A 72,089-nucleotide genomic window follows, 5' to 3' on the forward strand; every position below is an offset into this window, starting at 1 on the left:
ACCTCTGGCTCACCTGTTGGTCCGCCTGATGTGCCTGGCGTGCCCGCCCAGGGCATGACATTCTCCCTCACCTGATTATGCAATGCCCTCGTTGCATCTTCTACATGGTTTTACCTGATCTGGTCCCCGAACTACCATAAGTCCTCTGTTGGTTCCCAACTCACCTCACTGTCTGGAAGTCCCTTCCAGCACACCAAGTACTCATGTCTTGGTTGATAGTTCTTCCGTCTCACCTCCCGATCAGCTATGATGCTGTGGACCTCCTTCTTATATGAGGCCCTTGCTCCCAATGGTGCACGTTTTGACTCTGCCCGTCCTAGATCTTCCTCATCCTCATGGAACGGCTTGAGCATGCTCACATGGAACACCGAGTGTACCCTCAGCTTGGGTGGCATATCCAGCTTGTAGGCAACCTTGCCTACCCTCTTGACTACTTGGAAAGGTCCCTCATACCTCCGAACTAGGCCTTTGTGGAGCCCCCTATGGCGCACAATGGGATGTAGCTTCACCAACACCAAGTCTCCAACCTGGAACTGCACATCCCGCCTCTTTTGGTCTACCCACTTCTTCGACCTCTTGGCCGCCTTGTGTAGACAAACTCTGGCCAAGTCAGTTTGCTCCTGCCATGCCTTGGCAAACTTGTATGCTGTTGGATTCGGCCCTGTATAACCTGTAGCAATCAAACCGGGTGTTAGTGGTTGTTGCCCTGTCACAACCTCAAATGGGCTCTAGTTCGTTGCCTCGCTCCTTTGCAAGTTGTAAGAAAATTGTGCAATATCTAGTAGCTTTACCCAGTTCCTTTGTGTGGCAATCACATAGTGCCTGAGGTAGACCTCCAATAGTCCATTCACTCATTCTGTCTGCCCATCGGTCTGCGGATGCATGCTAGTGGAAAAGTTCAAGTTTGACCCCAATAGCTTGAACAACTCAGTCCAGAACCTACCCGTGAACCACCCATCTCGATCACTAACAATGGTGCTCAGCACTCCCCAGTACTTAACCATGTTCTTCAGAAACAATCGAGCTATCTCCTCGACTGGGCACTCCTTGGTTGCTAGAATGAAGATTCCATACTTGGAAAACCTATCCACCACTACCATGATGCTTCCAAACCCTTCTGCTTTGGGTAGACCGTCTATAAAGTCCAGAGAAACACTCTCCCATGGTCGTTTTGGCACTGGCAATGGCTCCAAGAGACCGTCTAGTTTCTTGAGCTCCACCTTGTCCTATTGGCACACAAGACAAATCTTCACATAGGCCTCCACATCATCCCTCATGTGCAGCCAGTAGTACCGATCCTCGATCTGCGCTAAGGTGCGGCTCACTTCGAGGTGTCCAACACACCTTGAATCATGGCATTCTTGCAAAACTTCCTTGCAGAGCTTCTCGTGCTGCGGCACAAACAGTATACTACCCCTGGTGTATGGTAAGCCATCCTACAACCAAAACCGCCTAGTCTTACCTTGCTGGGCATACTCCATCAAAGCCTTGGCTGTAGGATCATACGTAAGTCCCTCCTTGATGTATGGCACCAATGACCCCTCTGGTTGGCTAATGGTAGCAAGGTTAGCCTTCCTGCTCAGGGCGTCTGCCACTAGGTTCACCTGTCCTGGCTTGCACTCCATCTGGAAATCAAATTCTGCAGGAAAATTTTGCCATCTTGTCTGCTTGAGGGACAGCTTCTTCTGCGTTTAGAAGTAGCTGGTCGTCACATTATCCGTTCTCACCATGAACCTCGACCCCAACAGGTAATGGTGCCAAGTGCGCAAGTAGTGCACCACTGTAGTCATCCCTTCTCTTGGACCATGTACCTACGTTCAGTCTCATTCAGCTTTCTGCTCTCAAACGTAACTGGATGTCCCTCCTGCATCAACACACCCTCTATGGCAAAGTCTGATGCATTCGTATGCACCTCATATGGCTTGGCATGGTCTGGCAAGGCCAAGACTGGCTCCTCGATCACAGCCCACTTTAACCTGTCAAAGGCTTCCTGGCACCCTGCACTCCACTCCCATGCTCTCCCTTTCTTGAGCAAGTCAGTCAATGGCATGGCTATTGCTGAGTGGCCTTTGATGAAGCACCTATAGTAGCTAACCAACCCAAGGAACGATCTCATCTCAGTGACCTTGGCTGCCGGTTGCCATTCCAGGATGGCACGTATCTTGCCTTTATCTATGCGTATCCTGCCACCTCCCACTATGTGGCCAAGGAACGGGATCTCCTGCTGGGCGAATGAGCACTTCTCCCTCTTGACAAATAGCTTGTGCACCTGCAACACCTAAAACACCTGTCTCAAGTGGTATACATGCTCTCCCAAAGTCTGGTTGTAGATCACAATGTCATCCAAATAAACCACAACAAACCAATCAAGGAATGACTGAAGTACCTTGTTCATAAGGGTGCAGAATGTTGCTGGGGCATTCGTAAGTCCGAAAGGCATCATCAAGAACTCATATGAACCATACCAAGTGACACATGCTATCTTTGGCTCATCTCCCTTCGTGATCCTGACTTGATAGTAGCCCGACCTCAAATCCAACTTACTGAACCACTTTGCACTTCCAAGTTGATCGAACAAGAGCACAATGAGTGGGATGGGGTACTTGTTCTTGATGGTCAGCTTGTTCAAAGCCCGATAGTCTATGCACAGTCGCAATGACCCATCATGCTTGTGCTCGAATAGAACCGGTGCACCATAGGGTGCCTTTGATGGCCTGATGAAGCTAGCATCAACTAACTCTTTGAGCTGCTTCTTCAACTCCTCCAACTCCGGTGGAGACATTCGGTAAGGGGCTCTAGCTGGTGGCTTGGCCTTGGACACCAGCTTGATCTTGTGGTCCACCTCCCTCTTAGGTGGTAGCTTGCTAGGCAGTTTTGTGGGCATCACATCACTAAAATTCTTCAGCACCTTTAGCACCTTCAAGGGTGACTCGGTCTCCTTGTCCCTTGGCTCATCATATTTCAAGGCTGCCAAGAAGGTGTCTTCTTGTTTGCTTATCGCCTTGGCAAATTGGATGGCTGACACCACCCGTGACCCAACTCCAGACCCTCTCCTCAATGGTACTAGGCATTGGCATCGTGCATCCAAGATGCAAACACAATCGGTAAAAGGCACAAGGAGGGCGTTAATCCGAAAAAGGAAATCCAACCCAATCACAAACTCATAGTCGTCAAGGGGCATTACCTCTATGGTCTCCTTGCCTTTCCAGTCTCTAAGTTGCTACTCCACTCCCCGCGTTACTCCAATGGCTGAAACCTCCTTGGAGTTCACCGTTTTGATGGTACCAGTCCCTTACTGCACCTTTACTCCAAGCTTTCGGGCTCCATCACCTAAAATAAAAAGATGTGAGGCACCTGTGTCCACCAGTGCGCTCACCTTCTGACCCACAACCATCAGATCCGTAAACATCAAGCCTTTTGGCTTACGGCTCCCCTTACTCTGGACAGTATTGAGCACTAACGACCTAAGCTTTACTGTCCCTGACTCTGGCTCCTCGTCAGACTCCTTGTCTACAGCAGCCAGCTTGCCCTTCTACAGGCAATTACGCGCTATGTGGCTCCCTCCACATAGGTAACATGCTAGTGGCTCTCGGTCCCCTTTTGCTTTCCACTTGCCTTCTGATGGCTTCCTCTTACCATCCTTGGTTGAACGGTCTTGATCTCCATCCTTGGACTCCTGATCACGGTCTTTCCCCTTGGACTGCTTCTTTCGGTCCCTATCATCCCTGCCCTTACCCTTGGGCTTGGTAGACTCGAATTTATTCAGAGGCTTGAACTCTATCAAGGCCTCGATAGTAGTCATGGCTTTAGCCAAGTCATGAACACCCCTCCTTTGTACCTCATGCTTCACCCATGGCTTCAGCCCATCCATGAAAGCAAATAAGGCATCCTTTTCACCTAGATCCGAGATCTGTAGCATCAGTTCAGAGAATTTCTGGACATACTCCCTTATGTCCCCTTGCTGGCTCAGCCTGTACAACTTTGCCCTTGCCACATCATCGACATACTCCGAGTAAAATTGTTCTCTAAACTCCTTTTGGAACTCTGCCCAGGTTCTAATCTTGGTGCTCCCATGCCTGACATAATCACACATGTGCCTCCACCATAATAAGGCTATATCAGTGAGATACATAGCAGTGGTGCTTACCTTTATCACCTCGTCTTGCATGCCTATGGCCTGGAAGTGCTACTCCCTACCCCAAAGGTAGTTGTCTACTTCTTTGGCCACCCTAGTCCCCTGGAACTCCTTAGGCTTAGGGACCTCCAATCTAGATTTGGACACTCCAGCAAACATGCCATTCCCAATGGTAGTCTTACAAGCAATGAACTCACTGGTAAGCTTTTCCATCCGCTGGCGCATGGCCTCCATGCTATCGCACAAGGTTAGCACTTCAGCCTCTAAGGCCTTATTCTTCTGGGTGATCACGTCCATGCCTTTGTTGAGAGCAGCTTCCAGCTCACTTTGGATCTCCTCCCTCATGGAGTTTAGTGATGCAATGTGAGTCTCTACTTCCTCAAGCTTCTCTCTCATGTCGCCCATGGTCACCTCTACCTTGGCTAGCCTACCATCCATGGTGGACCAGATATCTCTAGAACTGGCTTTCTTACCTCTTTCATGCCCATGCTCCTAGGCCTCTAGTTGTTGGCTAGCAACATGGCTTTGGGATGCCATCTCCTTAATCATGATCTAACCTACACAACACAAACATGCAGAATCGAACTGGCTCTGATACCAACTATCACGGGCTCCGACCTTAGACTCAGAATCCGTGAGGCCTTAGGCTTGGAATCTCCTCCTTTATGCCTAAGTCAGCCTAAAACACAAGCGTGCGGGCACTAGAACAATGGGAAGGGCTGATTATGCAAGTTAAAGAGAAATAGGATAACAAGACAAAATTTTGGAAATGCTCTTGTATTCACTGAAACAGAAGTGTTTGATGATGTACAAATGAGGGTGGAGCAACCCTCTATTTATAGTTGAGGCTCCAACTACAACTTAATGGAAATACCCTTAGAATAAAGGCTAAAATCATGGGATTACAATCAATCAGGATGCTAACTCCTGATTTTGAGGGTCAACCAAATCTGTCAGGATGCTCTTACTGATCCTGCCTACTTCCAGAAGCTTCCCTTGCGTGTCCAGCACCTTGGGCCCTTTTGGATATGGTGCGGGTAGCTTGTATGCCAAGCCTTGGTCTCACGGGCTAGCCTGCAAGTTGGGCGGGTGTTCTGAACTCGTTTGCTAGGCTTTGTGCATAGATACCCACCAGTACGCCTGGTCTACGGGCCTTAACCTCTAGCTTACCTGCTGGTTCGCCTGATGTGCCTGGCACGCCCGCCCAAGGCGTGACATAGTGCGCTCCCAGTCTAAGATCAGATCGGACCAAGGGTTGTGACAGTAGGACCCACAGCGGGATCGACAGCACGCAAAAGGGGACCGGGTCGATCCCAGCTTATGCATTATGCCTCTCCGGCCTGCTCAGCGCCCGCACGCTCATTTCGTGGGTTGACTTAGGCATACGGAGTTCATTCCCAGTCTAAGATCGGACCAACAGTAGCACGCAGAGGGGGACCGAGCTGATCTTCGGCTTGCGCATCCTACCTCTCCAATCGACTAAGCACCCGTACGGTTGTTTCAAGTGTTGACTTAGGCATATGGAGTTCATTCTTGGTCTAAGCCCCAATCAGATTGAGGGACCCGTAGCAGGATCGGTAGCATGTAGAGGGGGACAGGGCCGATCCTCGGCTTGCCCATTCTAGCTCTTCGGTAGGCTGAGCGCCCGCACGCTTGTTTCATGGGTTGACTTAGGCATACGTAGTGCATTCCTGGTCTCGACCAACCAAGGGCTAGAGGCTATCGACGGCGTTTGGGGCAACAACCGAGGGGGACCAGCAGCGGGATCCGTGGTCGGCTCATGCATCCTGCTCGCAGCAGTCGGTTCAGTGCCCACACGCTCGTTTCGAGGGCCGATCGGGGCTCAGTATGTGTCGATGGTGGTCGAGGCAATCACCCGCACCACGGCCCAGCAAATGCCGATGGTGTTCGATGCAACCACCAGTACCAGAGGCCATCTTGTGCCGATGGTGGTCGAGGCAATCGCCTGCACCAAGGGCCGGCACATGCCAATCGTGATCGAGGCAACCGCCCACACCAGGGCCCAGCTTGTGCCGATGGCGGTCGAGGCAAGTGCCCATACGAAAGGGTAGCCTGTGCCGATGATGGCCATTTCATGTGCCATCACCATGCACCATCATGTGCCATTGATGGTCGAGGCCTTGGTCGAAGTTTGATTTTGAGCCACAGTGCACATGCTGGGCTCGGGCATGTGCTGGTACCCCATTTTTCTCACCCAGGGCACCATCACCGGAGCATCATCGGAGAACCTAACCGACGACATTGATGGTTTTGACAATTGGAGGGCTGGCGGTGTGCGCACATGATGTGCGATGGGTGCTGGTACTTGGCCCTTATATTGGCCCTCTATCTCTCATCAAACCTCGAGAACTCACACCCCCTTCAAGAGCATTTGAGATTTTATAGGTTTGCTCCCAATAGCCATTAAAGTGTCTGAAATGGGGACATTTTTTTCAAACGGTCAGAAAATCTTCTCCACTTCGAGTTTTTAGCTGAATTTGTTTGTGCATGGAAAAAAAAATACAAGGATCACATCTACCAAATTTGGGGCCAAAACTCCTTTTAAAAAAATTTTAAAAAATCTCGAATAGCAAAAAGTTTCAAAAATCATGAAAAATAGAAAACGGGTTGTCTTGCCTTGAAACTTCACAAGAAGGCTTAGGGGACCATTGTCTGAATTTACAAGCCATAAAAATGGCACTGGCACAACAGAAATATAAAGATGTGCCTGAACCCACCTACCACTCGATCGATCCACGGCTTGCGCATCCCACCTCTCCGACCGGCTAAGTGCCCGCACGCTCGTTTCGTGGGTTTACTTAGGCATACGTAGTGCACTCCCAGTCTAAGATCGAACCAGACCAAGGGTTGCAATAGCAGGACCCACAACGGGACCGACAACATACAGAGGGGACCGGGTTGATCCCCGGCTTACGCATCCTACCTCTCTAGCTGATTGAGCGCTCGCATGCTCGTTTCATTGGTTGACTTAGGCATATGGAGTTTATCCCCAATCTAAGCATACGGAGTTCATTCCAAATCTAAGATCAGACTGGATCGAAGGTTGCGGTAGCAAGACCAGCAGCAGGATCGACAGCACGCAGGGATGGGACTGGGTTGATCCTTGGCTTTCGCATTCTGCCTCTCCGATCGGTTGAGCCCCCACATGCTCGTTTCGTGGGTTGGCTTAGGCATATGGAGTTTAGTCCATGTCTAAGCCCTAGCTGAACCGAGGGTTGTGGCAGCAGGACCGACAGCACGAAGAGGGGGACCAAGCAAATCCCCAGCTTGCGTATTATGCCTCTTCAGCCTGTTCAATGCCCGCACGCTTGTTTCGTGGGTCGACTTAGGAATACGGAGTTCATTCCCAGTAAAGAGCATTTGCGATTTTATAGGTTTGCTCCCAGTAGCCATTAAAGTGTCTGAAATGGGGATATTTTTTTCAAACGATCACAAAATCTTCTCCACTTCAAGTTTTTAGCTGAATTTGTTTGTGCATGCCAAAAAAAATACAAGGATCATGTCTACCAAATTTGGGGCCAAAACTCCTTCTAAAAAAATTTTAAAAAATCCTGAACCGTAAAAAGTTTCAAAAATCATGAAAAATAGAAAACGGGTCGTCTTGCCACAAAACTTCACATGAAGGCTTAGGGGACCATTGTATGAATTTACAAGCCAAAAAATTGCCATTGGCATGGCAGAAATATAAAGATGTGCCTGAACCCACCTACCACTTGATCGATCCATGGCTTGCGCATCCTGCCTGTCCGACCGGCTTAGTGCCCACACGCTCGTTTCGTGGGTTGACTTAGGCATACGTAGTGCGTTCCCAGTCTAAGATTAGACCGAATCGAGGGTTGTGGCAGCAGGACCTATAGCGGGATCGACAGCACGCAGAGGGGACCGGGTCGATCCCCAGCTTGTGCATCCTGCCTCTTTGGTCGGCTGAGCATCCGCACGCTCGTTTCATGGGTTGACTTAGGCATACGGAGTTCATCCCCTGTCTAAGCATACGGAGTTCATCCCTATCTAAGATCGGACCAGACCGAGGGTTGTGACAGCAGGACTAGCAGTAGGATCGGCAGCACGCGGGGGGGACCGGGTCGATCTCTAGCTTGCACATTTTGCCTTTCCGGCCGGTTGAGCACCCGCATGCTCATTTCATGGGTTGGCTTAGGCATACGAAGTTCATTCCATGTCTAAGCCCCGGCTGGACCGAGGGTTGTGGCAGCGGGAGCGGCCGCACACAGAGGGGGATCGGGTCGATCCCCGGCTTGCGCATTATGCCTCTCCGGTTGGCTTAGAACCCGCACGCTCATTTCTTGGGTTGACTTAGGCATACGGAGTTCATTCCTAGTCTGAGATTAGACCGACAGCAGCACGTAGAGAGGGATCGAGCTGATCCTGGACTTGCGCATCCTACCTCTCCAGCCGGCTGAACACCCGCACGCTCATTTCGTGGGTTGACTTAGGCATACGGAGTTCATTCCTGGTCTAAGCCCCAATCGAATCGAGCGACCCGTAGCAGGATCAATAGAACGTAGAGGGGGACCAGGTCGATCCTCGACTTGTGCATTCTGGCTCTCCGATCAGCTGAGCGCCCACACGCTCATTTCCTGGGTTGACTTAGGCATACGTAGTGCATTCCCGATCTCGACCAACCAAGGGCTAGAGGCTATTGACTGTTTTTGGGGCAACAACCAAGGGGGACCAGCAGCGGGATCCTTGGTCGACTCATGCATCCTGCCCTCAGTGGTCTGTTCGATGTTCGCACGCTCGTTTCGGGGACCGACCGGGGCTTGACATGTGCCAATGGTGGTCGAGGCAACCGCCCGTACCATGACCCAGCATGTGCCGATGGTGTTCGATGCAACTGCCCGCACCAGGGGCCATCTTGTGCCGATGGTGGTTGAGGCAACCGCCAGCACCAAGGCCCAGCTTGTGCCGATGGTGGTCGAGGCAAGTGCCCATACCAAAGGGCAGCCTGTGCCGATGATGGGCGATGCATGTGCCACCACCATGCATCATCATGTGCCATTGATTCTCGAGGCCTTGGCTGAAGTTTGATTTTGAGCCATGGTCCACATGCTGGGCTCGGGCATGTGCTGGTCCCACATTTTTTTCGCTCGGTGCACCATCGTTGGAGCATCCTTGAAGAACCTAACCGACGGCATTGGGGGTTCTAGCGATTGGGGGGGTCGGGGGTGTGCACACATGATGTGTGATGGGTGCTGGTACTTGGCCCTTATATTGGCCCCCTATCCCTCATCAAACCTCGATAACTCACACCCCCTTAAAGAGCATTTGAGATTTTATAGGTTTGCTCCCAGTAGCCATTAAAATGTCTGAAATGGGGACATTTTTTTCAAACGGTCACAAAATCTTCTCCACTTCGAGCTTTTAGCTGAATTTCATTGTGCGTACCAATAAAAATACAAGGATCACATCTACGAAATTTGGGGCCAAAACACCTTCGAAAAAAATTTTAAAAAATCCCGAACCATAAAATTTTTCAAAAATCGTGAAAAATAGAAAACGGGTCGTCTTGCCACGAAACTTCACATGAAGGCTTATGGGACCATTGTATGAATTTAGAAGCCATAAAAATGGCATTGACACGGTAGAAATATGAAGATGTGCTTGAACCCACCTACCACTTGATCGATCCATGGCTTACGCATCTCGCCTCTCCGATCGGCTTAGTGCCCGCATGCTCGTTTGATGGGTTGACTTAGGCATACATAGTGCGCACCCCGTCTAAGATCAGGTTGGATCGAGGGTTGTGGCAGCAGGACCTGCAGCGGGATCTATAACATGCAGAAGGGATCGGGTCGATCCCTGGCTTGCGCATCCTGCCTCTCTGGTCGGCTTAGCACCTGCACGCTCGTTTCATTGGTTGAGTTAGGCATATGGAGTTCATCCCCAGTCTAAGCATACAAAGTTCATTCCCAGTCTAAGATCAGATCGATCCAAGGGTTGTGGCAGCAGGACGAACAGCGAGATCGACAGCACGCAGGAAAGGACCGGGCCGATCCCTGGCTTGTGCAATCTGCCTCTTCGGCCAGTTGAGCCCCTGCACGTTCGTTTCGTGGGTTGGCTTAGGCATACAAAGTTCATTCCATGTCTAAGCCCTAGCCGAAGTGAGGGTTGTGGCAGCGGGACTGGCAGCACGCAGAGGGGGACCGAGTCGATTCTCGATTTACGCCTTATGCCTCTCCGACCTACTCAGTGCCCGCACGCTCATTTCGTGGGTTGACTTAGGCATACGGAGTTCATTCCTAGTCTAAGCATACGGAGTTCATTCCCAATCTAAGATCAGACTGGCAGTAGCATGCAGAGGGGGATAGGGTCGATCCTTGACTTCCACATCCTACCTCTCCGATCGGCTGAGTGCCCGCACGCTTGTTTCATGGGTTGACTTAGGCATATAGAGTTCATTCTTGGTCTAAGCCCCAACTGGATCGAGGGACCCGCAGTGGGATCGACAGCACGTAGAGGGGGATTGAGTTGATCCTCGACTTGTGCATCCTATCTCTCTGACCGATTGAGCACCCGCACGCTCGTTTCGTGGCTTGACTTAGGCATACGGAGTTCATTCTTGGTCTAAGCCCCAACCGGATCGAGGGACCTGCAGCGAGATCGACAGCACGCAGAGAGGGATCGGGCCGATCCTCAGCTTGTGCATTCTACTCTCTGATCGGCTGAGTACCCGCACGCTTGTTTCATGGGTTGACTTAGGCATACTTAGTGCATTCCCGATCTCGACCAACCAAGGGCCAAAGGCTATCGACGGCATTTGGGGCAACAACCGAGGGGGACCAGCAGCGGGATCCTTGGTCGGCTCATGCATCCCCCCCAGTGATCGGTTTGGTGCCCGCACACTCATTTTGAGGGCCGATCGAGGCTCAGAATGGGTTGATGATGGTCGAGGCAACCGCTCGCACCACGGCCCAACATGTGCCGATGGTGTTTGATGCAACCGCCTGCACCAAGGGCCATCTTGTACCGGTGGTGGTCGAGGCAATCGCCCGAACCAAGGGTCAGCAGGTGTCGATAGTGATCGAGGCATCCACCCACACCAGGGCCCAGCTTGTGCCGATAGCGGTCGAGGCAAGTGCCCGTACCAAAGGGTAGCCTGTGCCATCACCATGCACCATCATGTGCCATCACCATGCACCATCATGTGCCATTGATGGTCGAGGCCTTGGCCGAAGTTTGATTTTGAGCCACGGTGCACATGCTAGGCTCAGGCATGTGCTGGTGCCACATTTTTTTCGCCCGGGGCACCATCGTCGGAGCATCGTCGGAGAACCTAACCGACGGCATTGGGGGTTCCGACGATTGGGGGGCCGGGGGGGGGGCCGGGGGGTGTGCACACATGATGTGCGATGGCTGCTGGTACTTGGCCCTTATATTGGCCTTCTATCCCTCATCAAACCTTGAGAACTCACACCCCCTTAAAGAGCATTTGAGATTTTATAGGTTTGCTCCCAGTAGCCATTAAAGTGTCTGAAATGGGGACTTTTTTTCAAACGGTCACAAAATCATCTCCTCTTTGAATTTTTAGTTGAATGTTTTTTTTCGTGCCAACAAAAATACAAGGATCACACCTACCAATTTTAGGGCCAAAACTCCTCCTAAAAAAATTTTAAAAAATCCCGAACCACAGAAAGTTTCAAAAATCATGAAAAATAGAAAACGGGTCGTCTTGCCACGAAACTTCACAAGAAGGCTCAGGGGACCATTGTATGAATTTACAAGCCATAAAAATGGCATTGGCTTGGCAGAAATAGGAAGATGTGCCTGAACCCACCTACCACTCGATTGATCCACGGCTTGCGCATCCCGCCTCTCTGGCCAACTAAGTGCCCGTAAGCTCATTTCGTGGGTTGACTTAGGCATACGTAGTGTGCTCTCGGTCTAAGATCAGATCGGACCGAGGGTTACGATAACAGGACCCGTAGCGGGATCGACAGCAGGCAGAGGGAACCGGGTCGACCCCTGGCTTGTGCATCCCACCTCTCTGGCTGGCTGAGTGCCCGCATGCTGGTTTTATGGGTAGAGTTAGGCATATAGAGTTCATCCCTTGTCTAAGCATAAGGAGTTCATTCCCAGTCTAAGATCGGACCGGACCGAGGGTTGCGACAGTAGGACCAGCAGCAGGATCGATAGCATACAGGGGGGCCCCGGGCCGTTCCCTAGCTTGCACATTCTGCCTCTCTGCCTGGCTGAGCGTCCGCACGCTCATTTCGTGGGTTGGCTTAGGCATGTGGAGTTCATTCCAAGTCTAAGCCCCAGCCGAACCAAGGGTTGTTACAGTGGGACTGGCAGCACACAAAGGGGGACTGGGCCATCCCCGGCTTGTGCATTATGCCTTTCCGATTGGCTCAATGCCCACATGCTCAGATCGTGGGTTAACTTACGCATACGGAGTTCATTCCCAATCTAAGCATATGAAGTTCATTCTCAGTCTAAGATCGGACCGACAGTAGCACACAGAGGGGGACCGGGCCAATCCTCCACTTGCGCATCTTGCCTCTCTGGTCGGTTGAGCGCCCGCACGCTCGTTTCGTGGGTTGACTTAGGTATACGAAGTTCATTCCCGATCTAAGCCCCAATCGGACCGAGGGACCCATAGCGAGATTGACAGCACGCAAAGGGGGATCGGGCCATTCCCCGACTTGTTCATTCTGGCTCTCCGGTCGACATAGCGCCCGCACGCTCGTTTCATAGGTTGACTTAGGCATACGTAATGCATTCCTGGTCTCGACCAACCAAGGGCCAGAGGTTATCGATAGTGTTTGGGGCAACAATCGAGGGGGACCAACAGCGGGATCCTTGGTCAGCTTGCGCATCCCACCCCCAGTGGTCGGTTCGATGCCCACACGCTCGTTTCGGGGGTCGACCGGGGCTTAGCACGTGCCGATGGTGGTCAAGTAACCGCCCGCACCACGGCCCAGCATGTGCCGATGGTGTTCGATGCAACCACCCACACCAGGGCCATCTTGTGTCAATGGTGGTCGAGGCAACTGCCCGTACGAGGGCCCAGCTTGTGCCGATGGCGGTCGAGGCAACTACCCATACCAAAGGGCAGCATGTGCCGATGATGGTGATGCGTGTGCCAACACCATGCGCCATCATGTGCCATTGATGGTCAAGGCCTTGGCTGAATTCAATTTTGAGGCACGGTGCACATTCTTAGCTCGGGGATGTGCTGGTGCCACATTTTTTTCACCCGGGGCACCATCACCGGAGCATCGCTGGAGAACCTAACCGACGGCATTGGGGGTTCCGACGATTGGGGGGCCGGGGGGTGTACGCACATGATGTGCGATGGGTGCTGGTACTTGGCCCTTATATTGGTCCTCTATCCCTCATCAAACCTCGAGAACTCACACCCCCTTAAAGAGCATTTGAGATTTTATAGGTTTGCTCCCAATAGCCATTAAAATGTCTGAAATCGGGACATTTTTTTCAAACGGTCACAAAATCTTCTCCACTTGGAGTTTTTAGCTGAATTGTTTTGGCATGCCAAAAGAAATACAAGGATCACGTCTACCAAATTTGGGGCCAAAACTCCTTCTAAAAAAATTTTAAAAAATCTTGAACCATAAAAAATTTCAAAAATCATGAAAAATAAAAAATGGGTCATCTTGCCACGAAACTTCACATGAAGGCTTAGGGGACCATTATATGAATTTACAAGCCATAAAAATGGCATTGGCATGGCGAAAATATGAAGATGTGCCTGAACCCACCTACCACTCGATCGATTCATGGCTTGCGCATCCCGCCTCTCCGGCCAGCTAAGTGCCCGCACGCTCGTTTTGTGGGTTTACGTAGGCATACGTAGTACGCTCCCAATCTAAGATCAGACCAAATCGAGGGTTACGGTAGCAGGACCCGTAGCGAGATCGACAGCATGCAGAGAAGATCGGGTCGATCCACGGCTTGTGCATGCTGCCTCTCTGGCCGGCTAAGTGCCTGCATGCTCGTTTCATGGGTTGACTTAGGCATACAGAGTTCATTCCCAGGTTAAGCATACGGAGTTCATTCCCAGTCTAAGATCAGATCGGACCGAGGGTTGCGGTAGTAGGACCAGCAGCAGGATCGACAGCACATAGGTGGGGAATGGACCGATCCCCAGCTTGGGCATTCTGCCTCTCCGGTCGACTGAGTGCCCACACACTCGTTTCGTGGGTTGGCTTAGGCATACGGAGTTCATTCCATGTCTAAGCCCTAGTCGGACCGAGGGTTGTGGCAACGGGATCGACAGCACGCAGAGGGGGATCAGGCTGATCCCTGGCTTGCGCATTATGCCTCTCCGACCGGCTCAGTGCCCGCACATTCATTTCGTGTATTGACTTAGGCATACAGAGTTCATTCCCTATCTAAGCATACAGAGTTCATTCCCAGTCTAAGATCAGATCGGTAGCAGCATGCAGAGGGGGACCAGGCCGATCCCTGACTTCCGCATTCTGCCTCTCCACTGAGCTCCCGCATGCTCGTTTCGTGGGTTGGCTTAGGCATATGGAGTTTATTCCATTCCTAAGCCCTAGCCGGATCGAGGTTGTGGTAGCGAGATTGACAGCACGCAGAGAGGGATCGGGCCGATCCCCAGCTTGAGCATTATGCCTCTCTGGCCGGCTCAACGCCCGCACGCTCGTTTCATGGGTTAACTTAGGCATACGGAGTTCATTCCCAAACTAAGCATACGAAGTTCATTTCCAGTCTAAGAATGGATCGACAGTAGCACGCAGAAGGGGATCAGGCCGATCCTCGGCTTGCACGCCCTACCTCTTCGATCGGTTGAGCGCCCGCACGCTCGTTTCGTGGGTTGACTTAGGCATACGGAGTTCATTCCCGGTCTAATCCCCAACCGAACTGAGGGACCCGCAGTGGGATTGGTAGCATGTAGAAGGGGACCGGGCCGATCCTCAGCTTGCACATTCTAACTCTTCGGTCTGTTGAGAGCCCGCTTGCTCGTTTCATAGGTTGAGTTAGGCATACGTATTGCATTCCCGGTCTCTACCAACCAAGGGCCAGAGCCTATTGACGGCATTTAGGGCAACAACGGAAGGGGACCAGTAGCGGGATCCTTGGTCGGCTCGGGCATCCCACCCACAGTGGTTGGTTCAGTGCTCGCACGCTCATTTCGAGGGCTGACCGGGGCTTAAAATGCATCGATGATGGTCGAGGCAACCGCCCGCACCACAGCCCAACATGTGCCGATCGTGTTTGTTGCAATTGCCCGCACCAGGGGCCATCTTGTGCCGATGGTGGTCGAGGCAATCACTCGAATCAAGGGTCGGTAGGTGCCGATAGTGATCGAGGCATCCGCCGGTACCAAGGCCCAGCTTGTGCTGATGGCGATCGAGGCAAGTGCCCATACCAAAGGGCAGCCCATGTCGGTGATGGTCGATGCATGTGCCATTACCATGCACCATCATGTGCCATTGATGGTAGAGGCCTTGGCCGAAGTTTGATTTTGAGCCACGGTGCACATGCAGGGCTCGGGCATGTGCTGGTGCCACATTTTTTTCACCTGGGGCACCATCGTCGGAGAACCTAACCGATGACATTAGGGGTTCCGGTGATTGGGGGGGCCGGAGGGTGTGCACACATGATGTGCAATGGGTATTGGTACTTGGCCCTTATATTGGCCCCCTCTCCTTCATCAAACCTTGAGAAGTCACACCCCCTTAAAGAGCATTTGAGATTTTATAGGTTTGCTCCCATAGCCATTAAAGTGTCTGAATTGGGGACATTTTTTTCGAACGATCACAAAATCTTCTCCTTTTCCAATTTTTAGCTGAAGTTTTTTGTGCGTGCCAACAAAAATACAAGGATCATGTCTACCAAATTTGGGGCCAAAAATCCTCCAAAAAAATTTTTAAAAAATCCAAAACCACAGAAAGTTTGAAAAATCATGAAAAGTAGAAAATGGGTCGTCTTGCCACGAAACTTCATATGAAGGCTTGAGGGACCATTGTATGAATTTACAAGCCATAAAAATGGCATTGGCATGGCAGAAATATGAAGATGTGCCTAAACCCACCTACCACTCGATCGATCCATGGCTTGCACATCCCGTCTCTCTGGCTGGCTAAATGCTCGCATGCTAGTTTCATGGGTTTACTTAGGTATACGCAGTGTGCTCCCAGTCTAAGATTGGACTGGACCGAGGGTTGTGGTAGCAGGACCCGCAGCGGGATCGATAGCATGCAGAGGGGACTGGGTCGATCCACGGCTTGCGCATTTTTCCTTTCTGGTCGACTGAGTGCCCGCACGCTCGTTTCATGGGTTGACTTAGGCATACGGAGTTCATCCCCAGTCTAAGCATATGGAGTTCATTCCCAGTCTAAGATCGGATCAGACCGAAGGTTGCGGTAGCAGTACCAGCAGCAGGATCGACAGCACGCAGGGAGGACCGGGCCAATCCTCGGCTTGCGTATTCTACCTCTGCGGCCGGTTGAGTGCCCGCACGCTCGTTTCGTGGGTTGGCTTAGGCATACAGAGTTCATTCCATGTCTACGCCCCAACCGGACTGAGGGTTGTGGCAGCGGGATCGACAGCACGTAGAGGGGGACCGAGCTGGTCACCGACTAGCGCATTATGCCTCTCCGACCTGCTCAGCGCCCACACGCTCATTTTGTGGGTTGACTTAGGCATACGGAGTTCATTCCTAGTCTAAGCATACGAAATTCATTCCCAGCCGAAGATCAGATCGGCAGCAGCACGCAGAGAGGGATCGGGCCGATCTTCAGCTTGCGCATCTTGCCTCTCTGGCTGATTGAGCACCCGTACGCTCGTTTCGTGGGTTGACTTAAGCATAAGGAGTTCATTCCTGGTCTAAGCCCCAACCGGATCAAGGGACTCATAGTGGGATCGGTAGCACATAGAAGGGGATCGGGCCGATCCTTGTGTTGCACATTCTGGCTCTTCGACCGACTGAGCCCCCGCACGCTCGCTCCATGGGTTGACTTAGGCATACGTAGTGCATTCCCGATCTCGGCCAACCAAGGGCCAGAGGCTATCGACGGCGTTTAGGGCAACAACTGAGAGGGACCAGCAGTGGGATCCTTGGTCGGCTAGCGCATCTTGGCCAGAGCGATCAGTTTGGTGCCTGCACGCTCGTTTCGGGGGTCGATCGGGGCTCAACATGTACCTATGGTGGTCGAGGCAACCGCCCGTACCATGGCCCAGCATGTACTAATGGTGTTCAATGCAACTGCCCGCACCAGGGGCCATCTTGTGTCGATGGTGGTCGAGGCAATCGCCCGCACCAACGGCCGACATGTGTCGATGGTGATCGAGATAACCGCTTGCACCAGGGCCCAGCTTATGTCGATGGCGATCGAGGCAAGTGCCTATACCAAAGGGCAGCCCGTGCCGATGATGGTCGATGCATGTGCCTTCACCATGCACCATCATGTGCCATTGATGGTCGAGGCCTTGGCCGAAGTTCAATTTTGAGCCACGATGCACATGCTGAGCTCGGGCATGTGCTGGTGCCACATTTTTTTAGCCCAGGGCACCATCACTAGAGAATCAAACCGACGGCATTGGGGGTTCTGGGGATTGAGGGGGTCGGAGGCATTATAGGTTCGCTCCCAGTAACCATTAAAGTGTCTGAAATGGGGACATCTTTTTCAAACGGTCACAAAATCTTCTCCGCTTCGTGTTTTTAGCTGAATTTGTTTGTGCGTGCCAACAAAAATACAAGGATCACATCTACCAAATTTGGGGCCAAAACTCTTAAAAAAATTTTAAAAAATCCCGAACCGTAAAAAGTTTCAAAAATCGTGAAAAACAGAAAACGGGTCGTCTTGCCATGAAACTTCACACGAAGGCTTAGGGGACCATTGTATGAATTTACAAGCCATAAAAATGGTATTGGAATGGCAGAAATATGAAGATGTGCTTGAACCCACCTACCACTCGATCGATCCACGGCTTGCGCATCCCACCTTTCCGGCCAGCTAAGTGCCCGCACGTTCATTTCGTGGGTTGACTTCGGCATACGTAGTGCGCTCCCAGTCTAAGATCAGACTAGATCGAGGGTTGTGGTCACAGGACCCGCAGCGGGATCGACAGCATGTAGAGGGGATCGGGTCAATTCTCGGCTTGTGCATCCTGCCTTTCTGGCTGGCTGAGTGCCCGCACGCTCGTTTCGTGGGTTGACTTAGGCATACAGAGTTCTTCCCCAGTCTAAGCATACAAAGTTCATTCCCAGTCTAAGATCAGACCAGATCGAGGGTTGCAGCAGGGGGACTGGGCCGATTCCCGGCTTGCGTATTTTGCCTCTCCGATCGACTGAGCCCCTGCACGCTTGTTTCGTGGGATGGATTAGGCATACGAAGTTCATTCCAGGTCTAAGCCCCAGTCGGATCGAGGGTTATGGCAGCGAGACCGACAGCACACAGAGAGGGACCGAGTCGATCCCCAACTTGCACATTATGCCTCTCCGGCTTGTTCAGCACCCGCATGCTCGTTTCATGGGTTGACTTAGGCATACGGAGTTCATTTCTAGTCTAAGCATACGGAGTTCATTCTCAGTCTACGATCAGCTCGATAGCAGCACGCAGAGGGGACCAGGCCCATCCTCAGCTTGCGCATCCTGCGTCTCCGACCAACTGAGTGCCCCCATGCTCATTTCTTGGGTTGACTTAGGCATACGAAGTTTATTCCTAGTCTAAGCCCCAACAAGACTGAGGGATCCGTAGTTGGATCGATAGCACACAGAGAGGGACCAAGCCGATCCTCGACTTGCCCATTCTAGCTCTCTGACCGGTTGAGGGCCCGCATGCTTGTTTCATGGGTTGACTTAGGCATACGTAGTGCATTCTCGATCTCGACCAACCAAGGGCCAGAGGCTATCGACGACGTTTGGGGAAATAATTAAGGGGGACCAGTAGCGGGATCCTTGGTCGGCTCACGCATCCTAACCCCAACGGTCGGTTCAGTGCCGCACGCTCATTTCGGGGGTCGACCGGGGCTCGACCTGTGCTGATGGTGGTTGAGGCAACCACCTGCACCACGACCCAGCTTGTGCCAATGGTGTTCGATGCAACCGCCCGCATCAGGGGCCATCTTGTGTCGATGGTGGTCGAGGCAATCGCCCACACCAACGGCCGGCATGTGCCGATGATGATCGAGGCAATCGGTCACACCAAAGCCTAGCTTGTGCCGATGGCAGTCAAGGCAAGTGCACCTACCAAAGGGCAGCCTGTGTCGATGATGGTCGATGCATGTGCCATCACCATGCACCATCATGTGCCATTGTTGGTTGAGGCCTTGGCTGAAGTTCAATTTTGAGCCACGATGCACATGATGGGCTCGGGCATGTGCTGGTGCGACATTTTTTTTCACCCGGACACCATCGTCGGAGCATCATCGGAGAACCTAACCGATGGCATTGGGGGTTCCGTTGATTGGAGGGCCGAGGGGTTGTGCACATGATGTGTGATGGCTGCTGGTACTTGGCCCTTATATTGGCCCCCTATCCCTCATCAAATGTCAAGAACTCACACCTCCTTAAAGAGCATTTGAGATTTTATAGGTTTGCTCCCAGTAGTCATCAAAGTGTCTGAAATGGGGACATTTTTTTCAAACTGTCACAAAATCTTCTCCATTTCAAGTTTTTAGCTTAATGTTTTTGTGTGTGCCAACAAAAATACAAGGATATGTCTACCAAATTTGGGGCCAAAACTCCTTCTAAAAAAATTTTAAAAAATCTAGAACCGCAAAAAGTTTCAAAAATCGTGAAAAATAGAAAACGGGTCATCTTGCCACGAAACTTCACATGGAGGCTTAGGGGACCATTGTATGAATTTACAAGCCCTAAAAATGGAAATGTCATGGCAGAAATATGAAGATGTGCCTGAACCCACCTACCACTCAATCGATCCACAGCTTGCGCATCCCGCCTCTCCGGTCGGCTAAGTGCCCGCACGCTCATTTCGTGGGTTGACTTAGGCATACGTAGTGCGCTCCCAGTCTAAGATCAGACTAGACCGAGGGTTACGGCAGCAGGACCCACAGCGAGATCAGTAACATGTGGAAGGGATCGGGTCAATCCCCGACTTGTGCATCCTGCCTCTTTGGCCAACTGAGTGCCCGCACGCTCGTTTTGTGGGTTGACTTAGGCATACGGAGTTCATCCGTAGTCTAAGCATACAGATTCCATTCCCAGTCTAAGATGGGACCAGATCGAGGGTTGGGATAGTAGTACCGGTAGTAGGATCGACAGCACATAAGGGAGACCGGGTTGATCCTCGGCTTGCGCATCTTGCCTCTTCGACCGGTTGAGCACCTACATGCTCGTTTCGTGGGTTAACTTAGGCATACGTAGTTAATTCTTGGCCTAAGCCCCAATTGAACCGAAGGACCCACAGTGGGATCGATAGCACGAAGAGGGGGATCGGGCCGATCCTCGGCTTGCGCATTCTAGCTCTCTGGTGGACTGAGTGCCCGTATGCTCATTTCATGGGTTAACTTAGGCGGACGTAGTGCATTCCCGATCTCTACCAACCAAGGGCCAGAGGCTATCGACGGCATTTGGGGCAACAACCGAGGGGGATCAGCAGTGGGATCCTTGGTCGGCTCGTGCATCCCACCCCCAACGGCCTGTTCGACGCTCGCACGCTCATTTTTGGTGCAGACCGGGGTTAGCATGTGTCGATGGTGGTCGAGGCAACCGCCCGCATCACGACCCAACTTGTGCCGATGGTGTTCGATGTAACCGCATGCACCAGGGGCCATCTTGTGCCGATGGTGGTTGAGGCAACCCCTCGCACTAGGGCTCAGCTTGTGCTAATGGCGGTTGAGGCAAGTACCCGTACCAAAGGGCAGCCTGTGCCGATGATGGTCGATGCATGTGCCATCACCATATGCCATCATGTGCCATTGATGGTCGAGGCCTTGGCCAAAGTTTGATTTTGAGCCACGGTGCACATGCTAGGCTCGGGCATGTGCTGGTGCCACAATTTTTTTGCCCGGGGCACCATCACCGAAGAACCTAACCGACGGCATTGGGGGTTCCGGCGATTGGGGGGCCGGGGGGTGTGCACACATGATGTGCGATGGGTGCTGGTACTTGGCCCTTATATTGGCCCCCTATCCCTCATCAAACCTCGAGAATTCACACCCCCTTAAAGAGCATTTGAGATTTTATAGGTTTGCTCCCAGTAGCCATTAAAGTGTCTGAAATGGGGACATTTTTTTCAAACGATCACAAAATCTTCTCCACTTCGAGTTTTCAGCTGAATTTGTTTGTGCGTGCCAACAAAAATACAAGGATCATGTCTACCAAATTTGGGGCCAAAACTCCTGCTAAAAAAATTTTAAAAAATCCTAAACCGTAAAAAGTTTCAAAAATCATGAAAAAAAGAAAACGGGTCATCTTGCCACGAAACTTAACATGAAGGCTTAGGGGACCATTGTATGAATTTACAAGCCATAAAAATGGCATTGGCACGGTAGAAATATGAAGATGTGCCTGAACCTACCAACCACTCGATCGATCCACGGCTTGCATATCCCGTCTCTCCGGCTGGCTAAGTGCCTGCACGCTTGTTTCGTGGGTTGACTTAGGCATACGTAGTGCGCTCCGAGTCTAAGATCAGATCAAACTGAGGGTTGTGATAGCAGGACTAGTTGCGAGATTGACAGCACGCAGAGGGGACCGGGTCGATCCCTGGCTTACGTATCCTGCCTCTTTGGTCGGCTCATGCATCCCACCCCCAGAGGCTATCGACGGCGATTGGGGAAACCACCGAGGGGGACCAACAGCAGGATCCTTGGTCGGCTCATGCATCCCACCCCCAGTGGTTGTTTCGGTGCTCGCACGCTCGTTTTGGGGGCCGATCGGGGCTTGGCATGTGCTGATGGTGTTCGATGCAACTGCCCGCACCAGGGGTCATCTTGTGCCATTGGTGGTCGAGGCAACCGCCCACACCAGGGCCCAGCTTGTGCCGATGGTGGTTGAGGCAGGTGCTCGTACCAAAGGGCAGCCTGTGCCGATGATGGTCGATGCTTGTGCCATCACCATGCACCATCATGTGCCATTGATGGTTGAGGCCTTGGCCGAAGTTTGATTTTGAGCCACGGTGCACATGCTGGGCTCAGGCATGTGCTGGTACCACATTTTTTTCACCCGAGGCACCATCGCTGGAGCATCGTCGGAGAACTTAATCGGCGGTATTTGGGTTTCCGACGATTGGGCGGGGGGTGTGCACGTATGATGTACGATGGGTGCTGGTACTTAGCCCTTATATTCGCCCCCTATCCCTCATCAAACCTCGAGAACTCACACCCCCTTAAAGAGCATTTGAGATTTTATAGGTTTGCTCGGAGTAGCCATTAAAGTATCTGAAATGGGGACATTTTTTCCAAACGGTCACAAAATCTTCTCCACTTTGAGTTTTTAGCTAAATCTGTTTGTGCATGCCAACAAAAATACAAGGATCACGTCTACCAAATTTGGGTCCAAAACTCCTAAAAAAATTTAAAAAAATCTTAAACCGTAAAAAGTTTCAAAAATCATGAAAAGTAGAAAATGGGTCGTCTTGCCATGAAACTTAACACAAAGGCTTAGGGGACCATTGTATGAATTTACAAGCCATCAAATTGGCATTGGCATGGCAAAAATATAAAGATGTGCATGAACCCACCTACCACTCGATCGATCCACGGCTTGCACATCCCGTCTCTTTGGCCGACTAAGTGCTCGCATGCTCGTTTCATGGGTTGATTTAGGCATACGTAGTGCGCTCCCAATCTAAGATCGGACCGAATCAAAGGTTGTAGTAGCAGGACCCGCTGTGGGATAGACAGCACGCAGAGGGGACCCGGTCTATCCCTGGCTTGCGCATCCTACCTCTTTGGCCGGCTGAGCGCCATACGCTCGTTTCATGGGTTGACTTAGGCATACATAGTGCATTCCCGATCTTGACCAACCAAGGGCCAGAGGCTATCGACAGCGTTTAGGGCAACAATCGAGGGGGACCAGTAGCGGGATCCCTGGTCGACTCGTGCATCCCAACCCCAGCATGTGCCGATGGTGGTCGAGGGAACCGCCTACACCAAGGGTCATCTTGTGCCGATGGTGGTCGAGGCAACCGCCCGCACCAGGGCCCAGCTTGTGTCGATGGCAGTCAAGGCAAGTGCCCGTACCAAAAAGTAGCCTGTGCCAATAATGGTCGATGCATGTGCCATCACCATGCGCCATCATGTGCCATTGATGGTCGAGGTCTTGGTCAAAGTTTGATTTTGAGCCACGGTGCACATGCTAGGCTTGGGCATGTGCTGGTGCCACATTTTTTTTGCTCGGGGCACCATCGCCGGAGCATCGTTGGAGAACCTAACCGATGGCATTGGGAGTTCTAGCGATTGGGGGGGCAGGCCGGTATGCGCACATGATGTACGATGGGTGCTGGTGCTTGGCCCTTATATTGGCCCCCTATCCCTCATCAACCTCGAGAGCATTTGAGATTTTATAGGTTTGCTCCCAGTAGCCATTAAAGTGTCTGAAATGGGGACATTTTTTTCAAACGGTCACAACATCTTCTCCACCTCGAGTTTTTAGCTGAATTTTCTTGTGCATTACAAAAAAAATACAAGGATCACGTCTACCAAATTTGGCACCAAAACTCCTTCTAAAAATTTTTTGAAAAATCCCGAATCGTAAAAAGTTTTGAAAATCATGAAAAATAGAAAACGGGTCGTCTTGCAATGAAACTTCACATGAAGGCTTAAGGGACCATTGTATGAATTTACAAGCCATAAAAACAGCACTGGCATGGTAGAAATATGAAGATATGCCTAAACCCACCTACCACTCGATCGATCCATGGCTTGCGCATCCTACCTCTCCGGCCAACTAAGTGCCCGTACGCTCGTTTCGTGGGTTGACTTAGGCATATGTAGTGCGCTCCCAGCTAAGATTGAACCAGACTGAGGGTTGCGGCAGCAGGACCCATAACGGGATCAGTAGCAGGACCCGTAACAGGATCGGCAGCACGTAGAGGGGTCCAGGTCAATCCCCGGCTTACGCATCTTGCCTCTCTAGTTGACTGAGTGCCTGCACGCTCGTTTCATGGGTTGACTTAGGCATACGGAGTTCATCCCTACTCTAAGCATACAGAGTTCATTCCCAATCTAAGATTGGACCGGACCGAGGGTTACGACAGCAAGACCAGCAGTAGGATTGACAGTAAGCAGGGGGGACCGAGCTGATCCCTGACTTGCGCATTCTGCCTCTCTGGCCGGCTGAGCACCTGCACGTTCATTTCGTGGGTTGGCTTAGGCATACAGAGTTCATTCCATACCTAAGCCCCAGCCGGACTGAGGGTTGTGGCAGTGGGACCGACAGCACGCAGAGGGGGATTGGGCCGATCCCTAGCTTACGGATTGCACCTCTCCGACCAGTTCAGTGCTCGTACGCTTATTTCATGTGTTGACTTAGCCATACGGAGTTCATTCCCAGTCTAAGCATACAAAGTTCATTCCAGTCTAATATCGAACCAGCAACAGCATGTAGAGGGCAACCGGCCTGATCCTCAGCTTACGCATCCTGCCTCTCTGGTTGGTTGAGCACCGTACGCTCGTTTCGTGGGCTGACTTAGGCATATGGAGTTCATTCTCGGTCTAAGCCCTAATCGGACCGAGGGACCCACAGCGGGATCGATAGCACGCAGAAAGGGACAGGGCCTATCCTCGGCTTGTACATTCTGGCTCTTCGATCAGCTGACCACCCACATGCTCGTTTCATGGGTTGACTTAGGCATACGTTGTGCATTCTCGATCTTGACCAACCAATGGCAGAGGCTATCGATGGTATTTGGGGCAACAACCGAGGAGGACCAGCAGCGGGATCCTTGGTCGGCTCGTGCATCCCTCCCCCAGCAGTCGGTTCGGTGCCTGCAGGCTCATTTTGGGGGTAGAGCAAGGCTCAACATGTGTCGATGGTGGTCGAGGCAACCGCCCGCACCACAGTCCTGTATGTACCGATGGTGTTCGATGCAACCACCCCTACCAGGGGCCATCTTGTGCTGATGGTGGTCGAAGCAATCGCCCACACTAAGGGTCAGCATATGCCAATGGTGATCGAGGCAACCGCCCGCACTAGGGCCCAGCTTGTGCCGATGACGGTCGAGGCAGGTGCCTGTACGAAAAGGTAGCCTGTGCCGATGATGGTAGATGCATGTGCCATCACCATGCACCATCATGTGCCATTGATGGTTGAGGCTTTGGCCGAAGTTTGATTTTGAGCCACGGTGCACATGCTAGGCTTCGACCGGCTAAGTGCCTGCACGCTCGTTACAGGGGTTGACTTAGGCATACATAGTGCACTCCCAGTCTAAGATCAGACCGGACCGAGGGTTATGATAGCAGGACCCGTAGCGAGATCAACAGCACGCAGAGGGGATCGGGTCGATCCCCGATTTACGCATCCTGCCTCTATGGTCGGCTGGGCGTCCGTACACTCATTTTGTGGGTTAACTTAGGCATACAAAGTTCATCCCCAGTCTAAGCATACGAAGTTCATTCCCAGTCTATGATCAGACCAGACCGAAAGTTGCAGCAGCAGGATCGATGGCACGCAGGGGGGGACCGAGCTGATCCCCAGCTTGTGCATTCTGCCTCTCCAGTCGGCTGAGTGCCCGCCCGCTTGTTTCATGGGTTGGCTTAGGCATACAGAGTTCATTCCATGTCTAAGACCAAGCCAGACCAAGGGTTGTGGCAGTGGGATCGACAACACGCAGAGGAGGACCAGGCTGATCCCTGGCTTGTGCATTATGCCTCTCCAGCCGGCTCAGCACCCCCACGCTCGTTTCATGGGTTGACTTAGGCATACGGAGTTCATTCCTAGTCTAAGCATACGGAGTTCATTCCCAGTCTAAGATCAGACCAACAGCAGTATGCAGAGGGGGACCAGGTCGATCTTCGACTTACGCATCCTGCCTCTCCGGCTGGCTGGGCGTCCGCAGGCTCATTTCGTGGCTTGACTTAGGCATACGGAGTTCATTCTTGATCTAAGCCCCAACCGGATCGAGGGACCTGTAGCAGGATCGACAGCACGCAGAGAGGGATCAGGCCGATCCTCGACTTGAGCATTCTAGCTCTCCGATCGACTGAGCGCCCCCATGCTCATTTCATGGGTTGACTTAGGCATTCATAGTGCATTCCTAGTCTCGACCAACCAAGGGCTAGAGGCTATCGACGGCGTTTGGGACAACAACCGAGGGGGACCAGTAACGGGATCCTCGGTCGACTCATGCATGTCACCCCCAGCGGTTGGTTCGATGCTCGCACACTCGTTTCGAGGGCCGATTGGGGCTTGACATGTCCCGATGGTGGTCGAGGCAACCGCTCGCACCACGGCCCAGCATGTGTCAATTGTGTTCGATGCAATCGCCCGTACCATGGGCCATCTTGTGCCAATGTTGGTTGAGGCAATCGCTCGCACCAAGGGCCGACATGTGCCGATGGTGATCAAGGCAATTGCCCGCACCAGGGCCTAGCTTGTGCCGATGGCGGTTGAGGCAAGTGCCCGTACCAAAGGGCAACTTGTGCCGATAATGGTCGATGCATGTGCAATCACCATGCGCCATCATGTGCCATTGATGGTCGAGGCCTTGGCCGAAGTTCGATTTTGAGCCACGGTGCACATGCTGGGCTGGGGCATGTGCTGGTACCATATTTTTTTTGCTTGGGGCACCATCACCGGAGCATCGTCGGAGAACCTAACCGATGGCATTGGGGGTTCCAATGATTAAGGGGCCGGGGGGTGTGCGCACATGATGTGCGATGGGTGCTGGTACTTGGCCCTTATATTGTCCCCCTATCCGTCATCAAACCTCGAGAACTCACACCCCCTTAAAGAGCATTTCAGATTTTATAGGTTTGCTCCCAGTAGCCATTAAATTGCTGAAATGGGGACATTTTTTTCAAACGGTCACAAAATCTTCTCCACTTCGAGTTTTTAGCTGAATTTTTTTGTGCATGCCAAAAAAATACAAGGATCACGTCTACCAAATTTGGGGCCAAAACTCCTAAAAAAATTTTAAAAATTCCCAAATCGTAAAAAGTTTCCAAAATCGTGAAAAATAGAAAACAGGTCGTCTTGCCATGAAACTTCACATGAAGGCTTAGGGGACCATTGTATGAAATTACAAGCCATAAAATTGCATTGGCACGGTAGAAATATAAAGATGTGCCTGAGCCCACCTACCACTCGATCGATCCACGGCTTACACATCCTGCCTCTCTGGTTGGCTAAGTGCCCGCACGCTCGTTTCGTAGGCTGACTTAAGCATATGTAGTGCACTCCCAGTCTAAGATCGGACCAGTCCAAGGGTTACGGTAGCAGGACCCGCAGTAGGATTGACAGCATGTAGAGGGGAACGGGTCGATCTCCAGCTTACGCATCCTGCCTCTCTGGCCGGCTGAATGCCCACACGCTCGTTCCATAGGTTGACTTAGGCGTACAGAGTTCATCCCCAGTCTAAGCATACGGAGTTCATTCCCAGTCTAAGATCGGATCATATCGAAGGTTACGAGAGTAGGACCAGCAGCAAGATCGATAGCATGCAGGGGGACCAGGTCGATCCTCAGCTTGCGCATTCTGCCTCTCCGGTCAGTTGAGTGCCCGCACACTCAGTTCGTGGGTGGGCTTAGGCATACGGAGTTCATTACATGTTTAAGCCCCAGTTGGACCGAGGATTGTGGCAGCGGGACCAACAGCACCCAAAGGGGGATCGAGCCGATCCCCAGCTTGCACATTATGCCTCTCTAGCCAGCTCAGCGCCCGCACGCTCATTTCGTGGTTGACTTTGGCATACGGAGTTCATTCCCAGTCTAAGCATACGGAGTTCATTCCCAGTCTAAGATCGGACCGATAACGGGATCGGCAGCAGCACGCAGAGAGGGACCGAGTCGATCCTTGACTTACATATCTTGCCTCTCCGATCGACTGAACGCTTGTGTCACACCCTGGGCAGGCGTGCCTGGAACATCAGGCGCATCAACAGGCGAGCCAGAGGTTAAGGCCAGTAGACCAGGCGTGCTGGCGGGTATCTGTGCGCAAAGCCTAGCAAACGAGTTCAGAACGCCCGCCCAACTTGCAAGCCAGCCCGTGAGACCAAGGCCTAGCATACAAGCTGCGCGCACCACATCCAGAAGGGCCCAAGGTGTTGGACACGCAAGGGAAGCTTCTGGAAGCAGGCAGGATCAGTAGGAGCATCCTGGCAGATTTGGTTGACCCTGAAAATTAGGAGTTAGCATCCTGATTGATTGTAATTTGTATAATCCCCTGATTTTAGCCTTTATTCTAGGGATATTGCCATTAAGTGTAGCTGGAGCCTCAACTATAAATAGAGGGCTGCTCCACCCTCATTTGTACACCATCAAACACTTCTATTTCAGTGAATATAAGAGCATTTCCAGAATTCTGCCTTCTTATCCTGTTTCTCTTTAACTTGCGTAATCACCCCTTCCTATTGTTCTAGTGCCTGCACGCTTGTGTTTTAGGCTGACTTAGGCATAAAGAAGGAGATTCCAAACCTAAGGTCGCACGGTTTCTGAGTCTAAGGTAAGAGCCCGTGATAGTTGGTATCAGAGTAAGTTTGATTCTATGTGTTTGTGTTGTGCAGGTTAGATCATGATTGAGGAGATGGCATCCCAAAGCGACGTTGCTAGCCAACAACCAGAGGCCCAGGAACATGGGCATGGAAGAGGCAAGAAAGCCAGTTCTAGAGATATTTGGTCTGCCATGGACGGTAGGTTGGCCAAGGTGGAGGTGACCATGGGCGACATGGGGGAGAAGCTTGAAGAAGTAGAGACTCACATTGCATCGCTAGACTCCATGGGGAGGAGATCCAAAGTGAGCTAGAAGCTGCTCTCAACAAAGGCATGGACGTGATCACCCAGAAGAATAAGGCATTGGAGGCTGAAGTGCTGACCTTGCGCGATGGCATGGAGGCCATGCGCCAGTGGATGGAAGTGCTTACCAGTGAGTTCGTTGCTTGCAAGACTGCCATTGGGAATGGCATGTTTGCCGGAGTGTCCAAATCTAGATTGGAGGTCCCTAAGCCTAAGGAGTTCAAGGGGACTAGGGCAGCCAAGGAAGTAGACAACTACCTTTGGGGTATGGAGCAGTACTTCCAGGCCATGGGCATGCAAGATGAGGTGATAAAGGTAAGCACCGCTGCTATGTATCTCACTGATGTAGCCTTATTGTGGTGGTGGCACAGGTGTGATGATGTCAGGCATGGGAGCGCCAAGATTGGAACCTAGGCAGAGTTCCAAAAGGAGTTCAGAAAACAATTTTACCTAGAGTATGCTGATGATGAGGTGCGGGCAAAGTTATGTCAGCTTAGCAGCAAGGGGACATAAGGGAGTATGTCCAAAAATTCTCTGAACTAATGTTACAGATCTCGGATCTAGGTGAGAAGGATGCCTTATTTGCTTTCATGGATGGGCTGAAGCCGTGGGTGAAGCATGAGCTACAAAGGAGGGGAGTTCATGACTTGGCTAAAGCCATGACTACTATTGAGGCCTTGATAGAGTTCAAGCCTCTGAACAAGTTCGAGTTTTCCAAGCCCAAGGGTAAGGGCAGGGATGATAGGGATCGAAAGAAGTAGTCCAAAGGGAAAGACCATGACCGGGAGTCCAAGGATGGAGACCGAGACCGTTCAACCAAGGATGGCAAGAAAAAGCCACCAGTAGGCAAGTGGAAAGCAAAGGGGGACCGAGAGCCACTAGCATGCTACCTATGTGGAGGAAGCCACATAGTGCACAATTGCCCGCAGAAGGGCAAGCTGGCTGCTGTAGACAAGGAGTCTGACGAGGAGCTAGAGTTAGGGGCAGCAAAGCTTGGGTCGTTGGTGTTCAATGCTATCCAGAGTAAAGGGAGCCGCAAGCCAAAGGGCTTCATGTTTATGAATCTGATGGTTGCGGGTCAGAAGGTGAGCGCACTGGTGGACACAGGTGCCTCACATCTTTTTATTTTAGGTGATGGAGCCCGAAAGCTCAGACTAAAGGTGTAGAAAGGGACTGGTACCATTAAAATGGTGAACTTCAAGGAAATTCAAGCCATTAGAGTAGCACAGGGAGTGGAGTTGCAGCTTGGAGACTGGAAAGGCAAGGAGACCATTGAGGTAATACCCCTTGACGACAATGAGTTTATGATTGGGTTGGATTTTCTTGTTCAGATTAACGCCCTCCTTGTGCCTTTTACCGATTGTGTTTGCATCTTGGATGCACAGTGCCAATGCCTAGTGCCATTGAGGAGAGGGGCTAGAGTTGGGTCATAGGTGGTGTCAGCCATCCAATTTGCCAAGGCGATAAGCAGACAAGAAGACACCTTCTTGGCAGCCCTAAAATATGATGAGCCAAGGGAGAAGGAGACCGAGTCACCCTTAGAGGTGCTAAAGGTGCTGAAGACCTTTAGTGATGTGATGCTCGCGGAGCTGTCTAGCAAGCTACCACCTAAGAGGGAGGTGGACCACAAGATCGAGCTTGTGTCTGAGGCCAAGCCACCAGCCAGAGCCCCTTACCGAATGTCTCTACTAGAGTTGGAGAAGTTAAGGAAGCAGCTCAAAGAGTTAGTTGATGCTGGCTTCATCAGGCCATCGAAAGCACCCTATGGTGCACTGGTTCTATTCCAGCGCAAGCATGAGGGGTCGTTGTGGCTGTGCATAGACTACCAGGCTTTGAACAAGCTGACCATCAAGAACAAGTACCCTATCCCACTCATTGCGAACTTGTTCGATCAACTTGGGAGCACAAGGTGGTTCACCAAGCTGGATTTGAGGTCGGGCTACTACCAAGTCAGGATCGCAGAGGGAGATGAGCCAAAGATAGCATGTGTCACTCGATATGGTTCGTATGAGTTCTTGGTGATGCCTTTCAGACTCATGAATGCCCCAACAACATTCTACACCCTTATGAACAAAGTACTTCAGTCATTCGTTGATCGGTTTGTTGTGGTTTATTTGGATGACATTGTGATCTACTGCCAGACTTTGGGAGAGCATGTAGACCACTTGAGACAGGTGTTCGAGGTGTTGCGGGTGTACAAGCTATTTGTCAAGAGGGAGAATGCTCATTCGCCCAACAGGAGATCCCGTTCCTTGGCCACATAGTGGGAGGTGGTAGGATATGCATGGATGAAGGCAAGATACATGCCATCCTGGAGTGGCAACCACCAGCCAAGGTCACTGAGTTGAGATCATTCCTTGGGCTGGTTAACTACCACAAGCGCTTCATCAAAGGTCACTCAGCAATAGCCATGCCATTGACTGACTTGCTCAAGAAAGGGAGAGCATGGGAGTGGAGCGTAGGGTGCCAGGAAGCTTTTGACAGGTTGAAGTGGGCTATGACTGAGGAGCCAGTCTTGGCCTTGCTAGACCATGCCAAGCCGTATGAGGTGCATACGGATGCATCAAACTTTGCCATAGGGGGCGTGTTGATGCAGGAGGCATGTCTAGTCGCGTTTGAGAGCAAGAAGCTGAACGAGACTGAGCGTAAATACACGGTCCAAGAGAAGAAGATGATTGCAGTGGTGCACTACTTACTTACTTAGCGCCATTACCTGTTAGGGTCAAGGTTCATGGTGAGGACGGACAATATGGTGACCAGCTACTTCCAGACGTAGAAGAAGTTGTCCCCCAAGCAGGCAAGATGGTAAGATTTTCTTGTAGAATTTGATTTCCAGATGGAGTACAAGCCAAGATAGGCGAACCTAGTGGCAGACGCCCTGAGTAGAAAGGCTAACCTTGCTGCCATTAGCCAACCAGAGGGGTCACTAGTGGCGCGCATCAAGGAGGGACTTGTGCATGATCGTACAGCCAAGGCTTTGATGGAGTACACCCAGCAAGGTAAGACTAGGCGGTTTTGGTTGTAGGATGGGTTGCTGTACACCAAAGGTAGTAGACTATTTGTGGCACAGCACGGGAAGCTTCGCAAGGAAGTTTTACAAGAATGCCATGATTTAAGGTGGGCTGGACACCCCGGAGTGAGCCATACCTTGGCGCTGATCGAGGATCGGTACTACTGGCTCCACATAAGGGATGATGTGGAGGCCTATGTGAAGACTTGTCTTGTGTGCCAATAGGACAAGGTGGAGCTTAAGAAACTAGGCGATCTCTTGAAGCCATTGCCAGTGCCAGAACGACCATGGGAAAGTGTTTCTCTGGACTTTATAGTCAGTCTACCCAAAGCAGAAGGGTTTGGAAGCATCATGGTAGTGGTGGACAAGTTTTCAAAGTATGGAATCTTCATTCCAGCAACCAAGAAGTGCCCAACCGAGGAGGCAGCTCAATTGTTTCTGAAGAACATGGTTAAGTACTAAGGAGTGCCGAGGACCATTGTTAGTGATCAGGATGGGCATTTCACGGGCAGGTTCTGGACTGAGTTGTTCAAGCTGTTAGGGTTAGACTTGAACTTTTCCACCAGCATGCATCCACAGATCGATGGGCAGACAGAATGAGTGAATAGACTATTGGAGGTCTACCTCAGGCACTATGTGAGTGCCACACAAAGTGACTGGCCAAAGCTGCTAGATATTATGCAGTTTTCCTACAACTTGCAAAGGAGCGAGGCAACGAACCAGAGCCGATTTGAGGTTGTGACAGGGTAATAACCACTAACACTCGGTTCGATTGTTGCAGGTTATACAGGGTCGAATCCAGCAGCATACAAGTTTGCCAAGGCATGGCAGGAGCAAACTGACTTGGCTAGAGTTTTTCTACACAAGGCGGCCAAGTGGTCGAAGAAGTGGGCAGACTAGAATAGACGGGACGTGTAGTTCCAGGTTGGAGACTTGGTGTTGGTGAAGTTGCATCCCATTGTGCGCCACAGGGGGTTGCACAAAGTCCTAGTCCAGAGGTATGAGGGACCTTTTCGAGTAGTTAAGAGGGTTAGGCAAGGTTGCCTACAAGCTGGATATGCCACCCAAGTCGAGGGTACACCCAGTGTTCCATGTGAGCATGCTCAAGCCGTTCCATGAGGATGAGGGAGATCCAGGATGGGCAGAGTCAAAGCGTGCGCCATTGGGAGCAAGGGCCTCATATGAGAAAGAGGTCCACAGCATCATAGCTGATCAGGAGGTGAGACGAAAGAATTATCAGCCAAGACAAGAGTACTTGGTGCACTAGAAGGGACTTTCAGATAGTGAGGTGGGCTGGGAACCAGCAGATGACTTATGGCAGTTCAAGGACCAGATCAGGTAGTACCATACAGAAGATGCAATGAGGGCATTGTGCAATCAAGTGCAGGAGAATGTCATGCCCTGGGTGGGCACGCCGGCACATCAGGCACACCAGCAGGTGAGCTAGAGGTTGAGGCCCGTAGACCAGGCGTGCTGGCGGGTATCTGTGCGTAAAGCCTAGCAAACGAGTTCAGAATGCCCGCCCAACTTGTAGGCCAGCCTGTGAGACCAAGGCCTGGTATACAAGCTGCCCGCACCACATCCAGAAGGGCCCAAGGTGCTGGACACGCAAGGGAAGCTTCTGAAAGCAGAAAGGATCAACAGGAGCATCCTGGCAGATTTGGTTGACCCTGAAAATCAAGAGTTAGCATCCTGATTGATTGTAATCTGTATAATCCCTTGATTTTAGCCTTTATTCTGGGGATATTGCCATTAAGTGTAGCTGGAGCCTCAACTATAAATAGAGGGCTGTTCCACCCTCATTTGTACACCATCAAACACTTCTGTTTCAGAGAATACAAGAGCATTTCCAGAATTTTGCCTTCTTATCCTGTTTCTCTTTAACTTGCATAATCAACCCTTCCTATTGTTCTAGTGCCTGCACGCTTGTGTTTTAGGCTGACTTAGGCATAAAGGAGGAGATTCCAAGCCTAAGGCCACACGGTTTCTAAGTCTAAGGTCAGAGCCTGTGACACCTGCACGCTCGTTTCATGGGTTGACTTAGGCATACGAAGTTCATTCCCGATCTAAGATCCAATCGGACCGAGGGACCCACAGCGAGATCGGTAGGACGTAGAGGGGGACCAAGTCGATCCACAGCTTGCATATTCTGGCTCTCCAACCGGCTGAGCACCTGCACGCTCGTTTCATGGGTTGACTTAGGCATGCATAATGCATTCCCTGTCTCGACCAACCAAGGGCAAGAGACTATCGATGACGTTTGGGGCAACAACTGAGGGGGACCAACAGTGGGATCCTTGGTCGGCTTACGTATCACTCCCCCAATGGTTGGTTCGATGCTTGCACGCTCGTTTCGAGGGCCGATCGGGGCTCGACATGTGTCGATGGCGGTCGAGGCAACCGCTCGCACCACGGCCCAACATGCACCGATGGTGTTCGATGCAATCGCCTGCACCGAGGGTCATCTTGTACCAATGGTGGTCAAGGCAGCTACCTGCACCAAGGCCCAGCTTGTGTCGATGGCGGTCGAGGCAAGTGCCCATGCCAAAAGGCAGCCTGTGCCGATGATTGTCGATACATGTGCCATCGCCATGCACCATCATGTGCCATTGATGGTCGAGGCCTTGGCTGAAGTTTGATTTTGAGCCACAATGCACATGCTAGGCTCGAGCATGTGCTGGTGCCACATTTTTTTCACCCGGGGCACCATCGCTGGTGCATCGTCGGAGAACCTAACCGACGGCATTGGGAGTTCCGACGATTGGGGGGCCGGGGGTTGTGCGCACATGATGTGCTATGGGTGTTGGTACTTGGGCCTTATATTGGGCCCCTATCCCTAATCAAACCTCGAGAACTCACACCCCCTTAAAGAGCATTTGAGATTTTATAGGTTTGCTCCCAATAGCCATTAAAGTGTCTGAAATGGGGACATTTTTTTCAAACGGTCACAAAATCTTCTCCACTTCGAGTTTTTAGTTGAATTTGCTTGTGCATGCCAACAAAAATACAAGGATCACGTCTACCTAATTTGGGGCCAAAACTCTTAAAAAAATTTTAAAAAATCCCGAACCGTAAAAAGTTTTAAAAATCGTAAAAAATAGGAAAACGGGTCATCTTGCCATGAAACTTCAGATGAAGGCTTAGGGGAGCATTGTATGAATTTACAAGCCATAAAAATGGCATTGGCATGGCAAAAATATGAAGATGTGCCTAAACGCACCTACCACTCGATCGATCTTTGGTCGGCTCGTGCATCCAGCCTCTTCGGTCGGTTAAGTGCCCGCACGCTCATTTCGTGGGTTGACTTAGGCATATGTAGTGCGCACCCAGTCTAAGATCAGACCTGACCTAGGGTTGCAGCAGCAGGACCTGCAGTGGGATCAGCAACAAGCAGAGGGGACCGGGTCGATCCTCGGCTTGCGCATCCTGCCTCTCTAGCCAACTAAGCGCCCGCACGATCATTTCATGGGTTGACTTAGGCATACGGAGTTCATCCCCAGTATAAGCATACGAAGATCATTCCTAGTCTAAGATCAGACCAGACCGAGGGTTGCGACAGCAAGACCAGCAGTAGGATCGATAGCATGCAGGGGGAGACCGGGTCGATCCCCAGCTTGCGCATTTTGCCTCTCCGACCGGCTGAGCACTCGCACGCTCATTTCGTGGGTTGGCTTAGGCATACGGAGTTCATTCCATGTCTAAGCCCTAGCCGGACAGAGGGTTGTGGCAGCAGGACTGACAGCACGCAGAGGGGGATCTGGTCGATCCCTAGCTTGCGCATTATGCCTTTCTAGTCGGTGCAGCGCCTGCACGCTCATTTTGTGGGTTGACTTAGGCATACGGAGTTCATTCCTAGTTTAAGCATACGGAGTTCATTCCCTGTCTAAGATTGGACCGACAGTGGGATCGATAGTAGCACACAGAGGGGGATGGAACCGATCCTCGACTTACGTATCCTACCCCTTCGACCGGCTGAGCGCCCGTACTCTCGTTTCATGGGTTGACTTAGGCATACGTAGTTCATTCTCGGTCTAAGCCCTAACCGATCTCGCAGCGGGATCGGCAGCACGCAGAGGGGGATCGGGTCGATCCTCAGCTTGCACATTCTGGCTCTTCGACCGGCTGAACGCCCGCACGCTCATTTCATGGGTTGACTTAAGCATACGCAGTGCATTCCCGATCTCGATGAACCAAGGGCCAGAGGTTATCGATGGCGTTTGGGGTAACAAAAAGGGGGACCAGTAGCAGGATCCTTGGTTGGCTCGCGCATCCCACCACCAGCGATCGGTTCGATGCTCGCACGCTCGTTTTAGGGGCTGATCGAGGCTCAACATGTGCCGATGGTGGTCGAGGCAACCGTCCGCACCACGGCCCAACATGTGCCGATGGTGTTCGATACAATCGCCCGCACCAGGGGCCATCTTGTGTCGATGGTGGTCGAGGCAAGTGCCCGTACCAAAGGGCAGTCTGTGCCGATGATGGTCGATTCATGTGCCATCACCCTGCACCATCATGTGCCATTGATGGTCGAGGCCTTGGCTGAAGTTTAATTTTGAGCCATGGTGCACATGCTAGGGTCGGGCATGTGCTGGTGCCACATTTTTTTTGCCCGGGGCACCATCACCGAAGCATCGTTGGAGAACCTAACCGGCGGCATTGGGGGTTCCGACGATAGGGGGCCGGGGGGTGTACGCACATGATGTGCGATGGGTGCTGGTACTTGGCCCTTATATTGGCCCCCTATCCCTCATCAAACCTCGAGAACTCACACCCCCTTAAAAAGCATTTGAGATTTTATATGTTTGCTCCCAGTAGCCACTAAAGTGTTTGAAATACCGACATTTTTTTCAAACGGTCACAAAATCTTCTCCACTTCGAGTTTTTAGCTAAATTTGTTTGTGCGTGCCAACAAAAATACAAGGATCTCATATACCAAATTTAGGGTCAAAACTCCTTCTAAAAAAATTTTAAAAAATCCCTAACCGTAAAAACTTTCAAAAATCGTGAAAAATAGAAAACGGGTCGTCTTGCCACGAAACTTCACATGAAGGCTTAGGGGACCATTGAATGAATTTACAAGCCTTAAAAATCGCATTGGCATGGTAGAAATATGAAGATGTTCCTGAATCCACCTCCCACTCGATCGATCCACGGCTTGCGCATCTCGCCTCTTCGGTCGGCTAAGTGCCCGCACGCTTGTTTCGTGCGCTAACTTAGGCATATGTAGTGCGCTCCCAGTCTAAGGTCAGACCAGACCGAGGGTTGCAGTAGTAAGACTCGTAGCGGGATCGGCAGTATGCAGAGGGGATCGGGTCGATCCCCGGCTTGCGTATCCTGCCTCTTTGGCCGGTTGAGCGCCCGCACGCTCGTTTTGTAGGTTGACTTAGGGGTACGGAGTTCATCCCCAGTCTAAGCATACGGAGTTAATTCCCAGTCTATGATCTGACTGGACCAATGGTTGCCACAGTAGGACCAGTAGCAGGATCAGTAGCACGCAGGGGGGATCGGGCCGATTCTCAGCTTGCGCATTCTGCCTCTCAGGCCGGCTGAGCGCCTTCACGCTTGTTTCGTGGGTTGGCTTAGGCATATAGAGTTCATTCATGTCTATGCCCCAATCGGACCGAGGGTTATGGCAGCGAGATCGGCAACACATAGAGGGGGACTATGTCGATCCCCGACTTGCGCATTATGCCTCTCCAGCCGGCTCAGCGCCCGCACGCTCATTTTGTGGGTTGACTTAGGCATACGGAGTTCATTCCCAATCTAAGCATACGAAGTTCATTACCAGTCTAAGATCAGACCGAGAGCAGCATGCAGAGGGGGACCGAGCCGATCCTTGACTTATGCATCCTACCTCTCCGGGCGACTGAGTGCTTGCACGCTCATTTCATGGGTTGACTTAGGCATACGGAGTTCATTCCTGGTCTAAGCCCCAACCGGACTGAGGCACCCGCAGCAGGATAGGTAGCATGTAGAGGGGGATCGGGCCGATCCTTGACTTGCGCATTCTGGCTCTCCAGTCGGTTGAAGGCCCGCACGCTTGTTTCATGGGTTGACTTAAGCATATGTAGTGCTTTCCAGTCTCGACCAACCAAGGGCCAGAGGCTATCGACAGCGTTTGGGGTAACAACCGAGGGGGACCAGCAGCGGGATCCTTGGTCGGCTCATGCATCCCACCCCCAGCAGTCAGTTCGGTGCCCGCACACTAGTTTCGAGGGCCGACTGGGGCTCGGCATGTGTCGATGGTGGTCGAGACAACCGCCCATACCACAGCCCAGCATGTGTCGATGGTGTTTGATGCAACGGCTCGTACTAGGGGCCATCTTGTACCGATGGTGGTCGAGGCAATTGCCCACACCAAGGGCCGGCATGTGCCAATGGTGATAAAGGCAACCGCCTGCACCAAGGCCCAGCTTGTGCCAATGGCGATCGAGGCAAGTGCCTGTACCAAAGGGCAACTTGTGCCGCTGATGGTCGATGCATGTGCCATCACCATACGCCATCATGTGCCACTGATGGTCGAGGCCTTGGTCGGAGTTCAATTTTGAGCCACGGTGCACATGCTGGGCTTGAGCATGTGGTGGTGCCACATTGTTTTCACCCAGGGCACCATCGCTAGAGCATCATCGAAGTACCTAACCAATGGCATTGGGGGTTCCGACGATTGGGGGGGCCGGGGGTGTGTGCACATGATGTGCGATAGGTGCTAGTAATTGGCCCTTATATTGGCCCATATCCCTCATCAAACCTCGAGAGGTCACACCCCCCTAAAGAGCATTTGAGATCTTATTGGTTTGTTCCAAGTAGCCATTAAAGAGTCTAAAATAAGGACATTTTTCTCAAACGGTCACAAAATCTTCTCCACTTCGAGTTTTTAGCTGAATGTTTTTGTGCATGCCAACAAAATATACAAGGATCATGTCTACCAAATTTGGGGCCAAAACTCCTTCTAAAAAAATTTTAAAAAATCTCTAACCGTAAAAACTTTTAAAAATCATGAAAAATAGAAAACGGCTCGTCTTGCCACGAAACTTCACATGAAGGCTTAGGGGACCATTGTATGAATTGACAAGCCATAAAAATGGCATTGGCATGGCAGAAATATGAAGATGTGCCTGAACCCACCTACCACTCGATCGATCCACGGCTTGCGCATCCTGCCTCTCCGGCCGACTAAGTGCCCGCACGTTCATTTCGTGGGTTGACTTAGGCATACGTTGTGCACTCCCAGTCTAAGATCGGATCGGACCAAGGTTGTGGTAGTAGGACCTGCAGCGGGATCGATAGCACGTGGAGGGGACCGGGTCGATCCTCAGCTTGCGTATCTCTCTCTGGCCAGTTGAGCACCCGCACACTCGTTTTGTGGGTTGACTTAGGCATACGGAGTTCATCCCTAGTCTAAGCATATGAAGTTCATTCCTAGTCTAAGCATACGAAGTTCATTCCCAGTCTAAGATTAGATTAGACTGAAGGTTACGGCAGCAGGACCAGCAGTAGGATCGACAGCATACAGGGGGGATCGAGTCGATCCCCGGCTTGCACATTCTGCCTCTCTGACTGCTGAGATCCTACACCTCATTTTGTGGGTTGTCTTAGGCATACGGAGTTCATTTCATGTTTAAGCCCCAGCCGGACCGAGGGTTGTGGTAGCGGGACCGATAGCACGTAGAGGGGGATCGGGCCGATCCCTGGCTTGCGCATTATGCCTCTCCCGCCGACTCAGCGCCCGCACTCTCATTTCGTGGGTTAACTTAGGCATACAAAGTTCATTCCAGTCTAAGCATACAGAGTTCATTCCCAGTGTAAGATCGGACAGACAGCAGGATCGACAACAGCACGCAGAAGGGGATCGGGCCGATCCTCGGCTCGCGCATCCTGCCTCTCCGGTCGGCTGAGCGCCCGCACGGCCGTTTCATGGGTTGACTTAGGCATATGGAGTTCATTCCCGATCTAAGCCACAACCGGACCGAAGGTCCCATAACGAGATCGATAGCACACAGAGGGGGACCAAGCTGATCCTCGGCTTATGCATTCTGGATCACTAGTCGGTTGAGCACTCGCACGCTTGTTTCATGGGTTAACTTAGGCATACGTAGTGCATTCCCCGTCTCGACCAACTAAGGGCCAGAGCCTATCGACGGTGTTTGGGGCAACAACCGAGGGGGACCAGTAGCGGGATCCTTGGTCGGCTCACACATCCTCCCCCAGCGGTGGTTCGATGCTCGCACGCTCATTTCGGGGGCCGACCAGGGCTCGATATGTGCCGATGGTGGTCGAGGCAACTGCTCGCACCACGGCCCAACATGTGCCGATGGTGTTCGATGCAACTGCCCGCACCAGGGGCCATCTTGTGCCGATGGTGGTCGAGGCAACCGCCTGCACCAGGGCCTAGCTTGTGCCGATGGCGATCGAGGCAAGTGCAGGTACCAAAAGGCAGCCTGTGTCGATGATGGTCGATGCATGTGCCATCACCATGCGCCATCATATGCCATTGATGGTCGATGCTTTGGCCGAAGTTTGATTTTGAGCCACGGTGCACATACTGGGCTCGGGCATGTGCTAGTGCTACATTTTTTTTGCCCGGGGCACCATCGTCGAAGCATCGCCAAAGCATCGCCAGAGAACCTAACCGATGACATTGGGGGTTCCGACGATTGGGGGGGCCGGGGGGTGTGCGCACATGATGTGCGATGGGTGCTGGTACTTGGCCCTTATATTGGCCCCCTATCCCTCATCAAACCTCGAGAACTCACACCCCCTTAAAGAGCATTTGAGATTTTATAGGTTTGCTCCCAGTAGCCATTAAAGTGTCTGAAATGGGGACATTTTTTTCAAACGATCACAAAATCTTCTCCACTTCGAGTTTTAGCTGAATTTTTTTGTGCATGCCAACAAAAATACAAGGATCATGTCTACCAAATTTGGGGCCAAAACTCTTTCTAAAAAATTTTAAAAAATCCCAAACCGTAAAAAGTTTCAAAAACCGTGAAAAATAGAAAATGGGTCATCTTGCCACGAAACTTCACATGAAGGCTTAGGGGAGCATTGTATGAATTTACAAGCCATAAAAATGGCATTGGCATGGCAAAAATATGAAGATGTGCCTGAACCCACCTACCACTCGATCGATCCACAGCTTGCGCATCCCGCCTCTCCGACCGGCTAAGTGCCTGTACGCTCGTTTCGTGGGTTGACTTAGGCATACATAGTGCGCTCCCAGTCTAAGATCGGATTGGACTAAGGGTTTTGGCAGTAGGACCTGTAACGGGATCGACAGCACGTAGAGCGAACCGAGTCTATCCCCGGCTTACGTATCCTACCTCTCTGGCCAGCTAAGCGCCCGTACGCTCATTTCATGGGTTGACGTAGGCATACGGAGTTCATCCCCAGTCTAAGATCGGATCGAATCGAGGGTTGCAGTAGCGAGACCAGCGGTAGGATCGACAGCACACAAGGGGGGACCAGGTCGATCCCCGACCTGTGCATTCTGCCTCTCCGGTCGGCTGAGCGCCTGCATGCTCGTTTCATGGGTTGGCTTAGGCATACGGAGTTCATTCCATGTCTAAGCCCCAGTCGGACCGAGGGTTGTGGCTGCGGGACCGACAGCACACAGAGGGGGACCAGGCCAATCCTCGCTTACGCATTATGCCTCTCCGACTGGCTCAGTGCCCGCATGCTCATTTCACGGGTTGACTTAGGCATACGGAGTTCATCCCCAGTCTAAGCATACGGAGCTCATTCCCAGTCTAAGACTGGATCGGACCGAGGGTTACGATAGCAAGACTAGTAGCAGGATCGATAGCACGCAGGGGGGACCGGGTCGATCCCCGCCTTGCGCATTCTGCCTCTTCAACCGGCTGAGCGCCCGCACGCTCATTTTGTGGGTTGGCTTAGGCATACAGAGTTCATTCCATGTCTAAGCCCCAGTCGGATCGATGGTTGTGTTAGCGGGACCGACAGCAGGTAGAGTGGAATCGGGCCAATCCCTAACTTGCACATTATACCTCTCCGACCGACTGAGCGCCCGCACGTTCATTTCATGGGTTGACTTAGGCATACGGAGTTCATTCCCAGTCTAAGCATACGGAGTTCATTCCCAGTCTAAGGTCAGACCAACAGTAGGATCGGTAGTAGCACGTAGAAGGCGATCGGGTCGATCCTCGGCTTGTACATCTTGCCTCTTCGACCGACTGAGTGCCCGCATGCTCATTTCATGGGTTGACCTAGGCATACGGAGTTCATTCCTGATCTAAGCCCCAATCAGACCGAGGGACCCGCAGTGAGATTGGCAGCACGTAGAGGGGGACAGGGTCAATCCTCGACTTGCGCATTTTGGCTCTCCGGTCGGTTGAGCGCCCGTACGCTCATTTCATTGGTTGACTTAGGCATAGGTAGTGCATTGTCGGTCTAAGATCGGACAGGACCGAGGGTTGCAGTAGCAGGACTAGCAGCAGGATCGACAGCACGCAGGGGGGCCCAGGTCGTTCCCCGACTTGTGCATTCTGCCTCTCTAGCTGGCTAAGCGCCCGTACGCTCGTTTCGTGGGTTGACTTAGGCATACGGAGTTCATCCCCAGTCTAAGCATACGGAGTTCATTCCCAATCTAAGATCAAATCAGACCGAGGGTTGCTGCAGTAGGACCAACAGTAGGATCGGCAGCATACAGGGGAGATCGGGTCGATCCCCAGCTTGGTCATTCTACCTCTCCGACCGGATGAGCATCCGTCCACTCGTTTCATGGGTTGGCTTAGGCATATAGAGTTCATTCATGTCTAAGCCCCAGTTGGACCGAGGGTTATGGTAGCGGGATCGACAACAGGCAGAGGGGGATCGGGCCGATCCCCGACTTGCACATTATGCCTCTTGGGTCGGCTCAACGTCCACACACTCATTTCATGGGTTGACTTAGGCATATGGAGTTCATTCCTAGGCTAAGATCAGACCAGCAGCGGGATCAGCAGTAGGACGCAGAGGGGGATTGGGCTGATCCTCGGCTAGCGCATCCTGCCTCTTCAGCCGACCTAGCACCCGCACGCTCGTTTCATGGGTTGACTTAGGCATATGAAGTTCATTCTCAATCTAATCCCTAACCAGATCAAGAGACCCACAACGGGATCGACAACACGCAGAAGGGGATCGAGCTTATCCTCAGCTTGCGCATTCCGGCTCTCCGACCGATTGAGCGCTCGCACGCTCGTTTCATGGGTTGACTTAGGCATACGTAGTGCATTACCGGTCTCGACCAAGCAAGGGCCAGAGGCTATCGACGGCATTTGGGGCAACAACCAAGGGGGACCAGCAGTGGGATCCTTGGTCGGCTCATGCATCCCACCCCCAGCAGTTGGTTCGGTGCTCGTACGCTCGTTTCGGGGGCCGACCGGGGCTCGGCTTGTGCCAATGGTGGTCGAAGTAAGTGCCTGCACCACGGCCCAGCTTGTGCCGATGGTGTTTGATGCAACCTACCACACCAGACACCATCTTGTGCCGATGGTGGTCAAGGAAACCGCCTGCACCAGCACCCAGCTTGTGCCAATGGCGGTCGAGGCAAGTGCCCGTACCAAAGGGCAGCCTGTACCGATGATAGTCGATGCATGTGCCATCACCATGTGCCATCATGTGCCATTGATGGTCGAGGCCTTGGTCAAAGTTCGATTTTGAGCCACGATGCACATGTTGGGCTCGAGCATGTGCTGGTGCCACATTTTTTTCGCCCAGGGCACCATCGTCGGAGCTTCACTGAAGAACCTAATCTGTGGCATTGGGGGTCCGACGATTACGGGGGTCGAGGGGTGTGCGCTCATGATGTGTGATGGGTGCTGGTACTTGGTCCTTATATTGGCCCCCTATCCATCATCAAACCTTGAGAACTCACACCCCCTTAAAGAGCATGTGAGATTTTATAGGTTTGCTCCCAGTAGCCATTAAAGTGTCAGAAATGGGGACACTTTTTTCAAACGGTCACAAAATCTTCTCCACTTCGAGTTTTTAGCTGAATTTGTTTGTGCGTACCAACAAAAATACAAGGACAACATCTACAAAATTTGGGGCCAAAACTCCTAAAAAAGTTTTAAAAAATCCCGAACCGTAAAAAGTTTTGAAAATCGTGAAAAATTGAAAACGGGTCATCTTGCCATGAAACTTCACATGAAGGCTTAAGGGACCGATGGGTGAATTTACAAGCCAAAAAATGGCATTGGCATGGTAGAAATATGAAGATGTGCCTGAACGCACCTACCACTCGATCGATCCACGGCTTGCGCATCCCGTCTCTTCGGCCGGCTAAGTGCCCGCACGGTCGTTTCGTGGGTTGACTTAGGCATACGTAGTGCGCTCCCAGTCTATGATCGGACCGAATCGAGGGTTGTAGCAGCAGGACCCATAGTGGGATCGACAGCACACAGAGGGGATCAGGTCGATCCCCGGCTGATGAATCTTGCCTCTCTGGCCGGTTGAGCGCCCGTACGCTCATTTCGTGAGTTGACTTAGCCATACGGAGTTCATCCCCAGTCTAAGCATACTGAGTTCATTCCCAATCTAAGATCGGATCAAATCAAGGGTTGCAGCAACAGGACTAGCAGCAGGATCGGCAGCACGCAGGGAGGGATCGAGCCAATCCCCAACTTGTGCATCTTGCCTCTCTGGCCGGCTGAGCGCCCGCACGCTCGTTTAATGGGTTGACTTAAGCATACGGAGTTCATCCCTAGTCTAAGCATACGAAGTGCATTCCCAGTCTAAGATCGGACCGGACCGAGGGTTGCAGCAGTAGGATCAGCAGCACGTAGGGGCGACTGGGCCGACCACCAGCTTGTGCATTCTGCCTCTCCAGTCGGCTGAGCGCCTGCACGCTCGTTCCGTGGCTTGGCTTAGGCATACGGAGTTCATTCCATGTTTAAGCCCCAGTCGGACCGAGGGTTGTGGCAGCAATACTGACAGCACGCAAAGGGGGACTGGGCCGATCCCCAGCTTGCGCATTATACCTCTCCGATCGACTCAGGGCCCGTACGCTCGTTTTGTGGGTTGACTTAGGCATACAGAGTTCATTCCCAGTCTAAGATTGGACCAGCAACGGGATCGATAGCAGCACGCAGAGGGGGATCGGGTCGATCCTCAGCTTGTGCATCCTGCCTCTCCGACCGGCTGAGCGCGCGCAGCTTGTTTTGTGGGTTGACTTAGGCATATGGAGTTCATTCCTGTCTAAGCCCCAACCGAACCGAGGGACCCGTAGTGGGATCAGCAGCATGCAGAGGGGGACTGAGCCAATCCTTGGCCTGTGCATTCTGTCTCTCTGACCAACTGAGTGCCCTCACGCTCATTTCAAAGGTTGACTTAGGCATATGTAGTGCATTCTTGATCTCAACCAACCAAGGGCCAAAGGCTATCGACGGTGTTTGGGGCAACAACTGAGTGGGACTAACAGTGGGATCCTTGGTTGGCTCACACATCCCACCCCCAACGGTCAGTTTGGTGCTCGTACGCTTGTTTCGGGGGTCGACCTGGGCTCGACATGCTTTGATGGTGGTCGAGGCAACCGCCCGCACCACGGCCCAGCATGGGCCGATGGTGTTCGAAGCAACCACCCACCCCAGAGGCCATCTTGTCTGATGGTGGTCGAGGCAACCACCCGCACCAGTGCCCAGTTTGTGCCCATGGCGATCGAGGAAAATGCCCGTACCAAAGGGCAACCTACGCCGATGATGGTCGATGCATGTGCCATCACCATGCACCATCATATGCCATTGATGGTCGAGGCCTTAGCCAAAGTTTGATTTTGAGCCACGGTGCATATGCTGGGCTCGGCCATGTGCTGGTGCAACATTTTTTTCTCCCGGGGCACCATCGTCGGAGATACTAACCGGTAGCATTGGGGGTTCCGACGATTGGGGGGGCCGGGGGGTGTGCGCACATGATGTGCGATGGGTGCTGGTACTTCACCCTTATATCGGCCCCCTATCCCTCATCAAACCTCGAGAACTCACACCCCCTTAAAGAGCATTTGAGATTTTATAGGTTTGCTCCCAGTAGCCATTAAAGTGTTTGAAATGGGGACATTTTTTTCAAACGGTTACAAAATCTTCTCCACTTCGAGTTTTTAGCTGAATTTTTTTGTGCATGCCAACAAAAATACAAGGATCACTTCTACCAAATTTGGGGCCAAAACTCCTTCTAGAAAGATTTTTAAAAATCTTGAACCGCAAAAAGTTTTGAAAATCTTGAAAAATAGAAAATAGGTCGTCTTGCCATGAAACTTCACATTAAGGCTTAGGGGACCATTGTATGAATTTACAAGCCATAAAAATGGCATTGGCATGGCAGAAATATGAAGATGTGCCTGAACCCACCTACCACTCGATCGATCCACGACTTGCACATACTGCCTCTCTAACCGGCTAAGTGCCCGCACGCTTATTTCATGGGTTGACTTAGGCATACGTACTGCACTCCCAGTCTAAGATCAAACCAGATCGAGGGTTCTGGCAGTAGGACTCGTAATGTGATCGACAGCATGCAGAGGGGACTAGGTCAATCCTAGGCTTATGCATCCTGCTCTCTAGTCGATTGAGTGCCTGCATGTTCATTTCATGGGTTGACTTAGGCATACGGAGTTCATCCCCAATTTAAAGCATACAGAGTTCATTCCTAGTATAAGATCGGACTGAACTGAAGGTTACTGTACCAGAACCAGTAGCAGGATCGATAGCACGCAAGGGGGATCGGGCTAATTCCAGGCTTACGCATTCTGTCTCTTCAGCCAGCTGAGCGCCTGCACGCTTGTTTCGTGGGTTGGCTTAGGCATACGAAGTTCATTCCATGTCTAAGCCCTAACCGGACCGAGGGTTGTGGCAGCGGGATCGATAGCACGTAGAGGGGGATCGGGCCAATCCCTGGCTTGCCATTATGCTCCCTATCTTATATTGGCCCCATACCCTCATCAAACCTCAAGAACTCACACCCCCTTAAAGAGCATTCAAGATTTTATAGGTTTGCTCCCTGTAGCCATTAAAGTGTCTGAAATGGGGACATTTTTTTTCAAACGGTCACAAAATCTTCTCCACTTCGAGTTTTTAGCTGAATTTTTTTGTGCGTGCCAACAAAAATACAAGGATCACGTCTACCAAATTTAGGGTTAAAACTCTTTCTAAAAAAATTTCAAAAAAATCCCGAACTGCAACAAGTTTCAAAAATCATGAAAAATAGAAAATGGGTCGTCTTGCCATGAAACTTCACATGAAGGCTTAGGGGACCATTGTATGAATTTAAAAGCCATAAAAATGGCATTGCCATGGCAGAAATATGAAGATGTACTTGAACCCACCCACCACTCGATCGATCCATGGCTTGCGCATCCCGCTTCTCCGGTCGGCTAAGTGCCCGGACGCTCGTTTTGTGGGTTGACTTAGGCATACGTAGTGCGCTCCCAGCCTAAGATTAGACCAGACTAAGGGTTGCGACAGCAAGACTCACAACAGGATCGGCAGCACACAGAGGGGATCGAGTCGATCCTCGGCTTATGCATCCTACCTCTCTGGACGGCTGAGTGCTCATACGCTCATTTCGTGGGTTGACTTAGGCATACAGAGTTCATTCCCAGTCTAAGAACAGACTGCACTAAGGGTTACGATAGCAGGACCAGTAGTAAGATCGACAGCACGCAGAGGGGGATTGGGCCGATCCCCGGCTTGCGCATTCTACCTCTCTGGCCGGTTGAACGCCCACACGCTCATTCCGTGGGTTGGCTTAGGCATACGGAGTTCATTCCATGTCTATGCCCTAGCCGAACCGAGGGTTGTGGTAGTGGGACTGGCAGCACGTAGAGGGGGACCGGGTCGATCCTCAGCTTACGTATTATGCCTCTTCGGTCAGCTCAGTGCCCACACTCTCATTTCGTGGGTTGACTTAAGCATACGAAGTTCATTCCTAGTATAAGCATACGGAGTTCATTCCCAGTCTAAGATCGAATTGGCAGCAGCACGCAGAGGGCGATCGGGCCGATCCTCAGCTTGCGCATCCTGCCTCTACGGTCAGTTGAGTGATCACATGCTCATTTCGTTAGTTGACTTAGGTATATGGAGTTCATTCCTGGTCTAAGCCCCAACCGGACTGATGGACCCATAGCAGGATCGGTAGCACACAGAGGGGGACCAGGTCAATCCTTGGCTTGCACATTCTGGCTCCCCGATCGGCTGAGCGCCCGCACACTCGTTTCATGGGTTGACTTAGGCATACGTAGTGCATTCCCAGTCTCGACCAACCAAGGGCCAGAGGCTATCGACAGCGTTTGGGGCAACAACCGAGGGGGACCGACAGTGGGATCCTTGGTCAGCTCGTGCATCCCGTCCTGAACAGTTGGTTCAGGGGTCGACCAGGGCTCGACATGTGCCGATGGTGGTCGAGGCAACCGCCCACACCAGGGCCCAGCTTGTGCCGATGGTGGTCGAGGCAAGTGCCCGTACCAAAGGGCAACCTATGCCGATGATGGTCGATGTATGTGCCATCACCATGTGCCATCATGTGCCATTGATGGTTGAGGCCTTGGCCGAAGTTTAATTTTGAGCGACGGTGCACAGGCTGGGCTCGGACATGTGCTAGTGCCACATTTTTTTCGCCTAGGGCACCATCGTCGGAGAACCTAATCGGCGACATTGGGGGTTTCGACGATTGGGGGGCTGGGGGTGTGCACACATGATGTGCAATGCGTGCTGGTACTTGACCCTTATATTGGCCCCCTATCCCTCATCAAACCTCGAGAACTCACAGCCCCTTAAAGAGCATTCGAGATTTTATAGTTTTGCTCCCTGTAGCCATTAAAGTGTCTGAAATGGAGACATTTTTTTCAAACGGTCACAAAATCTTCTCCACTTTGAGTTTTTAGCTGATTTTTTGTGCATGCCAAAAAAAATACAAGGATCACATCTACCAAATTTGGGGTCAAAAATCCTACTAAAAAAATTTCAAAAAAATCCCGAATCGCAACAAGTTTCAAAAATCATGAAAAATAGAAAACGGGTCGTCTTACCATGAAACTTCACATGAAGGCTTAGGGGACCATTGTATGAGTTTACAAGCCATAAAAATGGCATTGGCATGGCAAAAATATGAAGATGTGCCTGAACCCAACTACCACTCGATCGATCCATGGCTTGCGCATCCCACCTTTCTGGCCAATTGAGAGCCCGTACGCTCGTTTCGTGGGTTGACTTAGGCATAGAAGTTCATCCCCAGTCTAAGCATATAGAGTTCATTCCCAGTGTAAGATCAGACCAGACCGAGGGTTGCGACAGCAAGACCAGCAGCAGGATCGGTAGCACACAGAGGGGACCGGGCCAATCCCTGGCTTGCGCATTCTGCCTCTTTGACCGGCTGAGCCCCTGCACGCTCGTTTTGTGGGCTGGATTAGGCATACAGAGTTCATTCCATGTCTAAGCCCCAGCCGGACTGAAGGTTGTGGCAGCAAGACTGGCAGCACGCAGAGGGGAACGGGCTGATTCTCAGCTTACGCATTATGCCACTCCAGCTTGCTCAGTGCTCGCATGCTCATTTCGTGGGTTGATTTAGGCATACGGAGTTCATTCCCAGTCTAAGCATACAGAGTTCATTCCCAATCTAAGATTGGATCGACAGCAGCATGCAGAAGGGGAGCAGATCGATCCTCGACTTACACATCCTACCTCTTCGATCGGTAGAGTGCCCGTACACTTGTTTCATGGGTTGACTTAGGCATACAGAGTTCATTCTCGATCTAAGCCCCAATCGGACCAAGGGACCCGTAACAGGATCGACTGCACGCTGGGGGGATCGGGCAGATCCTCACTTGCGCATTCTACCTCTCTGGCCGGTTGAGCGCTTGGACGCTCGTTTCATGGGTTGACTTAGGCATACGCAGAGGGGATCGGGTCGATCCTCGGCTTACACATCCTGCCTCTCTGGTCGGTTGAGTGCCCGCACACTCATTTTATGGGTTAACTTAGGCATACGGAGTTCATTGCCAGTCTAAGATCGGATCGGACCGAGGGTTGCGGTAGCAGGACCAGCAGCAGGATCGACAGCACACGGGGGGATCGAGCCGATCCCCGGCTTATGTATTCTGCCTCTCCGATCCACTGAGTGCCCGTATGCTCGTTTTGTGGGTTGGCTTGGCATACGGAGTTCATTCCATGTCTAAGCCCCAGTCAGACCAAGGGTCGTGGCAGCGGGGCCAGTAGCACGCAAAGGGGGATCGGGCCGATCCCCATCTTGCGCATTATGCCTCTCCGACCGGCTCAGCGCTAGCATGCTCATTTCGTGGGTTGACTTAGGCATATGGATTTCATTCCCAGTCTAAGCATACAGAGTTCATTCTCGATCTAAGCCCCAACGGGATCGAGGGACCCACAGCGGGATCGGCAGCACGCAGAAGGGGATCAGACCGATCTTTGGCTTACGAATTCTGGCTCTCCGACCGACTGAGCTCCCACACGTTCGTTTCATGGGTTGACTTAGGCATACATAGTGCATTCTCGATCTCGACCAACCAAGGGCCAAAGGCTATCGATGGCGTTTGGGGTAATAACTGAGGGGGACCAGCAGTGGGATCCTTGGTCAGCTCGAGCATCCCACCCCCAGTGGTCCGTTCGATGCTCGTACGCTAGTTTCGAGGGCTGGCCGGGGCTCGACATGTGCCGATGGTGGTCGAGGCAACCACCTGTACCACGGCCCAGCATGTGCCAATGGTGTTCGATGCAACCGCCCACACCAGGGGCCATCTTGTGCCGATGGTGGTCGAGGCAACCGCCCGTACTAGGGCCCAACTTGTGCCAATGGCGGTCAAGGCAAGTGCCCATACCAAAGGGCAGCCTGTGCCGATGATGGTCGATGCATGTGCCATCACCATGCACCATCATGTGCCATTGATGGTTAAGGCCATGGCCAAAGTTTGATTTTGAGCCACGGTGCACATGCTGGGCTCACGAATGTGCTGGTGCCACATTTTTTTTTGCCCAGGGCACCATCATCGAAGAACCTAACAGCGGCATTGAGGGTTCTGTTGATTGGGGGGCCGGGGGGTGTGCGCACATCATGTGTGATGGGTGCTGGTACTTGGCCCTTCTATTAGCCCACTATCCCTTATCAAACCTCGAGAACTCACACCCCCTTAAAGAGCATTTGAGATTTTATAGGTTTGCTCCTAGTGGCCATTAAAGTTTCTCAAAATGGGGACATTTTTTTCAAACGGTCACAAAATCTTCTCCGCTTCGAGTTTTTAGCTGCATTTGTTTGTGCGTGAAAACAAAAATTCAAGGATCACGTCCACCAAATTTGGGGCAAAAAATCCTTCTAAAAAAATTTTAAAAAATCTCAAACCGAAAAAAGTTTTGAAAATCATGAAAAATAGAAAACGGGTCGTCTTGCCACGAAACTTCGCATAAAGGCTTAGGGGACCATTGTATGAATTTACAAGCCATAAAAATGGCATTCGCATGGTAGAAATATGAAGATGTGCCTGAATCCACCTACCACTCGATCGATCCATGGCTTGCGCATCTCGCCTCTCCGATCGACTAAGTGCCCGCACGTTCGTTTCTTGGGTTGACTTAGGCATATGTAGTGCGCTCCTAGTCTAAGATCAGACCAGATCAAGGGTTACGGTAGCAGGACCCGCAGCAAGATCTACAGCACGCAGAGGGGACCAGGTCGATCCCCGACTTGCGCATCCTGCCTCTCTGGCCAACTAAGCGTCTGCATGCCCATTTCATGGGTTGACTTAGGCATACGGAGTTCATCCCCAGTCTAAGCACACGGAGTTCATTCCCAGTCTAAGATCAGACCGGATCGAGAGTTTGGTAGCAGGACCAGCAGCAGGAACAACAGCACGCAGGGGGGGCCGGGCCTATCCCCAGCTTATGCATTTTGCCTCTCCGGCCAGCTAAGCGCCCGCATGCTCATTTCATGGGTTGGCATAGGCATACAGACTTCATTCCATGTCCAAGCCCCAGCCAGACCGAGTTGATCCTCGGCTTGCGCATTATGCATCTCCAGCCGGCTCAGCGCCCACACACTCGTTTCATGGGTTGACTTAGGGATAAGGAGTTCATTCCCAGTCTAAGCATATGGAGTTCATTCCTAGTCTAAGATCAGACTGGTAGCAGCACAGAGAAGGGCACCGGGTCGATCCTCAGCTTACGCATCCTGCCTCTCCGATTGGCTGAGTGCCCGCACATTCGTTTCATGGGTTGACTTAGGCATACAGAGTTCATTCCTGGTCTAAGCCCTAATCAGACCGACGGACCCGTAGTGGGATCGACAGCACGCAGAGGGGGATCGGGCCAATCCTCGGCCTGCGCATTCTGGCTCTCTGACCGGTTGAGTGCCCGTACGTTCGTTTCATAGGTAGACTTAGGCATACGTAGTGCATTCCCGGTCTCGACCAACCAAGGGCCAGAGGCTATCGATGGCATTTGGGGCAACAACCAAGGGGGACCAACAGTGGGATCCTTGGTCGGTTCGACATGTGCCGATGGTGGTAGAGGCAATCACCCGCACCACGGCCCAACATGTGCCAATGGTGTTTGATGCAACCGCCCGCACTAGGGGCCATCTTGTGCCGATGGTGGTCGAGGCAATCACCCTTACCAAAGGCCGGCATGTGCCGATGGTGATCGAGGCAACCGCCCGCACTAGGGCCCAGCTTGTGCCGATGGCGGTCGAGGCAAGTGCCCGTACCAAAGGGCAGCCTATGCCGATGATGGTCGATGCATGTGCCATCACCATGCACCATCATGTGCCATTGATGGTCGAGGCCTTGGCTGAAGTTCAATTTTGAGCCACGGTGCACATGCTGCGCTCAGGTATCTACTGCTGCCATATATTTTTTGCTTGGGGCACCATCGTGGGAGAACCTAATAAGCGACGTTGGGGATTCCTATGATTGGGGGGCCCGGGGATGTGCGCACATGATGTGCGATGGGTGCTGGTACTTGGCCCTTATATTGGCCCCCTATCGCAAATCAAACCTCGAGAACTCACATCCCCTTAAAGAGCATTTGAGATTTTATAGGTTTGCTCCTAGTAGCCATTAAAGTGTCTGAAATGGGGACATTTTTTTCAAACGGTCACAAAATCTTCTCCACTTCGAGTTTTTAGTTGAAGTTTTTTATGCATGCCAACCAAAATACAAGGTTCACGTCTACCAAATTTGGGCCAAAACTCCTTCTAAAAAAATTTTAAAAAATCCCTAACCACAAAAAGTTTTGAAAATCGTGAAAAATAGAAAACGGGTCATCTTCCCACGAAACTTCACATGAAGGCTTAGGGGACCATTGTAAGAATTTACAAGCCATAAAAATGGCATTGGCATGGTAGAAATATGAAGATGTGCTTGAACCCACCTACCACTCGATCGATCCACGGCTTGCGCATCCTGCCTCTCCGGCCAGCTAAGTGCCTGTACGCTCATTTCGTGGGTTGACTTAGGCATACATAGTGCCCTCCCAGTCTAAGATCGGACCGGACCAAGGGTTGCGGTAGCAGGACACGCAGCAAGATCAACAGCACGCAGAGGGGATCGGAATGATCCCCGGCTTGCACATTTTACCTCTCTGGTCGGTTGAGCACTCGTATGCTCGTTTTGTGGGTTAACTTAGGCATTCGGAGTTCATCCCCCGTCTATGCATATGGAGTTCTTTCCCAGTCTAAGATCAGACCGGACCAAGGGTTGTAGCAGCAAGACTAGTAGCAGGATCGACAGCACACAGGGGGGACCGGGCCGATCCCCGGCTTGTGCATTCTGCCTCTTCGGCCGATTGAGTGCCCGCATGCTTGTTTCGTGGGTTGGCTCAAGCATACAGAGTTCATTCCATGTCTAAGCCCCAACCGGACTGAGGGTTGTTTGCAGTGGGACTAGCAACACACAGAGGGGGATCGGGCCGATCCTTAACTTGCGCATTATTCCTCTCCGGCCGGCTCAGCGCCCGTACGCTCGTTTCGTGGGTTGACTTAGGCATACGGAGTTCATTCCCAATCTAAGCATATGGAGTTCATTCCCAATCTAAGATCGGACCGAACCGAGGGTTGCGATAGCAAGACCAGTAGCAGGATCGGTAGCACGCAGGGGGGGACCGGGTTGATCCCCGACTTGCGTATTCTACCTCTCGGTCGACTGAGCGCCCGTACGCTCGTTTCGTGGGTTGGCTTAGATGTATGGAGTTCATTCCATGTCTAAGCCCCAGCCGAACTGAGGGTTGTGGCAGCGGGATCGATAGCACGTAGAGGGGGATCGGGCCGATCCCTGACTTGTGCATTATGCCTCTCCGGTCGGCTTAGCGCCCGCACGCTCGTTTCGTGGGTTGACTTAGGCATACAGATTTCATTCCTAGTCTAAGCATACGGAGTTCATTCCCAGTTTAACATCAAATCGGTAGCGGGATCGACAGCAGCACGTAGAACGGGACCGGGTCGATCCTCGGCTTGTGCATCCTACCTTTCTAGTCGGTTGAGCTCCTGCACGCTTGTTTCATAGGTTGACTTAGGCATACGGAGTTCATTCTCGGTCTAAGCCCCAATCAGATCGAGAGACCCATAGTGGGATCGGTAGCACGCAGAGGGGGACCGGGCCGATCTTTAGCTTGTACATTCTGGCTCTCTGGCTGACTGAGCACCCACATGCTCATTTCATGGGTTGACTTAGGCATACGTAGTGCATTCCCGGTCTCGACCAACCAAGGGCCAGAGCCTATCGACGGTGTTTTAGGCAACAATCGAGGGGGACCAACAGCGAGATCCTTGGTCGGCTCGTGCATCCCACCCCGCCCCCAGCGGTTGGTTTGGTGCCTGCATACTCATTTCGGGGGTCGACCGAGGCTCGACATGTATTGATGGTGGTCGAGGCATCCATTTGCACCACGACCCAGCATGTGCCGATGGTGGTCGAGGTAATCACCCGTACCAAGGGGTGGCATGGGCCGATGGTGATCGAGGCAACCACCCACACCAGGGCCCAGCTTGTGTCGATGCCGGTCAAGGTAAGTGCCCGTACCAAAGGGTAACCTGTGCCGATGATGGTCGATGCATGTGCCATCACCATGCGCCATCATGTGCCATTGATGGTCGAGGCCTTGGCCGAAGTTCAATTTTGAGCCACAGTGCACATGCTGGGCTCTGGCATGTGCTGGTGCCACATTTTTTTCGCCTGGGGCACCATCACCGAAGCATCACCGGAGAAAACGTGAAAAATAAAAAACGGGTCGTCTTGCCACGAAACTTCACATGAAGGCTTAAGGGACCATTGTATGAATTTACAGGCCATAAAAATGGCATTGGCATGGTAGAAATATGAAGATGTGCCTGAATCCACCTACCACTCGATCGATCCATGGCTTGCGCATCCCGCCTCTCCGGTAAGCTAAGTGCCCGCACGCTCGTTTCGTGGGTTGACTTAGGCATACGTAGTGCACTCCCAGTCTAAGATCTGACCGGACTGAGGGTTGCGATAGCAGGACCCACAGTGGGATCGACAGCACGCAGAGGGGATTGGGTCGATCCCCGGCTTGCGCATCCTGCCTCTCTGGCCAACTGAGCGCCCGCACGCTCATTTCGTGGGTTGACTTAGGAATACGAAGTTCATCCCCAATCTAAGCATACAAAGTTCATTCCCAGTCTAAGATCGAACCAGACCGAGGGTTGCGATAGCAGGACCAGCAGCAGGATCGACAGCACGCAGGGGGGTCAGGTTGATCTCTAGCTTACGCATTCTGCCTCTCCGACCGACTGAGTGCCCACACGCTCGTTTAATGGCTTGGCTTAGGCATACAGAGTTTATTCCATGTCTACGCCCTAGTCAGACCGAGGGTTGTGGCAGCGAGACCGATAGCATGCAGAAGGGGTCGGGTTGATCCTCAACTTGCGCATTATGCCTCTCCGATCGGCTCAGTGCCCGTACGCTCGTTTCATGGGTTGACTTAGGCATAGGGAGTTCATTCCCAGTCTAAGCATATGGAGTTCATTCCCAGTCTAAGCATACGAAGTTCATTCCCAGTCTAATATTGAACCAGCAGTAGGATCGACAACACGTAAGGGGAACCGGGCTGATCACCGGCTTGCATATTTTGCCTCTCCGATCGACTGAGCAACCACACACTTGTTTCGCGGGTTGGCTTAGGCATACGGAGTTCATTCCCAATCTCGACCAACCAAGGGCTAGAGGTTATCGACAGCGTTTGCGGTAACAACTGAGGGGGACCAGCAGCGGGATCCTTGGTCGGCTCGTGCATCCTACCCCTAGCGGTCAGTTCGATGCTCGCACATTCATTTTGGGGGCCGATCGGGGCTCGACATGTGCCGATGGTGGTTGAGGCAACTGCCTGCACCACAGCCCAGCAGGTGTCGATGGTGTTCGATGTAACCGCCCGCACCAGGGGCCATCTTGTGCCGATGGTGGTCGAGGCAATCACCCGCACCAAGGGCCGACATGTGCCGATGGTGATCGAGGCAACTACCCACCCCAGGGCCCAGCTTGTGCCAATGGCGATCGAGGCAAGTGCTCGTACCAAAGGGCAGCCTGTGCCAATGATGGTCGATGCATGTGCCATCACCATGCACCATCATGTGCCATTGATGGTCGAGGCCTTGGCTGAAGTTCAATTTTGAGCCACGGTGCACATGCTGGGCTCGAGCATGTGCTGGTGCCACATTTGTTTCACCCGGGGCACCATCATCGGATCATCGGAGCATCGTCAGAGAACCTGACCGGTGACATTGAGGGTTCTGGCGATTGGGGGGCCTGGGGGGTGTGCGCACATGATGTACGATGGGTGCTGGTACTCGACCCTTATATCGGCCTCATATCCCTCATCAAACCTCAAAAACTCACACCCTTTTAAAGAGCATTTGAGATTTTATAGGTTTGCTCCTAGTAGCCATTAAAGTGTCTAAAATGGGGACATTTTTTTCAAACGGTCACAAAATCTTCTCCACTTCGAGTTTTTAGCTGAATTTTTTTGTGCTTGCCAAAAAAAATAAAAGGATCACGTCTACCAAATTTGGGGCCAAAACACCTTCTAAAAAAATTTTAAAAAGTCTCGAACCGTAAAAAGTTTTGAAAATCATGAAAAATCGAAAACGGGTCGTCTTGCCATTAAACTTCACATGAAGGCTTAGGGGACCATTGTATGAATTTACATGCCATAAAAATGGCATTGGTATGGTAGAAATATAAAGATGTGCCTGAACTCACCTACCACTCGATCGATCATCGGCTTGCGCATCACACCTCTCCGGTCGGCTAAGTGCCCGCACGCTCGTTTCACGGGCTGACTTAGGCATACGTAGTGCACTTCTAGTCTAAGATTAGACCAGACCAAAGGTTATAGTAGCAGGACCCACAGTGGGATCTGCAGCATGCAGAGGGGATCAAGTCGATCCCCGACTTGCGCATCTTGCCTCTCTGGCCGGCTGAGCGCCCGCACGCTCATTTCATGGGTTGACTTAGGGATACAGAGTTCATCCCCATTCTAAGCGTACAGAGTTCATTCCCAGTCTAAGAGCGGACCAGACCAAGGGTTGCGATAGCAGGACCAACAGCAGGATCGATAGCACGCAAGGGGGGATCGGGCTGATCCCCGGCTTGCGCATTCTGCCTCTCCGCCCGTACGTTCATTTCTTGGGTTGGCTTAGGCATACGAAGTTCATTCCATGTCTAAACCCCAGCCAAACGGAGGGCTGTCGCAGTGGGATCGACAACACACAGAGAAGGATCGGGTCGATCCTCAGCTTGCGCATTATGCCTCTCCGATCGGCTCAGTGCCTGCACGCTCATTTCGTGGGTTGACTTAGGCATACTGAGTTCATTCCCAGTCTAAGCATACAGAGTTCATTCCCAGTCTAAGATTAGACCGACAGTGGCATCGATAGCAGCATGCAGAGGGGGACCGGGCCGATCCTCGGCTTACGCATCCTACCTCTCCGGCTGGTTGAGCGCCCGCACGCTCGTTTCGTGGGCTGACTTAGGCATACGAAGTTCATTCTCGGTCTAAGCCCCAACCGAACCAAGTGACCCATGCAGGATCGATAGCACACAGAGGAGGATCGGGCCGATCCTCGGTTTGCACATTCTGGCTCTTCGACCAGTTAAGCACCCGCACGCTCGTTTGATGGTTGACTTAGGCATATGTAGTGCATTCCCGGTCTCGACCAACCAAGGGCCAGAGGCTATCGACGGCATTTGGGGCAATAATTAAGGGGGACCAGCAGCGGGATCCTTGGTCGGCTCGCGTATCCCACCCCCAACGATCGGTTCGATGCTCGCACGCTCATTTCAGGGGTCGACCGATGCTCGACTTGTGCCGATGGTGGTCGAGGCAACCACCCACACCATGGCCTAGCATGTGCCGATGGTGTTCGATGCAACCGCCCACTTCATGGCCCAACATGTGCCGATGGTGGTTGAGGCAACCACCCACACCAAGGCCCAGCTTGTGCCGATTACGATCGAGGCAAGTGCTCGTACCAAAGGGCAGCCTGTGCCGATGATGGTCGATGCATGTGCCATCACCATGCGCCATCATGTGCCATTGATGGTCGAGGCCTTGGCCGAAGTTTGATTTTGAGCCATGGTGCACATGCTTGGCTCAGGCATGTGCTGGTGCCACTTTTTTTTCGGTCGGGGCACCATCATCGGAGTATCACCGGAGAACCTAATCGACGGCATTAGGGGTTCCGTCGATTGGGGGGGCCGGGGGGTGTCCGCACATGATGTGCGATAGGTGCTGGTACTTGGCCCTTATATTCGCCCCCTATCCCTCATCAAACCTTGAGAACTCACACCCCTTTAAAGAGCATTTGAGATTTTATAGGTTTGCTCCTAGTAGCCATTAAAGTGTCTGAAATGGGGACATTTTTTTCAAACGGTCACATAATCTTCTCCACTTGAGTTTTTAGCTGAATTTGTTTGTACATGCCAACAAAAATACAAGGATCACATCTACCAAATTTGGGGCCAAAACTCTTTAAAAAATTTTAAAAAATCCCTAACCGTAAAAAGTTTCAAAAATCATGAAAAATAGAAAACAGGTCGTCTTGCCACGAAACTTTACATGAAGGCTTAGGGGACCATTGTATGAATTTACAAGCCATAAAATAGCATTGGTAGGGCAGAAATATGAAGATGTGTCTGAACCCACCTACCACTCGATCGATCCACGGCTTGCGCATCCCGCCTCTTCGACCGGCTAAGTGCCCGCATGCTCGTTTCGTGGGTTGACTTAGGCATACATAGTGCGTTCCCAGTCTAAGATTAGACCGGACTGAGGGTTACGGTAGCAGGACCCGCAGTGGGATCACCAGCATGCAAAGAGGACTAGGTCAATCCCCGGCTTGATCATCCTGCCTCTCTGGCCGGCTGAGCGCCCATACACTCGTTTTGTGGGTTGACTTAGGCATACGGAGTACATCCCTAGTCTAAGCATACGGAGTTCATTCCCAGTCTAAGATCGAACCAGACCGAGGGTGGCGGTAGCAAGACCAGCAGCAGGATAGACAACACGAAGGGGGGACCGGGCTGATCCCTAGCTTACGTATTTTGCCTCTCCGGTCGGCTGAGCACGGCATGCTCGTTTCATGGGTTGGCTTAGGCATACGAAGTTCATTCCATGTCTAAGCCCTAGCCAGACCGAGGGTTGTGGTAGCGGGATCGACAGTACGTAGAAGAGGATCAGGCCTATCCCCGGCTTACACATTATGCCTCTCCGACACGCCCAACGATCGCACGCTCGTTTCGTGGGTTGACTTAGGCATACAGAGTTCATTCCTAGTCAAGCATACGGAGTTCATTCTCAGTCTAAGATCGAACCGGCAGGGGGATCGATAGTCGCAAGCAGATGGGGACCGGGTCGATCCTCGGCTTTCGCATCTGGCTTTTCCGATCGATGGAGCGCCCGCTCGCTCGTTTCGTGGGTTGACTTAGGCATACGGAGTTCATTCCCAATCTAAGCCCCAATCAGATCGAGGGACCTGTAGCGGGATCAGTAGCACACAGATGGGGATAGGGCCGATCCTCTGCTTGCGTATTCTGGCTCTCCGATCGGTTGAGCGCCTGCATGCTCGTTTTATGGGTTGATTTAGGCATACGTAGTGCATTCCATGTCTCGACCAACCAAGGGTCGAGGCTATCGAAGGCATTTGGGGTAACAATCGAGGGGGACCAGCAGCGGGATCCTTGGTCAGCTCACGCATCTCACCCCTAGTGGTCGGTTTGGTGCTCGCATGCTCGTTTCGGGGGTCGACCTGAGCTCGGCATGTGCCGATGGTGGTCGAAGCAACCGCCCGCACCACGACCCAGCATGTGCCGATGGTGGTCGAGGGAATCGCCCGTACCAATGATTGGCATGTGCCGATGGTGTTGAGGCAACCGCCCATACCAGAGCCCAGCTTGTGCCGATGGCGATCGAGGCAAGTGCCCGTACCAAAGGGCAACTTGTACCGATGATGGTCGATGCATGTGCCATCACCATGCGCCATCATGTGCCATTGATGGTCGAGGCCTTGGCCGAAGTTTGATTTTGAGCCATGGTGCACATACTGGGCTCGGGCATGTGTTGGTGCCACATTTTTTTCACCCGGGGCACCATCGTCGGAGCATCCTCGAAGAACCTAATCGGTGGCATTGGGGGTTCCTGTGATTAGGGGGGCCGAGGGGTGTGCGCACATGATGTGCGATGGGTGCTGGTACTTGGCCCTTATATTGGCCCCTTATCCCTCATCAAACCTCGAGAACTCACACTCCCTTAAAGAGCATTTGAGATTTTATAGGTTTCCTCCCAGTAGCCATTAAAGTGTCTGAAATGGGAAATTTTTTTCAAACGATCACAAAATCTTCTCCACTTTGATTTTTTAGCTGAATTATTTTGTGCATGCCAACAAAAATATAAGCATCACATATGCCGAATTTGGGGCTAAAAGTCCATCTAAAAAAATTTTAAAAAATCTTGAACAGCAAAAATATTTGAAAATCGTGAAAAATAGAAAACGGGTCGTCTTGCCACGAAACTTCACATGAAGGCTTAGGGGACCATTGTATGAATTTACAAGCCATAAAATAGGATTGGCACGGTAGAAATATGAAGATGTGCCTGAACCCACCTACCACTCGAGCGATCCACGGCTTGCGCATCCCGCCTCTTCGGCCGGTTAAGTGCCCGTACGCTCATTTCGTGGGTTGACTTAGGCATACGTAGTGTGCTCCCAGTCTAACATCCGACCAGACCGAGGGTTATGGTAGCAGGACCCGCAGCTGGATCGACAGCACGCAGAGGGGATCGGGTCGATCCTTGACTTACACATCCTACCTCTTTGGCTTGCTGAGCGCCCGCACGCTCATTTCGTGGGTTGACTTAGGCATACGGAGTTCATCCCCATTCTAAGCATATAGAGTTCATTCCCAGTCTAAGATCAGATCGGACCGAGGGTTGCAACAGCAGAACCAGTAGTAGGATCTGCAGCATGTAGGGGGTGACCGGGCCAATCCCCGGCTTACGCATTCTGCCTCTTCGGCCAGCTGAGTGCCCACACGCTCGTTTCATGGGTTGGCTTAGGCATACGGAGTTCATTCCATATCTAAGCCCCAGTCGGACCGAGAGTTGTGGCAGCAAGACCGACAGCACGCAGAAGGGGATCGGGTCGATCCCCGACTTGTGCGTTTTGCCTCTCCGGTCGGTTCAACGCCCGCACGCTCATTTCATGGGTTGACTTAGGCATATGGAGTTCTTTCCCAGTCTAAGCATACGGAGTTCATTCCCAGTCTAAGATCGGACCGATAGCGGGATCGGTAGCAGCACACAGAGGAGGACCGGGCTGATTCTCGGCTTACGCATCATGCCTTTCCGACCGACTGAGCGCCCACACGCTCATTTTGTGGGTTGACCTAGGCATACAAAGTTTATTCTCGATCTAAGCCCCAACCAGATCGAGGGACCCATAGCAGGATCAGCAGCATACAGAAGGGGATCGGGCCGATCGTCAACTTGCGCATTCTGGCTCTTCGATTGGCTGAGTGCCTGTAGTGCATTCTCGGTCTCGACCAACCAAGGGCCAGAGGCGATCGATGGCGTTTGGGGCAACAACCGAGGAGGACCAACAGCGAGATCCTTGGTCGGCTCGTGCATCCCGTCTTTAGTGGTTGGTTCGGTGCTCGCACGCTCGTTTCGGGGTCCGATCGGGGCTCATCATGTGTCGATGGTGGTCGTGGCAATCGTCCTCACAATAGCCCAGCATGTGTCGATGGTGTACGATGCAATCGCCCGCACCAGGGGCTATCTTGTGCCGATGGTGGTCGAGGCAACTACCTGCACCAGGGCCCAGCTTGTGCCGATGGCAGTCGAGGCAAGTGCCGGTACTAAAGGGCAGCCTGTACCGATGATGGTCGATGCGTGTGCCATTGTCACACCCTGGGCAGGCATGCCAGGCACATCAGGTGCACCAACAAGCGAGCCAGAGGTTGAGGCCCGCAGACCAGGGATGCTGGCAGGTATCTGTGCGCAAAGCCTAGCAAACGAGTTCAGAACGCCCACCCAACTTACAGGCCAGCCCGTGAGACCAAGGCCTGGCATACAAGCTGCCCGTAGCACATCCAGAAGGGCCCAAGGTTCTGGACATGCAAGGGAAGCTTCTGGAAGCAGGCAGGATCAGCATGAGCATCCTGGCAGATTTGGTTGACCCTAAAAGTTAGGAGTTAGCATCCTGATTGATTGTAATCTGTATAATCCATTGATTTTAGCCTTTATTCTAGGGATATTGCCTTTAAGTGTAGCTGGAGCCTCAACTATAAATAGAGGGCTACTCCACCCTTATTTGTACACCATCAAATACTTCTGTTTCAGTGAATACAAGAGTATTTCCAGAATTCTACCTTTTTATCCTGTTTCTCTTTAACTTGCGTAATCAGCCTTTCCTATTGTTCTAGCACCCACACGCTTATGTTTTAGGCTGACTTAGGCATAAAGGAGGAGATTCCAAGCCTAAGGCCACACGATTTTTAAGTCTATGGTCAGAGCCCGTGACAGTTGGTATCAGAGCAAGTTTGATTCTACGTGTTTATGTTGTGCAGGTTAGATCGTGATTGAGGAGATGGCATCCCAAAGCGACATTGCTAGCCAACAACCAGAGGCCCAGGAACATGGGCATGGAAGAGGCAAGAATGTCAGTTCTAGAGATATCTGGTCTACCATGGACGGTAGGTTGGCCAAGGTGGAGGTGACCATGAGCGACATGGAAGAGAAGCTTGAGGAAGTAGAGACTCACATTGCATCACTAGACTCCATGGGGCAGGAGATCCAAAGTTAGTTGGAAGCTGCTTTCAACAAAGGCATGGACATGATCACCCAGAAGAATAAGGCCTTGGAGGCTGAAGTGCTGACCTTGCACGATTGCATGGAGCCCATGCGCCAGTGGATGGAAGAGCTTACCAGTGAGTTCGTTGCTTGCAAGACTGCCATTGGGAATGGCATGTTTGCCAGAGTGTCCAAATCCAGATTGGAGGTCCCCAAGCCTAAGAAGTTCAAGGGGACTAGGGCGGCCAAGGAAGTAGACAACTACCTTTGGGGTATGGAGCAGTACTTCCAGGCCATGGGCATGCAAGATGAGGCGATAAAGGTAAGCACTGCTGCTATGTATCTCACTGATGTAGCCTTATTATGGTGGAGGCGTAGGTGTGATGATGTCAGGCATGGGAGCGCCAAGATTGGAACCTGGGCAGAGTTTAAAAAGAAGTTCAGAGAACAATTTTACCCGAAGTATGTCGATGATGACACACGGGCAAAGTTACGCCGGCTTAGCCAGCAAGGAAACATAAGGGAATATGTCCAAAAATTCTTTGAACTGATGCTACAGATCTTGGATCTAGGTGAAAAGGACACCTTATTTGCTTTCATGGATGGGCTGAAGCCGTGGGTGATGCATGAGCTACAAAGGAGGGGAGTTCATGACTTGGCTAAAGCCATGACTACTGTCGAGGCCTTGATAGAGTTCAAGCCTCTGAACAAGTTCGAGTCTTCCAAGCCTAAGGGTAAAGCCAGGGAGGATAGGGACCGAAAGAAGCAGTCCAAGGGGAAGGACCATGACCGAGAGTCTAAGGATGGAGACCGAGACCGTTCAATCAGGGATGGCGAGAAGAAGACACCAGCAGGCAAGTGGAAAGCAAAGGGGGACCGAGAGTTACTAGTATGCTACCATGTGGAGGGAGCCAAATAGCACGTAATTGCCTGCAGAAGGGCAAGCTGGCTATTGTAGACAAGGAGTTTGATGAAGAGCCAGAGTCAGGGGTAGCAAAGCTTGGGGCGTTAGTGCTCAATGCTGTCAAGAGTAAGGGGAGCCGCAAACCAAAGGGCTTAATGTTTACGGATCTGATGGTTACGGGACAGAAGGTGAGTGCATTGGTGGACACAGGTGCCTCACATCTTTTTATTTCAGGTGATGGAGCCTGAAAGCTCAGACTAATGGTGCAGAAAGGGACTGGTACCATTAAAACGGTGAACTCCAAGGAAGTTCCAGCCATTAGAGTAGCACGGGGAGTGGAGTTACAGCTTGGAGACTGGAAAGGCAAGAAGACCATTGAGGTAATACCCCTTGACGACTATGAGTTTATGATTGGGTTGGATTTCTTTGTTTAGATTAATGCCCTCCTTGTGCCTTCTACCGATTGTGTTTGCATCTTGGATGCACGGTGCCAATGCCTAGTGCCATTGAAGAGAGGGTCTGGAATTGGGTCGCGGGTGGTGTCAGCCATCCAATTTGCCAAGACGGTAAGTAGATAAGAAGACACCTTCTTGGCAGCCCTGAAATATGATGAGCTAAGGGAGAAGGAGATCGAGTCACCCTTGGAGGTGCTAAAGGTGCTGAAGACCTTTAGTGATGTGATGCCCGCAAAGCTGCCTAGCAAGCTACCAACTAAGAGGGAGGTGGACCATAAGATCGAGCTGGTGTTCGAGGCCAAGCCACCAGCCAGAGCCCCTTATCGAATGTCTCCACCAGAGTTGGAGGAGTTGAGGAAGTAGCTCAAAGAGTTGTTGATGCTGGTTTTATCAGGCCATCGAAAGCACCCTATGGTGCATCGGTTCTATTCCAGCACAAGCATGATAGGTCATTGTGGCTGTGCGTAGACTACCAGGCTTTGAACAAGCTAACCATCAAGAACAAGTACCCCATCCCACTCATTGCGGACTTGTTCGATCAACTTGGGAGCGCAAGGTGGTTCACCAAGCTAGATTTGAGGTCGGGCTACTACCAAGTCAGGATCGCGGAGGGAGATGAGCCAAAGATAGCATTTGTCACTCGGTATGGTTCGTATGAGTTCTTAGTGATGCCTTTAAGACTCACAAATGCCCCAGCAACATTCTGCACCCTTATGAACAAGGTACTTCAGTCATTCCTTGATCGGTTTGTTGTGGTTTATTTAGATGACATTGTGATCTATAGCCAAACTTTGGGAGAGCATGTAGACCACTTGAGACAGGTGTCCGAGGTGTTGTGGGTGCACAAGCTATTTGTCAAGAGGGAGAAGTGCTCATTCGCCCAATAGGAGATCCCGTTCCTTGACCACATAGTGGGAGGTGGTAGGATACGCATGGATGAAGACAAGATACACGCCATCCTGGAGTGGCAATCGCCAGCCAAGGTCACTGAGTTGAGATCATTCCCTGGGCTGGTTAACTACTACAGGTGCTTCATCAAAGGTCACTCAGCAAGAGCCATGCCATTGACTGACTTACTCAAGAAAGGGAGAGCATGGGAGTGGAGTGCAGGGTGCTAGGAAACCTTTGACAGGTTGAAGTGGGCTGTGATCAAAGAGCCAGTCTTGGCCTTGCCAGACCATGCCAAGCCGTATGAAGTGCATACGGATGCATCAGACTTTGCCATAAGGGGCGTGTTGATGCAGGAGGGACATCCAGTCGCGTTCGAGAGCAGAAAGCTAAACGTGATTGAGCGTAAGTACATGAGAAATGACTGCAGTGGTGCACTGCTTGTGCACTTGGTGCCATTACCTGTTAGGGTCAAGGTTCATGGTGAAGACGGACAATGTGGGGACTAGCAACTTCCAGACGCAGAAGAAGCTGTCCCCCAAGTAGGCAAGATGGCAAGATTTTTTTGTAGAATTTGATTTCCAGATAGAGTACAAGCCAGGACGGGTGAACCTAGTGCGCTTCCAGTCCAAGATCGAACCTGATCGAGGGTTACGGTAGTAGGACCCATAGCGGGATCGACAGCACGCAGAGGGGATCGGGTCAAACCTCAGCTTACGCATCCTGCCTCTCAGTCGGTTGACCGCCCGCATGCTCGTTTCATGGGTTGACTTAGGCATACGGAGTTTATCCCCATTCTAAGCATACAGAGTTCATTCCCAGTCTAAGTTCGAACCGGACTGAGGGTTGTGGTAGCAGGACCAGCAATAGGATCGACAGCACACAGAGGGGACCTGGTCAGTCCCTGGCTTGCACATTCTGCCTCTCCAACCGGTAGAGTGCCCGCACGCTCATTTTATGGGTTGGCTTAGGCATACGGAGTTAATTCCATGTCTAAGCCCCAGCCAGACTGAGGGTTGTGGCAGCGGGACCAACAGCACGCAGAGAGGGATCGGGCTGATCCCTGACTTGCACATTATGCCTCTCCAGCCGGTTCAGTACCCGCAAGCTCATTTCATGGGTTGACTTAGGCATACCAAGTTCATTCCCAATCTAAGCATACGGAGTTCATTCCTAGTCTAAGATCGGACCGACAGCAGCATGTAGAGGGGGACAAGTCGATCCTCGGCTTGTGCATCCTGCCTCTCCGGCTGACTAAGCGCCCGTACGTTCGTTTCGTTGGTTGACTTAGGCATACGGAGTTCATTCCCGATCTAAGCCTCAAGTAGACCGAGGGACCCATAGTGCGATTGGTAGCACGCAGAGGGGGATCGGACTGATCCTCAGCTTGCGCATTCTGGCTCTCCGGCCGACTGAGCGCCTGCACGCTCATTTCATGCATTGACTTAGGCATACGTAGTGCATTCCCAGTCTTGACCAACCAAGGGCTAGAGGCTATCGACGGCATTTGGGGCAACAACCGAGGGGGACCAGCAGTGGGATCCTTGGTCAGCTCGTTAATCGCGCCCCCAGCGGTAAGTTTGATGCTCGCACGCTCGTTTTGGGGGCTGATCAGGGCTCGACATGTACCGATGGTGGTCGAGGCAACCACCCGTACCACGACCCAGCATGTGCCGATGGTGTTCGATGCAACCACCTGTACCAAGGGCCATCTTGTGCCGATGGTGGTCGAGGCAACCGCCCGCACCAGGGCCCAGCTTGTGCCGATGGCGGTCGAGGCAAGTGCCCATACCATAAGGTAGCCTATGCCGATGATGGTCGATGCATGTGCCATCACCATGCACCATCATATGCCATTGATGGTCGAGGCCTTGGCCAAAGTTTGATTTTGAGCCATGGTGCACATGCTGGGCTCGGGCATGTGCTGATGCCCCATTTTTTTCGCCTGGGGCACCATCACCGGAGCATCGCTGGAGAACCTAACTGACAGCATTGGGGGTTCCAATGATTGGGGGGTCGAAGGGTGTGCGCACATGATGTGCGGTGGGTGCTGGTACTTGGCATTTATATTGGCCCCCTATCCCTTATCAAACCTCGAGAACTCACACCCCTTGAAGAGCATTTGAGATTTTATAGGTTTGCTTCAGTGGCCATTAAAGTGTCTGAAATGGGGACATTTTTTTCAAATGGTCACAAAATCTTCTCCACTTTGAGTTTTTAGCTGAATTTGTTTGTGCGTGCCAACAAAAATACACAGATCACATCTACCAAATTTGGGGCCAAAACTCCTAAAAAAATTTTAAAAAATCTCGAACACCAAAAAGTTTTGAAAATCATGAAAAATAAAAAATGGGTCGTCTTGCCACGAAACTTAACATGAAGGCTTAGGGGACCATTGTATGAATTTACAAGCCATAAAAATGGCATTGGCACGACAGAAATATGAAGATGTGCTTGAACCCATCTACCACTCGATCGATCCACGACTTGCGCATCTCGCCTCTCCGACCGGTTAAGTGCCCACACGCTCGTTTCATGGGTTGACTTAGGCATACGTAGTGCGCTCCCACTCTAAGATCGGACCGGACCAAAGGTTACGAGAGTAGGACCCACAGCGAGATCGACAGCATGCAGAGGGGATCGGGTCGATCCCAGCTTATGCATCCTGCCTCTCTGGCGGGCTGAACGCCCGCACGCTCATTTTGTGGGTTGGCTTAGGCATATGAAGTTCATCTCCAGTCTAAGCATATGAAGTTCATTTCCTGTCTAAGATCAGACTGGATCGAGGGTTACGGTAGCAGGACCAGTAGTAGGATCGATAGCACGTAGGGGGGATCGGGCTGGTCTCTGAGTTGCGCATTCTGCCTCTCTGATTCCCTGAGCACCCATACACTCGTTTCGTGGGTTAGCTTAGGCATATGGAGTTCATTCCATGTCTAAGCCCTAGTCGGATCGAGGGTTGTGGTAGCGAGACTGGCAGCACGCAATGGGAGATCGGGCTGATCACTGGCTTGCGCATTATGCCTCTCCGACCGGCTCAACGCCCGCACGCTCGTTTCATCGGTTGACTTAGGCATATGAGGTTCATTCCCAATCTAAGCATACGGAGTTCATTTCTAGTCTAAGATCAGACCGGCAGCAGCATGCAGAGGGGGACCGAGTCAATCTTCGACTTGCGCATCCTGCCTCTCTGATCGACTGAGCACCCGGATGCTCGTTTGAGGGTTGACTTAAGCATACGTAGTGCATTCTTGGTCTCAACCAACCAAGGGCCAGAGGCTATCGACAGCGTTCGGGGCAACAACAGAGGGTGGCCAGCAGCGGGATCCTTGGTCGGCTCACGCATCCTACCCCCTGTAGTCGGTTCGGTGCCTGCACGCTAGTTTTGGGGATGATTGGGGCTCGACCTGTGCCAATGGTGGTTGAGGTAACCGCTCGTACCATGGCCCAGCATGTGTCGATTGTGTTCGATGCAACCGTCCGCACTAGGGGCCATCTTCTGCCGATGGTGGTCGAGGCAATCGCTCGCACCAAGGGCCAGCATGTGCCGATGGTGATCGAGGCAACTGCCCTCACCAGGGCCCAGCTTGTGCCGATGGTGGTCGAGGCAAGTGCCCGTACCAAAAGGTAGCCTATGCCGATGATGGTCGATGCTTGTGCCATCACCATGCGCCATCATCCCAAGTTTGATTTTGAGCCACGGTGCACATGCTGGGCTCGGGCATGTGCTGGTGCCACATTTTTTTCGCTTGGGGCACCATCGTCGGAGCATCGTCGGAGAACCATAATCGGCGACATTAGGGGTTCCGACGATTGGGGGCCCGGGGGTGTGCGCACATGATGTGCGATGGGTCCTAGTACTTGGCCCTTATATTGGCCCCCTATCCCTCATCAAACCTCAAGAACTTACACCCCCTTAAAGAGCATTTGAGATTTTATAGGTTTGCTCCCAGTAGCCATTAAAGTGTCTGAAATGGGGACATTTTTTCAAACGGTCACAAAATCTTCTCCACTTCGAGTTTTTAGTTGAATTTTTTTGTACATGCCAACAAAAATACAAGGATCATGTCTACCAAATTTGGGGTCAAAACTCCTTCTAAAAAACTTTAAAAAAATCTCGAACCCCAAAAAGTTTTGAAAAATCGTTAAAAATAGAAAACGGGTCGTCTTGCCATGAAACTTCACATGAAGGCTTAGGGGACCATTGTATGAATTTACAAGCCATAAAAATGGCATTGGCATGGTAGAAATATGAAGTTGTGCCTAAACCCGCCTACCATTCGATCGATCCACGGCTTGTACATCCTGCCTCTCCGGTCGGCTAAGTGCCCGCACGCTCATTTCGTGGGTTGACTTAGGCATACGTAATATGCTCCCAATCTCAGATCGGACCGGATCAAGGGTTGCAGCACAGGACCCACAGCGGGATCGATAGCACACAGAAGGGATCGGGTCAGTCTTCGACTTGCGCATCCTGCCTCTCTGGCCGACTGAGCGCCCATACGCTCGTTTTATGGGTTGACTTAGGCATACAGAGTTCATTCCCAGTCTAAGCATACGGAGTTCATTCCCAGTCTAAGATCAGACTGGCAGCGAGATCGACAGTAGCACACTGAAGGGGATCGAGTCGATCCTCTGCTTACACATCCTGCCTCTCCAACCGGCTGAGCACATGCGCGCTTGTTTCGTGGGTTAACTTAGGCATACAAAGTTCATTCCCAATCTAAGCCCCAATCGGATCGAGAGACCTGCAACGGGATCGATAGCTCACAGAGGGGGACAGGGCCAATCCTCAGCTTGCGCATTCTGGTTCTCTGGTCGATTGAGCGCCCGCACGCTCATTTCATGGGTTGACTTAGGCATACATAGTGCATTCCCGATCTTGACCAACCAAGGGCCAGAGGCTATCGATGGTGTTTGGGGCAACAACTGAAGGGGACCAGCAGCGGGATCCTTGGTCAGCTCGTGCATCCCACCTCTAACGATCGGTTCAGTGCTCGCATGCTCGTTTCAGGGGTTGATCGGGGCTCGGCATGTACCGATAGTGGTTGAGGCAACCGCCTGCACCACGGCCCAGCATGTGCCGATGGTGTTCGATGCAACTGCCCGCACTAGGGGCCATCTTATCCCGATGGTGGTCGAGGCAACCGCCAGCACCACGGCCCAGCTTGTGCCGATGGAGGTCGAGGCAAGTGCCTGTACCAGTAATGAGATCGATAGCAGCACGCAGAGGGGGATCGGGTCGATCCTTAGTTTATGCAACCTACCTCTTCGGCCGGTTGAGCGCCCGCACGCTCATTTTATGGGTTGACTTAGGCATACGAAGTTCATCCCCATTCTAAGATCAGACCAGTAGCAGCACGTAGAGGGGGACCAAGTGGATCCTCAGCTTGCGCATCCTGCCGCTCCGATCGGCTGAGCGCTCGCACACTCATTTCATGGGTTGACTTAGGCATATGGAGTTCATTCCTAGTCTAAGATCGGACCGACAGTAGCACATAGAGGGGGACTGGGCCAATCCTCGACTTATGCATCCTACCTCTCCGACCGGCTGAGCGCCCGTACGCTTGTTTCGTGGGTTGACTTAGGCATACGGAGTTCATTCCCAGTCTAAGATTGGACTGACAGCAGCACGTAGAGGGGGATCGGGCTGATCCTCAGCTTGCGCATCCTGCCTCTCCGACCGGCTGAGCGCCCGTACACTCATTTTGTGGGTTGACTTAGGCTTATGGAGTTCAATCTTGGTCTAAGCCCCAATCAGACCGAGAGACCCGTAACGGGATCGGTAGCATGCAGAGGGGGACTGGGCCAGTCCTTGGCTTGCGCATTCTAGCTCTTCGATCGACTGAGCGCCCCTACGCTCGTTTCATGGGTTAACTTAGGCATACATAATGCATTCCCGATCTCGACCAACCAAGGATCAGTAGTAGGATCGGTAGCACGTAGGGGGGATCGGGTGGATCCCCGGCTTGTGCATTCTACCTCTCCGGCCAGCTGAGCACCTGCATGCTCATTTCATGGGTTGGCTTAGGCATACGGAGTTCATTCTATGTCTAATCCCCAGCCAAACTAAGGTTTGTGGCAGCAGGATTGACAGCACATGGAGGGGGATCGGGCTGATCCTTCGCTTACGCATTATGCCTCCCCGACTGGGTCAGTGCCGCACGTTCATTTCGTGCGTTGACTTAGGCGTACGGATTTCATTCCTAGTTAGGCATATGGAGGTCATTCCTAGTCTAAGATCGGACCAACAGCGGGATCGACAATAGCACGCAGAGGGGGACTGGGCTAATCCTTAGCTTGCGCATCCTGCCTCTCCGACCGACTGAGCGCCCGCATGCTCGTTTTGTAGGTTGACTTAGGCATACGTAGTTCATTCCCGATCTAACCCCTAACCGGATCGAGAGACCCACAGCAGGATCAACCGCACGCAGAAGGGGATCGGGCTGATCCTCCGCTTACGCATTCTGGCTCTCCGATCGATTGAGTACCCACAGGCTCATTTCATGGGTTGACTTAG

This window comes from Durio zibethinus, chromosome 2, assembly GCF_047325235.1.
Source record: "Durio zibethinus cultivar Kanyao isolate XHJ-2024 chromosome 2, ASM4732523v1, whole genome shotgun sequence".
NCBI classification, from domain to species: Eukaryota; Viridiplantae; Streptophyta; class Magnoliopsida; order Malvales; family Malvaceae; genus Durio; species Durio zibethinus.